The sequence below is a fragment of the Cajanus cajan genome, chromosome 3 (assembly GCF_000230855.2).
Source record: "Cajanus cajan strain Asha chromosome 3, NIPB_CcT2T_4, whole genome shotgun sequence".
NCBI classification, from domain to species: Eukaryota; Viridiplantae; Streptophyta; class Magnoliopsida; order Fabales; family Fabaceae; genus Cajanus; species Cajanus cajan.
Window position 1 is genome coordinate 29,992,637 of NC_138519.1, and position 64,821 is coordinate 30,057,457.

The window sequence follows — 64,821 nt, forward strand, 5'->3', positions numbered from 1 at the left end:
ATAAATCCATATACTTGTGCTTGTGCTTACTCCACACTCAATTTGTCCATGTACCTAACACAATTAATTATTATAACTTAAATGTAATTATTGTAAATTTAGACTCATAAAAGAAAATATCACTTACATGCGCCCACAACTGTATGATAGATATATTTAACATGGAGTTTCCCCCAACAATCTCTAATGCGTCGAGCAGGGATATGTATAGTGGAACATCAGAGCTATCAACTCCAAAAACTCTAATGTCCCACTACAATTGAATTGGTTTCTTCTTTAATCGTGGTAATATGGTTAAAAGCCTAGATATGGGATCATCCCCAGCTTCTACGATATCAGCATCATCAACATGAGGTTCTCTTATGAAATCCTTACCACGATTGATAAAATCCTAAAGAAATAATCAAAATTAGTTAAACAATAACAGAATTATAAGAATATAAAAGAATAATAATAGAATTACCTTTGCCCGTGCTGAAAGTGGCATCATCAAACGTTTTGGCCAAGCTAAGAATGTGCCGGTTACCTGCCCCACTAGTTGAACCTCTGTATTGGGCAAAGGCACTAGAGCAGCAGCATCTTGAACTTGGTCAACCACAACCGGTGTCCAGTCTGGCGGTAGAGGGACACCATGGATGGTTGAGCCACCCTCAAATACTCGACCAATAGCCACTAACCGTGGGGAGTCATCCTCAACATATAACTCACACTGGTTTGGTACATCAATGTGAGTTTGTTACCCCAAGGGATCTGGAGCAGCACAACTCCTTTTGGTGCTGACTCGAACACCATCATGAGCAACTGTAGTCTGTTGCTGAGAACGAGCCAAAAGTTCAAACTTCTGTTCAAACTCTTCTTGAATGTTCTTCAATTTCTCTTCAAAATGCATCTCCATTATCTGCATAGCCTCCTGACTGCAAGAGTCAATAGTACTGCTCCTCGATGGTGGTGCACCAAAGTAATATCGGTGACTCCAAGAACCACCAACACCACGCACATGCCCTGCGTGTTCTGGCCTTCCTATGGCCGTTGTGAGGATATCATCCAGACCATGGGGAACAAATGAGCCCTGGGTGGTCTGCTCAACTAAACCCTCCTGCAACATATTAACAATAAGTATACCCTAAACTACACTTATGAATTAAATGAGTTGAAATGAAGAGTCTTAGTTTGTATATTTTAACTTACTATTTTATCAGCAACGACCATTGCAGACTCAGAAGTCATTTGCCCATCTGATTTTGTTCGGGCTGCTATCCACATCTCATAGCGGGGAGGTGACTCCACACGGTCTTAGTTTCTATATCGTTTTAAGGTCAATGCGTGCCATTTTTTCTTAATCCTATTTGTATTATTCATTAATAACTTGTTGTTGTTCTCCTTAATTTTAGCCCGGTATCACTATGCTACTTATAAACATGTCCAATTCCACTACTTTCAATGTATCCTTCGTTGATGACATGAATTTGTACCCTATCTTTGAGACGGTACTAGGAAGAGTACCAATAACTACGAGGGAAGAATACCATCTAACACCCAAGGATGGAAACATTCAAAGTGATGTGGTGTTGTTGAATGGAACTCCACTACAACTGACAAAATTGCTAGACATCCCAAAAATGAAACCACGATTGGTGGATGCTTCTTCTCCAGTCAAAGTAGAGCCTGACTCAATTGTATTTGTTTATACCAAGAGCTTCAATGCACCAACATGTGGATAACATGCACAAAATATTAGTTAGTAAAGTACGAAACAACAATTTGTACATATATAGAGCTTCATTATGCCAGCACATGCACATAATATCAATCAGCAACAAGACAACAAAACCTTAAAAAGTTATTGTGGGCAATTACTTTTAATTCTAATTACTATCTAGTTAATAAATTTTATTGAACAATTTGTAGTTGATTTATGAAAACGATTACTCAATTTATGAATATATAAATATGTGTACATAAGATTATTGTGTTAGATTATTAATTTGAGAAGCTTTATTATATTTAGAAAGTTATAGAGAAAATTAATTTTGTTTTGTTTTGAAATTCAATTTAAAAAACAAAATAACATTCAAATAAACATATGAATGGAGTTTCATAAAAATAGTTTGACGATTTTAACAAAACTGGGTACTTGTTTAAATACTTACCATTCTTTTCTCAACACATCGTACTATGATATATGTTACTAGCATGCTACATTCAATTCTCACATGCATCTATGTTTGTTTTGTTTATTTATTTTTCAGAGTGAAGTTAATTTTTGGCTTGAATGCTCTCACTGGAAAGAAAAATTCTGTGGAAGACAAGTTAAATTGGGTGGGAAACTGGAATCCAAAAAATTCCATAAGTCTCATGAAGTACACAATATCAAAAGGATACAAAATAGATTCATATGAATTGGGTAGCTAAATTAAAGCCTTGATTAATTTATATTCTGCTTCTGATATTTGAATGACATATACACACACTCACGTAAATTGTTTTTTATTTTCCCCGATCTATCCCATGTGCATTATGATTGGTGGTGCTTAATAGGAAATGAGCTATGTGTTGCGGGGATAGGAGCCAGAGTAGACAGTGTTCAATATGCTAAAGACATTACTAGGCTTAGACGTATAGTTAATCTACTATACCCTGATATTTCTAGAAGGCCTAAAGTGTTAGGCCCTGGTGGTTTCTATGGTAAGGAGTGGTTTCAAAGCTTTTTACTGAATGTTGGGCCTGGTGTGGTTGATGGAGTGACCCACCACATTTACGACCTTGGTGCTGGTATCTATATATGCGTGTATATATATATATATTCTACTTTTGGACAATAGCCATAACACACATTTCACTAATTTGCTAGCTCTTAATGATTGGTTTTTGTTTTAAAGGTGTTCACGCCATGGGCAGCACCATGGGTTGGGGAAGCTGGAGGAGCTTATAACAGTGGTAGCAAAGATGTGTCTCACACTTTTGTTAATGGGTTTTGGTTAGTCTAATATGCCAATGAATTGAGTTTTTTGCTTCCTCTTCAAAATCGTCAAATATATATTTATATATAAATATATATATGTATTTTAAAATAATTTAACTTAATAACTAGGTACTTGGACCAATTAGGCATGACATCAACCTTAAACCACAAGGTTTATTGTAGACAAACTCTGGTTGGAGGAAACTATGGCTTGCTAAACACAACAACCTTCATCCCTAACCTGAATTATTTTGGGTAAGTCATGTCATGTGTGTGTGAAAGGCACTTACTATACTGATGAATATCCAATTCATTTAGAATTTACCTTAGCATGGACAATCAATATGCTTTAATTGTTATAATTTTCAAGTTAATATTCTACAAAAAAATTATCAAACATCCAAATTTATCAAGAAATAGTTATCAATTCACATGTCTTTCTAATCATAACCCCTTTCGATTGATTAGAGCGCTTTTGTGGCATTGGCTCATGGGAAGCAAAGTCCTTTCAGTTTCTCACGAAGGATCACCATTTTTACGTGCATACGCTCATTGTTCCAAGAAAGGGGTAAGCTTATTTATCTCAAAATGTCTTGTTTATTTTTTCTATATTTTTTTATTGCTCTTCATAAAAAATAAAACTACTCGTATAAACATTAACAACATCATGCTATTGAAACATAATTATCATATCATAAACTGTAACAATTATTTGGGGAAAACTACTTAAATAAAGTAAAACTAAGAAGTTTTTATATCGTTTTAAGGTCAATGCGTGCCATTTGTTCTTAATCCTATTTGTCTTATTCAATAATCACTTGTTGTTGTTCTCCTTAATTTCAGCCCGATATCACTGTGCTACTTATAAACATGTCCAATTCCACTACTTTCAATGTATCCTTCGTTGATGACATGAATTTGTACCCTGTCTTTGAGACGGTACCAGGAAGAGTACCAATGACTACGAGGTAAGAATACCATCTGACACCCAAGGATGGAAACATTCGAAGTGATGTGGTGTTGTTGAATGGAACTCCATTACAGCTGACAGAATCGCTAGACATCCCAGAAACGAAACCACGATTGGTGGATGCTTCTTCTCCAGTCAAAGGAGAGCCTAACTCAATTGTATTTGTTTATACCAAGAGCTTCAATGCACCAACATGTGGATAACAGGCACAAAATATTAGTTAGTAAAGTACGAAACAACAATTTGTACATATATAGAGCTTCATTATGCCAGCACATGCACATAATATCAATCAGCAACAAGACAACAAAACCTTAAAAAGTTATTGTGGGAAATTACTTTTAATTCTAATTGCTATCTAGTTAATAAATTTTATTAAACAATTTGTAGTTGATTTATTAAAACGATTACTCAATTTATGTATATATAAATATGTGTATATATGATTATTGTGTTAGATTATTAATTTCAGAGGCTTTATTATATTTAGAAAGTTATAGAGAAAATTAATTTAGTTTTGTTCTGAAATTCAATTAAGAAAACAAAGTAACATTCAAATAAACATATGAATGGAGTTTCACAAAAATAGTTTGACGAATAAAATTTATTTTGATAAATGTGATCGTAATTGACCTTACATCCAGTTGGAGACTGATTATTTGAGTTCTTGTTGAAAAAACTCATTTCTTATAATTTTTTATTTTTTTGTATATACATACCAAATCACTTAATTTTATTATATTCACGGTTAAATTGATCTGCTTTTAAAATATAAAATAAATGTACTTTTATATATTTTTATTATCCATAAAGGAAAATTATAAAACAAAATAAATTTATAATAACATATTCATTTTGAAATAAAATTGTGTTTTACTGAGCATCAATTCGATACTAGTGGTCATGACACTAATTTCTTTCTAAATCAAAGTTTTTAAATGAAATAGTTACAAAATTAATTAATTCTCTTTTAAAATTATTTAACGAGTAATACTAAAAAAATTACTTTTTTGTATATGTAATATTTTTAGAATATAATGAGCAATACTTATAATTGTTGTCATTGTTAAAAAATGTTTTTCAAGACATAAATTTTTAGATTCAATTTGAGATTAGATAAGTTGTAAGATAGCAATTGAATTAATTATCAAAGAATATTTTTTAAAGTTACTTAATAATTAAAATTTAACTATTGTATGGACTCGTTTTAGGCATGAGTAATCCTTGAATGAATTTTCTATTATCTGATTTCCTTAATGGAAGAGAAAATTATAACAACGACAATGAGCATCAAATTTAAGTCCTCATGCAATTACTTCCACCCTTATCGCTCATATAAGTTCTCTCCAACCGCAATTTGAACATCACAATTTTTTTTCTTCATGATAATTGACATAAGTGGCTCACATGAGTAATGAGTACCCTTATGAATCGACTTTCCAACCTAGGTATCTCACTTTCCAATATAGCGAAAAATTTTAAATTACGATGTTTATATTCTTGAACTCTATAAAATTTTATAGAAGAATTAAATTAAGAGAAAAATATTTAAAGTAAAAGATTGCACGTATTAATTCATTAAAACTTTTGATGAATTTTTTTAATTAATCATCTTGCAAAAAATAGGCAACAAAATTAAGTGGATGAAAGAAGCATAACCCTTCAATAATGCAAATGAAGCAAGAACAAAGAACACATGATTTTTATAACAGCCCAATTTTCACTGGGGCCAATAGCCCAATTAAGGTGATTTAGTAGCCCGGAACGGGCCGTTCCAAAATTGGAATGGGCCGTTCCAAATTACTAAGTATACCTACTTTTGGTAGACCGGAACAGGCCGTTCCAAACCATTAAATTTGCCTACAATTCTTAGTTGAGAACGGGCCGTTCCAGAGGTGAGAACGGGCCGTTCCAAAATATGACCGTTGTGAGTATTAAATGCACCCTAGAACGGGACGTTCTGTTTTGAGAACGGGTCGTTCTGGATGTGATTTTTAGTCTTGATTTAAGGGTCCAGAACGGGCCGTTCCAGCGAAGCCTGGTGCCTATAAATTGAGCTCTCTGCCACTCCCAAAAAGCACACCTCTCATTTTCTGATTTCTTTTCTTCTGCTCTCTCTTCTTTCCCTCTACTTTCTGCTTCAGACCGAGGGGAACCCAGCGAGGGAGACCAACTAGATCTTGTATAGATTCAGCTTCTACATATTAAGGTACGGGGGAAAAGGGGATTATTTTTATGTAGAGTTACATGAGGGAATTCGGAAGAGGAAGAGTCCCTTAGGATATTTATGAAGGTTTTATATGAACCCTTTTACCAACGTTGAATATTTTATTCTTTAGTTTATTTACAAGATATATTTATATATGTGTTGGGGTAGTAAGGGTGTTACATTTAGTGGTATCAGAGCAGGTCGATCCAATCGGTTGTGAGTTATGAGTCTACTATGCTTGTTTGGTAGATGAATGATAGAATGAATTGATTGTGGAATTTATTGATATGTTAGTTTGATGGTTGATTTTGTTTGTTGTTATTTAATTGTGTGTACTTTAACAATGTTTTGCATTATGATGATGATGATGTTTCTCTTGTATTGTTAATGTTGTGCTTACACTTATATTATTTTCTCATAGTTTGGCTGAAAGAAGTCTAGCTGGAACTGGAATCAAGTAAAACGGATGTCTAGAACTTCAGTTATAATTGCTTTAGTTATTAGAGGTCTAGCTATAAGCCTTAAATATATATGTTGTAGTTTTTTAAAATTTTAGCTCAGAAGATGATCTTTTTAGAATCCTATGTCTTCATAAGAGTTATAGCTTATTCTCTTAGCATTCTTTTGAGATAGGTTTGAGATCATTTGGATGAGTATAACTCTCTGTGTGTCTTTTGGTTTGACAGTTGTTGAAGGTAGGTATATGCTGTCATGATGTTTTCGAGTTGTTAAGCATAGCAAGGATAAAAATAGATTTGGATATGATGTTCTGAGGTGTTGTCATTAAGAGGTTGTTTAAGATGATATGATGCTATGTGGTAAGGTTGGTTCATGTACATGCTATATGGTGTAAACGATGATTGATTCGTACATGCTTAGGGATGGTATATATGAAGGTTTAAAGTAGGTATTCTAATACGATTTGATATGCATGTATGTTGATATGAGGATAGATGACCTTATGGATCAATTAGTGAGTGTTTATGTGTTTAGTAAGATTGACCTTAGGGTGTGTTATCATCATATTAGAATTGAGTGTGAGAATATATCCAAAACAACTTTACTCTAATTTATCTACGTGTGATTTTTGATTGTATGAAATGAATTTTATACGTCTTGTAATTTCTAGCGGATGTATAATATTGATCTATTTAAGGTAAAATTTGTGCTTAAGTGGGAGACACCTAAGTTAGTTAGTGAGGTTAGGAGTTTTCTTGCTATTAGAGATTTATTGAGTAAATTTCTAAGATAACATTACTTTTGACTAGGTCGTCCAGGAAGAGTGTTGTCCTCGTGGGGGATAGTAAGTACGAGAGTAGTTTTGAAATTCTTAACGAAAGATTGACTAGTGTTAATACTACTAGATTTTAGTAAGTCTTTTGTGGTATATAGTTATGCTTCTAAGATAGGTTTGGGCAGAGTGTTGATGCAAGAAGGAACAATAGTAGCTTATGCTTCTAGGAAATTGAGAATTCATGAGAGGAATTACCTTACCCATGACCTTGATTTAGCGATTTTAACATTTATACTAAGATTTGGAGACACTACTTATATGATTCTAAGCTTGAGGTATTTAGTGATCATAAGAACCTTAAATATCTTTTGACCAAAAGAGTTAAATATGAGATAAAAAAAAATAGTTGGAATTTCTTAAGGAATAAGATTTCGATCTTATTTATTATTTGGCCAAAGCCATTGTGGTGACGGATGTTTTGTGTAGGAAACCTTTATATTTGTCTTCCCTTATGATTAGAGATGAATCTTTTTGGCTCAAATTAGAGACTTAAGTTTGGCTTATAAGGTTACCCTTAGTAGTGTGAGACAAGTATGACTTGAGTAACGAATGGATTGTTGAAGGAAATTGGAGAAGCAAAATTAGTTGATTCATTTTGGTGACAAGATATGAGGCTATAGGATAAGGTGATGGATAAGAGTTTGACTTGGGTGTAGATGGAGTGGTGAAATTAGAGATCTGATATGTATACCTAGTGAACTTACGCTTAGGTGTTTGATCTTTAGAGATGATCATAGAAGTAAAACCAATATTGTGGCAGATGCCTCGATTATGATGACCTCTGATATATCATTTTTGATGATTTAAGGGTTGGATTTGATTGAAGAATTTAAAGACTTATGCTTGGTGTGTGAGATTATCCTTAGGAGCATTGAATTGATTATGTTGAAAGTGACTATTGAATTAATGGATGAGATTAGAGAAGCCTAGGAGTCAGATCCTTTCTTAGGGAATCAAGTGGAGAAGATTGGTAGAAGTATAGATAACCATTTCTGAGTAGAAATTGACGTTGTGTTGAGGTGCAAGAACAAACTTGGGTGCTTAGTAACCTTGAATTAAGAAAGATGATTTTAGAGGAAGGACATAAGAGTACTCTTAACATTCATTTAGGAGTTATTGAGATGTCTCGGGACCTCAAGAGGATGTATTAGAGTGGTGCAGCGGAACCATGATGGCCTAAGATAAAGAGAGGAGTAGAGGAATTTTTATACTCGTGTTTAGTATGCTAGAAGTCTTTGGGAAATTTTGTAGCACTTAGACGTCCCATTTTGGAAGTGAGATGGTGTGTAGATAAACCTTAGTTATAGGTTTGTCTGAGATGCTTAAGAAATTGATCCTTTTTGGATTATAGTGGATAGACTCACCAAGTTTACTTTTCTTACCCTTGTTGATAATAAACATTCCTTGGTGAAATTAATAGAGTTGTACATCTATAAGGTAGTGAAGTTGCATAGAAATTAGAAAGCAAGATGCGAGGAGTTTACCATTGCAAAAATTTTGGGGACGAAATTTCATAAAGGAGGGGAGAATTGTAACAACCCAATTTTCACTAGGGCCAATAGCCCAATTAAGGTTATTTAGTAGCCTGGAACGGGCCGTTCCAAAATTGGAACGGGCCGTTCCAAATTACTAAATATACCTACTTTTGGTAGATCGGAACGGGCCGTTCCGGATTTGGAACGGGCCGTTCCAAACCATTAAATTTGCCTACGATTCTTAGTTGAGAATGGGTCGTTCCAGAGGTGAGAAAGGGCCGTTCCAAAATATGACCGTTGTGAGTATAAAATGCACCCCAGAACGGGCCATTCTGTTTTGAGAACGGGTCGTTCTGGATGTGATTTTTAGTCGTATTTAAGGGTCCAGAACGGGCCGTTCCGGATTTGGAACGGGCCGTTCTGGCGAAGCCTGATGCCTATAAATTGAGGTCTCTACCACTCCCAAAAAGCACACCTCTCATTTTATAATTTCTATTCTTCTGCTCTCTCTTCTTTCCCTCTACTTTCTGCTTCAGACCAAGGGGAACCCAGCGAGGGAAACCAACCAGATCTTGTGTAGATTCAGCTTCTACATATCAAGGTACGGGGGAAAAGAGGATTATTTATATGTAGAGTTACATGTGGGAATTGGGTAGAGGAAGAGTCCCTTAGGATTATGAGTAATTTTATAATTATTTCTATTTGGAGAATTATTGGTCTTATGTGATTCTGTATGCATTTAAGACTACGAATATATGATTAATTTGTAAAAATGATGCTCCTGGAGAGAGAACGAAATTATAGAAAAGTGTCTGTAAGTTAGGTTTTGGAAAAACTAGATTATTTCTGTTTGAGGAATTAATGATACCATTAGATTTTGTATGTGTTGAGGATTAGAAATATATATTTAATTTGTAAGAATGATGATTTGGGAGAGAGAACGAAATTGTAGAAAAGTTCCTGTGAGTTAGGTTTTGGAATAATTGGGGGTTTTATCATTTATGTTAAGATTATATTAAATTGGTAATTCCATTAATTATTAAATTAATTTATGAATGTTATTGTTATATTACTTGATAAAAATTGATGATCTAGATGTGAATTTCTTGAGGGGTGTGTAAACCCTTATTTTTGTTGGACTTATCTGTTGTGTATGTGATATGGAATTGTGTATGTAATATGGAATTGAGATATGAGATGAGATGTTGTGTGGATATGATTATGATTGTGATTGTGGTTCCTCACACTAATGACCTGGGATGAGACGAACCTTGAGTAGTGATGATTCAAGGACGAGCGTGCCCCTGGCATAGTGTGGGATGAGTGAGGCAATTAACACGCATCACTTATGTCAAATATGACAGCCCTGGAACAGGGTTAATTTCCAGACTTGTGTGGATTGTAATGTGACTGTGGTTCCTCACACTAATGACCAGGGATGAGACGAACCTTGGGTAAGTGATGCTACGAGGACGAGCGTGCCCCTGGCATGGTGTGGGATGAGTGAGGAAATTAACCCGTATCACTTGTTTCAGATGTGGCGTGGCCTTGACATAGTGTTAATTGTAAGATTTGTGTGGATTGTGATGGATTGGTGTAATTGTGAATTGAGATGTGAAGATGAATGATTGATAGAATGATGATATATCTATAGAAATGCTTGTGAATAACATTCCAAGTTATGATGAGATGATGCTGTGGATTTCCTTGTGTGCTTTATATATAAATGTTTTCTTTTCTCACCGTACAATTTGTGGATGTTTTAGGTGAGGAAGATCCAGCTTTGAGTGGCATCTGGAATGTGAACCGTTGAGTTGTGGGTGTGCTCTAATATTGTGACATCGGGGCAGAGAATTCTAGGATAAATTTTTATATGTATTTAGAGTTATAACTTCTCTTTTGAAAGCAATTTGTAAACTCTCAAGTTTTACTTTCTAAATTTCATTTTTTAATTATTTTGGTTATTTATGAAGGTTTTATGTGAACCCTTTTTCCAACGTTAAATATTTTATTCTTTAGTTTATTTACAAGATTTATTTATATATGTGTTGGGGTAGTAAGGGTGTCACATTTAGTGGTATCCGAGCAGGGCGATCCAATCGGCCGTGAGTTATGAGTCTACTATGCTTGTTTGGTAGATGAATGATAAAATGAATTGATTGTGGAATTTATTGATATGTTACTATGATGGTTGATTTTGTTTGTTGTTATTTAATTGTGTGTACTCTAACAATGTTTTACATTATGATGATGATGTTTCTCTTGTATTGTTAGTGTTGTGCTTACACTTATATTATTTTCTCATAGTTTGGCTGAAAGACATGATATAGCTTAGTTGATGCTATTCATGATTGCTTATTTGTTTTGATACTTCTTGCTTATGTAAGAAGTAGTGGTTGAGTGGTATCGCTCGTGTTGTGAGCATATGTGCCAGTAATAGTGGACAAAGCCTTTTGCTAACCAACTAGAACTATTAGAACCTTGGATGTATGTAAGACATTGATTTGTCGAGTGTATTAAGAGTTTACGATTGGTGGAGTTTCTGAAAGCTATAGTTGTAATGATTGAATCCAAGAGGTTATGTGTTGAGCATTAGAGCTTTGAGAATTCTTGATGAAAGGTCAAAGTGTTGGTGATTTCCTTAAGTTTTGATACTTTCATATTAACCTAGTCAGGGGTTAGGTTGCATGAGGATTTTATTTCAGTTATAAGTCTTTTGTGCCGAATGTGTGAATTGTTTTGGTTTAGAATTGTAGTGAAAAGCTTGGATATGAGTTTGAGGTGGAAAGGAGTGAGTTTGGAAGGGTTGAAGTATTTTTGTAGCCTTAGATGTTGATACACTATTGTTGTCTAGTGTAGGGGATGTTTGCACGACAGTTTTGTTGTGCCAGTACAAGCGCTACATTGACAGAATTAGAATTTGTGGTCTTCATTAAAGTTGTAGCTTTAGACGTTATCCTTCCAATGGAACTGGAATCAAGTAAAACGGATGTCTAGAACTTCAGTTACAATTGCTTTAGTTATTAGAGGTCTAGCTGTAAGCCTTGAATATATCTGTTGTAGTTTTTCAAAATTTTAGCTAAGAAGATGGTCTTTTTAGAATCCTATGTCTTCATAAGAGTTATAGCTTATTCTCTTAGCTTTCTTTTGAGATAGGTTTGAGATCATTTGGATGAGTATAACTCTCTGTGTGTCTTTTGCTTTGACAGTTGTTGAAGGTAGGTATATGCTGTCATGATGTTTTTGAGTTGTTAAGCATAGCAAGGATAAAAATAGATTTGGATATGATGTTCTGAGGTGTTTTCATTAAGAGGTTGTTTAAGATGATATGATGCTATGTGGTAAGGTTGGTTCATGTACATACTATATGGTGTAAACGATGATTGATTCGTACATGCTTAGGGATGGTATATATGAAGGTTTAAAGTAGGTATTCTAATACGATTTGATATGCATGTATGTTGATATGAGGATAGATGACCTTATGGATCAATTAGCGAGTGTTTATGTGTTTAGTAAGATTGACCTTAGGGTGTGATATCATCATATTTGAATTGAGTGTAAGAATATATCCAAGACAACTTTACTCTAATTTATCTAAGTGTGATTTTTGATTGTATGAAGTGAATTTTATAGGTCTTGTAATTTCTAGCGGATGTATAATATTTATCTATTTAATGTAAAATTTGTGCTTAAGTAGGAGATACCTAAGTTAGTTAGTGAGGTTAGGATTTTTCTTGCTATTAGAGATTTATTGAGTAAATTTCTAAGATAACATTACTTTTGACTAGGTCATTCAGGAAGAGTGTTGTCCTTGTGGGGGATAGTAAGTACGAGAGTAGTTTTGAAATTCTTAATGAAAGATTGACTAGTGTTAATACTACTAGATTTTAGTAATTCTTTTGTGGTATATAGTTATGCTTCTAAGATAGGTTTGGGCAGAGTGTTGATGCAAGAAGGAACAATAGTAGCTTATGCTTCTAGGAAATTCAGAATTCATGAGAGGAATTACCTTACCCATGACCTTGATTTAGCGATTTTAACATTTATACTAAGATTTGGAGACACTACCTATATGATTCTAAGCTTGAGGTATTTAGTGATCATAAGAACCTTAAATATCTTTTGACCAAAGGAGTTAAATATGAGATAAAAAAAAATAGTTGGAACTTCTTAAGGAAGAAGATTTTGATCTTATTTATTATTTGGCCAAAGCCATTGTGGTGACTGATGTTTTGTGTTGGAAACCTTTATATTTATCTTCCCTTATGATTAGAGAGATGAATCTTTTTGGCTCAAATTAGAGACTTAAGTTTGGCTTATAAGGTTACCCTTAATAGTGTGAGACTAAGTATGACTTGAGTAACGAATGGATTGTTGAAGAAATTGGAGAAGCATAATTAGTTCATTCATTTCGGTGACAATATATGAGGCTATAGGATAGGGTGATGGATAAGAGTTTGACTTGGGTGTAGATGGCGTGGTGAAATTAGAGATATGATATGTATACCTAGTGAACTTACGCTTAGGTGCTTGATCTTTAGAGATGATCATAGAAGTAAAACCAATATTGTGGCAGATGCCTTGATTATGATGACCTCTGATATATCATTTTTGATGATTTAAGGGTTGGATTTGATTGAAGAATTTAAAGACTTATGCTTGGTGTGTGAGATTATCCTTAGCAGCATTGAATTGATTATGTTGAAAGTAACTAGTGAATTAATGGATGAGATTAGAGAAGCCTAGGAGTCAGATCCTTTCTTAGGGAACCAAGTGGAGAAGATTGGTAGAAGTATAGATAACCATTTCTGAGTAGAAATTGACGTTGTTTTGAGGTGCAAGAACAAAGTTGGGTGCTTAGTAATCTTGAATTAAGAAAGATGATTTTAGAGGAAGGACATAAGAGTACTCTTAACATTCATTTAGGAGTTATTGAGATGTATCGGGACCTCAAGAGGATGTATTAGAGTGGTACAGCGGAAGCATGGTGGCCTAAGATAAAGAGAGGAGTAGAGGAATTTGTATACTCGTGTTTAGTATGCTAGAAGTCTTTAGGAATTTTTGTAGCACTTAGACGTCCCATTTTGGAAGCGAGATGGTGTGTAGATAGACCTTAATTATAGGTTTGTCTGAGATGCTTAAGAAATTGATCCTTTTTGGATTATAGTGGATAGACTCACCAAGTTTACTTGTCTTACCCTTGTTGATAATAGACATTCCTTGGTGAAATTGATAGAGTTATACATCTATAAGGTAGTGAAGTTGCATAGAAATTAGAAAGAAAGATGCGAGGCGTTTACCATTGCAAAAATTTCGGGCACAAAATTTCATAAAGGAGGGGAGAATTGCAACAGCCTAATTTTCACTAGGGCCAATAGCCCAATTAAGGTGATTTAGTAGCCCGGAACGGGCGGCTCCAAATTACTAAATATACCTACTTTTGGTAGATTGAAACGGGTCGTTCCAAACCATTAGATTGGCTTACGATTCTCAGTTGAGAACGGGCCGTTGCAGAGGTGAGAACGGGCCGTTCCAAAATATGACCGTTGTGAGTATTAAATGCACCCCAGAACGGGCCGTTCTGTTTTGAGAACAGGCTGTTGTGGATGTGATTTTTAGTCGTGATTTAAGGGTTCAGAACGGGCCGTTCCGACGAAGCCTGATGCCTATAAATTGAGCCCTCTACCGCTCCCAAAAAGCACACCTCTCATTTTATGATTTCTTTTCTTATTCTTTCTCTTCTTTCCCTCTACTTTCTGCTTCAGACCGAGGGGAACCCAACGAGGGAAACCAACCAGATCTTGTGTAGATTCAGCTTCTACATATCAAGGTACGGGGGAAAAGGGGATTATTTATATGTAGAGTTACATGAGGGAATTGGGCAGAGGAAGAGTCCCTTAGGATTATGAGTAATTTTATAATTATTTCTATTTGGAGAATTATTGGTCTTATGTGATTCTGTATGCATTTAAGACTACGAATATATGATTAATTTGTAAAAATGATGCTCTAGGAGAGAGAACGAAATTATAGAAAAGTACCTGTAAGTTAGGTTTTGAAAAATTAGATTATTTCTATTTGAGGAATTAATGATACCATTAGATTTTGTATGTGTTGAGGATTAGAAATATATATTTAATTTGTAAGAATGATGATTTGGGAGAGAGAACGAAATTGTAGAAAAGTGTCTGTGAGTTAGGTTTTGGAATAATTGGGGGTTTTATCATTTATGTTAAGATTATATTAAATTGGTAATTCCATTAATCATTATATCAATTTATGAATGTTATTATTATATTACTTGATAAAAATTGATGATCTAGATGTGAATTTCTTGAGGGGTGTGTAAACTCTTATTTTTGTTGGACTTATCTGTTGTGTATGTGATATGGAATTGTGTATGTAATATGGAATTGAGATATGAGATGAGATGTTGTGTGGATATGATTATGATTGTGATTCTGGTACCTCACACTAATGGCCTGGGATGAGACGAACCTTGAGTAGTGATGCTTCAAGGACGAGCGTGCCCCTGACATAGTGTGGGATGAGTGAGGTAATTAACATGCATCACTTTTGTCAAATATGGCAGCCCTGGCATAGGGTTAATTGCCAGACTTGTGTGGATTGTAATGTGACTGTGGTTCCTCACACTAGTGACCAGGGATGAGATGAACCTTGGGTAAGTGATGCTACGAGGACGAGCGTGCCCCTAGCATGGTGTGGGATGAGTGAGGAAAGTAACCCATATCACTTGTGTTAGATGTGGCGTGGCCTTGGCATAGTGTTAATTGTAAGATTTGTGCGGATTGTGATGGATTGGTGTAATTGTTAATTGAGATGTGAAGATGAATGATTGATAGAATGATGATATATCTATAGAAATGCTTGTAAATAACATTCCAAGTTATGATGAAATGATGTTGTGGATTTCCTTGTGTGCTTTATGTATAAATGTTTTCTTTTCTCACCGCACAATTTGTGGATGTTTTAGGTGAGGAAGATCCAGCTTTGAGTGGCATCTAGAATGTCAACCGTTGAGTTGTGGGTGTGCTCTGATATTGTGACATCAGGGCAAAGAATTCTAAGATAAATTTTTATATGTATTTAGAGTTATAACTTCTCTTTTGAAAGCAATTTGTAAACTCTCAAGTTTTACTTTCTAAATTTCATTTTTTAATTATTTTGGTTATTTATAAAGGTTTTATGTGAACCCTTTTACCAACGTTGAATATTTTATTCTTTAGTTTATTTACAAGATTTATTTATATATGTGTTGGGGGTAGTAAGGGTGTCACAATTTTTCAATACTGGTTCATCTCAACCACTGAGATAGTCTATAATTCTTGATCATGTTCCACTATCTTTTCAAAGATACAAGTATTCTTTCACAAGCCACTTCTAGTTCAATCCAAAGCTTGCTTTGATTTTTCGCTTCAAGCAAACTACTCAAGTATTCTTTGAAAAATAAAGTCTTTCCAAGCTTTAATCACCAAGTATTCTTTAAATAATAAAGTCCAAGTGTATCAAGAAGACATGGGCTAGGCTTGAAGGAAGAAGGCCCAAACTCATGATTGAGCTTTGGGTTATCTTTTAGTCTATTTCTTATTCCTTGTATTTTCTTGTTCTTTCTTATTTTTAATTACCTTGTGTTTTGGGCCAAGTAGTGTAGAAATTTAATTCCTTATATTTTCTTTTGTGGGTGTAATTAGTAGTTTAAGGGGGTGCAACTAATATGTAGAAGATATAGCTAAACAGATTTGTAATTGGGCCAACAGAGGTGGTACCTATTCCTAAGAATTGGACGTCCACTTAGTGTTACTCTACACCCTACCGTAGGCTACACAAATCCATTTAGTCACATGCCCCACACATTAGTCACACCTTTAACACTTGCCACGTGGCAAGCTCTTATAGGCTCTTCTAGATCTGAGTCACATGGTAGCACATGACACACGACACATGGATCCTATGTAACATCCCGAATTTTCTACTATTATAATAGTTTAATTATTATTTATTTTAATATTTATTGAGATTATTTTCTTATAATTGTTTTAATTAATTAAATGGGTCTTATAGAATAATTTAGAGGTTTTTAATAATTATGAGTATTTTAATTAAATAATAAATATTTATGAAAATTATTTTGTGTAATATTTATTAGAGAACTATGTATTCTTATGATATTTTATTATAATAAGTATTTGTAGAAAATTATGTGTTTTATTGTAATTATTTATACTAGCGGGGCCGAGGCACTTCGTGCCTCTATGAATTTTATCTCTAACTTTAAAATAACGCATGAATTGAATGAATTCATTCTTGACATGTAATTGTATAAATAATTTTACACAATATAATATGATTAATTCAATAATTGTTCATTAATGAAGTGCATAATAATCAAGACATAATAAAAGGTCAGTTCATATAAAATAAAAATTTATGTTCTACATAGTTATATTTGCAATAATGGAATAAAATAATATATATAATAATCAAATGCAATTTTTCCATCATAAATTTTTTTAATAGGAAGATCAAATAATGAATTCGCTTCAAGACGATTTATAGCTTCCCTGCAAATTATGAACGAAATTAACGAAATTAAATGTCAATAAATAATAAACAATATTTTAAATAAATAATAATTAAATTGCATAATGTCATATTTTTAAAATAATTAAACAATTTAAAATTAAAATTATTTACAATTTTTCAATAAATAAATTTGTCTTTTTTCATATGATGGTTTGGAGACACTTTTGCATGTACTAAAGAAGACAATAAAACACAGAAAAAATATAGTAGAAAAAAAATGAAAATGAGATTGAAAGAATGTACCAGAGCAACTCTTTAGGAGCATTAATTAGTGAAAAATTAATTTTTCCATAAAAATGAAGATGAACTGGTAGATGATCAAACTGCATAATCCTAACAAATCTCAAAATGTTTACACAGTATGTTAAATTTTAAAGTTTACAATTTAAATTTTAAAGTTTAAATTTTAGATTTTAAATTTTAAATTTTAAATTTTAAATTTTAAATTTTAAATTTTAAATTTTAAATTTTAAATTTTAAATTTTAAATTTTAAATTTTAAATTTTAAATTTTAAATTTTAAATTTTAAATTTTAAATTTTAAATTTTAAATTTTAAATTTTAAATTTTAAATTTTAAATTTTAAATTTTAAATTTTAAATTTTAAATTTTAAATTTTAAATTTTAAATTTTAAATTTTAAATTTTAAATTTTAAATTTTAAAGTTTACAGTTTAAATTTCAAATTTTAAAGTTTACAGTTTAAATTTTAAATTTTAAAGTTTACAGTTTAAATTTTAAATTTTAAATTTTAAATTTTAAATTTTAAATTTTAAATTTTAAATTTTAAATTTTAAATTTTAAATTTTAAATTTTAAATTTTAAATTTTAAATTTTAAAGTTTAAATTTTAGATTTTAAATTTTAAATTTTAAATTTTAAATTTTAAATTTTAAATTTTAGATTTTAAATCTTAAATTTTGAATTTTGAATTTTAGATTTTAAATATTAAATTTTAAAGTATAAAGTTTAAATTTTAAATTTTAAATTTTAAATTTTAAATTTTAAATTTTAAATTTTAAAGTTTACAGTTTAAATTTTAAATTTTAAAGTTTACAGTTTAAATTTTAAATTGTAAATTTTAAATTTTAAATTTTAAAGTTTACAGTTTAAATTTTAAATTTTAAATTTTAAATTTTAAATTTTAAATTTTAAATTTTAAAGTTTACAGTTTAAATTTTAAATTTTAAATTTTACAGTTTAAATTTTAAATTTTAAATTTTAAATTTTAAATTTTAAAGTTTAAATTTTAGATTTTAAATTTTAAATTTTAAATTTTAAATCTTAAATTTTAAATTTTAAATTTTAAATCTTAAATCTTAAATTTTAAATTTTAAATTTTAAATTTTAAATTTTAAATTTTAAATCTTAAATCTTAAATTTTAAATCTTAAATCTTAAATCTTAAATCTTAAATCTTAAATCTTAAATCTTAAATCTTAAATCTTAAATCTTAAATCTTAAATCATAAATCTTAAATCTTAAATCTTAAATCTTAAATCTTAAATCTTAAATCTTAAATCTTAAATCTTAAATGTTAAATTTTAAATTTTAAATTTTAAATTTTAAATTTTAAATTTTAAATTTTAAATTTTAAAGTTTACAGTTTAAATTTCAAATTTTAAAGTTTACAGTTTAAATTTTAGATTTTAAATTTTAAATTTTAAAGTTTACAGTTTAAATTTTAAAGTTTAAATTTTAGATTTTAAATTTTAAATTTTAAATTTTAAATTTTAAATTTTAAATTTTAAATTTTAAATTTTAAATTTTAAATTTTAAATTTTAAATTTTAAATTTTAAATTTTAAATTTTAAATTTTAAATTTTAAATTTTAAATTTTAAATTTTAAATTTTAAATTTTAATTTTAAATTTTAAATTTTAAATTTTAAATTTTAAATCTTAAATCTTAAATTTTAAATCTTAAATTTTAAATTTTAAATTTTAAATCTTAAATCTTAAATTTTAAATTTTAAATTTTAAATTTTAAATTTTAAATTTTAAATTTTAAAGTTTACAGTTTAAATGTTAGATTTTAAATGTTAAATTTTAAATTTTAAATTTTAGATTTTAAATTTTAAATTTTAAATTTTAAATTTTAAATTTTAAATTTTAAATTTTAAATTTTAAATTTTAAATTTTAAATTTTAAATTTTAAATTTTAAATTTTAAATTTTAAATTTTAAATTTTAAATTTTAAATTTTAAATTTTAAATTTTAAATTTTAAATTTTAAATTTTAAATTTTAAATTTTAAATTTTAAATTTTAAATTTTAAATTTTATAGTTTAAAGTTTACAGTTTAAATTTTAAATTTTAAATTTTAAATTTTAAATTTTAAATTTTAAAGTTTAAATTTTCGATTTTAAATTTTAAATTTTAAATTTTAAATTTTTGATTTTAAATTTTAAATTTTAAATTTTAAATTTTAAAGTTTACAGTTTAAATTTCAAATTTTAATGTTTACAGTTTATATTTTAAATTTTAAAGTTTAAATTTTAGATTTTAAATTTTAAAGTTTACAGTTTAAATTTTAAATTTTAAATTTTAAATTTTAAAGTTTATAGTTTAAATTTTAGATTTTAAATTTTAAATTTTAAATTTTAAATTTTAGATTTTAAATTTTAAATTTTAAATTTTAAATTTTAAATTTTGCAGTTTAAATTTTAAATTTTAGATTTTAAATTTTAAATTTTAAATTTTAGATTTTAAATTTTAATTTTTAGATTTTAAATTTTAAATTTTAATTTTTGATTTTTAAATTTTAAATTTTAAATTTTAGATTTTAAATTTTAAATTTTAAATTTTAAATTTTAAATTTTAAATTTTAAATTTTAAATTTTAAATTTTAAATTTTAAATTTTAAATTTTACATAATATTCACAAACATGGCCTACCAAAACTTCGTACATAGCTTATCACAATGAATATACTTATTATTTTCCAAATTTACAAAAATGGCACCATGAGAACGAAGATTTTTCTATAGAGAGTTTGAATTTACTGCTACTAAAGGATCTGAAAACTACAATAATGAAAATGAAATAGCCCTAATCAAAACAGAAAAGACAGAATTGAATCCGAAATTTAAGAAGCATGGAATTGAAAGAACCATAATCGTGAAGGCGCAATCATCAAACGTGAAAAACAAAATAAATAAAAAAATTCTCACCGTTGATGTTTATCTCCTCGAAAGACTGAGAAGCTTTTCCCACAGAACCAGATATATTCTTCAGTGGTTCAGAAATGTTCAGAATCAGATATTCTTCACGGTAGAAAGTGGGAGACGTAGAAAAAAAAAACAATAGAAATTATTATAAGAAGAAGAAGAAGTAGCCATTTGAAGGTTTCTAATTTATGAATGTAACGGTTCCAAACATAATGAAATTCCTATTTTTGTTGTTGTTGTAAATAATAGTAAAAAAATATGTACTCGTAGTTGATTTAAGAAGTGAAATAAGAAACGGTTACAAACATAATGATTACTCCATACCTATTTTCATTGTTTGTCTCAATCCAGCCTTTGTACTCCGCAATGCAATATCATTTTGATGGTTAAAATGAAGCAATTTGCGGGGAAAGATGTGATCTGAATATTCTTGATCCAGAAGTTCATTCAAAAATTCCAATAAACCTATAACAAATTCAAACTATGACAAAAACTCAACATCAACCAATTTTCCAAAACGAACAAAACAACAAAATGTAATAATGATAAGTGCAAAGACAGAAAAATAAAACAAATCAAAATCACTCGTTATCGCATTTGAACCTTTTTCTTGATTTGGTCATGTCTCGACAGTGAAATGTTACTTTAGAATCTGCAACAATCAAAATTAAAGGAAACCAAAAATGAAGGGGAAAATAAAACAGAGGAAGTAAGAGAGAATATACCCTAAAATGGATAATAGTGTGAAGTTGAACAGAGGAATCAAAAAAGAAGAAATTGTAAGAGTAGGAATAATGAGTGCAATTACTTAAAATTAAGGTTGTTGGTGAGGGATAAAGGATTCCAAAAATATAGAGACAAAATAACATAATTACTTGTGTTCAGATGACGGTTATTAAGGGTAAAAAGGTCCTAATAAAAATGGAAACCAAATGGTGGTTATGAAGATTTGTATCCCTTTTATATAATGTTATAGATATTTTCTTTTAATTATTTATAATACGTGAAGGGAAATTATTTTTGATAACCATGATTCACATTTTTACTAAAGGATTAAAGGTAGGTTTGGGTTGATTGCAAGATTTGTGATGATTGTTGTGATTGCGAATTGTGACGTGATGACGATGCGCGATTGATAAAGTTATGATACATTGAAATGTTTATGAATATTTTGTTAAGTATCGAGTTATAATGAGATGACATGTTGTGTGTTTGTATGTACTTTTCATATAAATGTTTTCTTTTCTCACCGTACAATTTTGTGGATGTTTTAGGTGAAGAAGATCCGACTGCGAGTGGCATCTAGAATGCCAACAATTAAAATAGGGGTATGCTCTGATATTGTGACATCGGGGCGGAGGACTTTTAGGACAGAATTTTTATATGGACTTGGAATTGTAAATATCATTTTGAAAACAATTTGTAAACTCTTGTGTTTCATTTTCTAAATCTTTATTATTGTGATTATTAAAGAACGATTTTTGAAGTTTTCATGTGAACCCTTTTACCGAAATTTAAAATATTTATTTGTAAAGTTACAATGTGTTGGGGTAGTAAGGGTGTCACATACACTGCTAGGAAAGGCCCCCTGTGTAAAAGCTTGGGGATTAGTCCTTGGGGATAGCTCGGTTTGTAAGTCTCAGTCTCGCCCATTGTGTTCATGGGATGTATCTTGCACGACTTAGCTCTCCCGACTAGGCCCTGGTAGTATATCTTTCTAGTGAGAGTGCGCAAAGGGTATGACCTGGCATGTACTCCTAGACTACTCTATGTGTGTTGCTAGCTGCAATGCACCATGTGATGTGTTACTTGCGCCACATGCATGATAATATGTAGTCCGTGTCCATTACATGTGCAGTTTAATGTTATATGTTAAAGTGATTTTTATGTCTTGGATGAGTGGGATGTGATATTGTTGTTAATCTATCTATTCTATTTACATATACATGTCTTATTTGTGTCTGGCTATCGGGTGTGTATTCCTACACCGTGAGCTAGAGTGAGATGTTTCTCACTCCCTTTTTTTGTGTTGTTTTCCTTTAGTTGTTATACAGGTGATCATCAGCATGAGGCTGAGGATGTTGGTGATTAAGCTTAGGCTTCAACGTTGGGCTTTGCTTTGATAGGACATGTGACATCGAGATGTGGATGAATAGGATTAGATCAAGATGTTGTTTCTATTAAATTATTTTGAAAACCTTAGCCTCATTTCTTTTGTAAATTCCACTGATTATGTTATTGTTTAAGTCATGGATGTGGTGCTCTTTATCTGAACATGTTTGGTATTTTAAAAATGAAAGATTGTGTTATATTCAAATTTTATTATTTATGTGTTAAGGTATGTAGGGTAGAGCATGTCACATCCTAGATCCATGAGAGTTGGCGCCTAATATTTGAAATCAAATTCAATTTTGGGGTGCACCATCTTAGCTTGGTTGGTAACCTTGGTTCATTTCTTACCGTGGTTTGCTTATCTTGCTTTGTAAGCTAGGTTAGTCTATATATACGAGAAACCTTGTAATCCTATGTTACTTTTAATCATTGTCAGCAAAATCATTGTTGATTCTCTCTTCAAAAGTCTTGGGTTCACTCTATGACAGTGTGACTCCTTAAGTTCTTTCATCAAGGAGCTCTTCCTTGTGGAAAGAACATCATTTCTTGGTTTATCCTTTTCTTGGTTTTATCTCCAATATTTGACTCCTTTTTCTAACTTCCTGCGTTTTTATCTTGTGAACGATTCTTCTATTTATTCCCATACCACTCCATCTAAGAGAACACTTCAAAGAAGACCCTAAAGTTGAAAATTTATCCTAAAAAATGTCAAAAATGCAAAACAAAAAAAGTCATCGAAGTTCTAAACGTCCAAAAAAACAGTCTAAACACAACAAGATAGTGAACAAAACATCTAAAAATAATTAAAAGAGAAATTTAAAAAATAGAATACGTATAAGTATTCATACACTAATATAATAATTAAAAACGTTTTTATGTAAAACATAAGGAAATCAACATAAAAGTAGAGATGGTTTACCACAAATGTGATGATAATAAAAAAAGAAGAAATGGAATGTGACAAAAAATGTTGTAGAATTTAAAAACTCAACAAATATATATACAATCTGAAAATATAGACAGACAACCCATAAATAAAGAAAAAATGAATTGTAAGGATGATGTCCTTCATGGGCACAATAAATGTCTTTTTATGAAAACTCAATCAATTCTAATTTAAAAACTATATACACACTAATTTTAATTTGAAAATCACATAATATATAAATGACTACTTTTTGTACCTCTTTTCTAATAATTAAAATATCATGTCTAGAACGTATCCTAATTATAAAATTGTGTATGTTCTAAATCTAATATGAGAATTTGAACATAAAATATATCTAAAAATAATTATAAATGATTTCAATGAATATATTCCTATGTCATAAGTATTTTGTGTTCATCGTTAATTATTTCGTTTTCCAATATCTTGAGCACTTGTTAGTATTTGTTTTATTTAAAGTATTAAACAAATTGATGTAAAAAAATTTGTATTGTCAACTAATCGGAAATAATGATAATATAAATGTAACTTTTAGGTTGATTATTATTAGAGTCAATCAACATGCCATATATGATTCTAATGTAGGATTGGTGTAAAAGTCAATATTTACACCATCAACGCATAAATTATTTGGTTTTAGAGAAATATGTTGGATGAGAGAAATGTGAATTTAACTAAAATGCAATGAGATTATAGTTAAACATTTTATACATCGTTATTCAATCACGTATTACTATATACGTATGTATGATAAAACTTTTTGAATTTTATTATAGCAACTATCTTAAAAGTCATATTTGATATATGATTTGTTATTAGGCAAAAAGTTTAATTTTTCAACATAATACTTAAGGGAGATAGTAATTATAATTAATATCCCTAAATTAGTTGGTTTTTTCAAAAGACACAATCAGTTAAGAAAGGTAACTAATAGGACTTATCCTAAAGTTTGCCAATACTTGCATATAAATTAAACCGTTATTGAAAATAACAAAAAAACAATTGTTAGCCAGCAATTTTTGCTAATAAAGTCTTATATGGCATATGTTTGACCAGAATTTTACTTTTATTAAGAAAAAGGGTTTCGTGTTAAAGACAAAATTGATATAGGAATATCGTTGCAGATAAAAATACAGATAGATTAAAGCACAAAATGATTGAATTTCTAGAAAACTAACGACTAGATACATGATTCTTAAAACAATTTAAGACAAACAAAAACAGGTAAAACTTGCGTAAAATAAGTGATTAGGTCGACTAATATTGGCAAGTGGCAAGAATATAAAAGTTGCATAAATTCCAATGACTTGGTGTGATTTTCCAGTGTTTCTTTTCTATCACTTCTCATAATGGATGTGAAAGTAACTCTATGTTATGTTGTTCTTTTATTATTTTCCTTGTCTTCAGCAGAAGACGTGAAAATCGTAGTTAAAGGGGTGACTGGTGGCCTACTAATAAGTGCAACTACAACGACTGCCCCTGGGGACAAACAGGCATTTTGAATTTGGTATTTAACATTAGGCACCAATGCACATACATATTTTTGTCTTACATAATTTGAATAAAAAAATTTAACTAGTTGTCCCATGTTTTGTTTTGTCAACTTTTGTAGGACTTAAGTAACAAATTTCTATCAAATGCCATCAAGGGTAAGTTCTATTTTTCTCAGCTCTAATCATATGATTATTTTAAAAAGAAAATACATGCAAAAAAATATTGTTGGCCCTTTTAGGCTATTTGTTTTTGTATCGATAATTTTTCATTGTCCTCATGCTTTAGTTAAGTCGAGGCAAGATGTGGCATTTTATTGGTCCGATGTGTAACATATATCATATAATCATGGGTAGACAATATCAATTTATGAATTTCACATTTTTTATCATTCCGAACTTTGGCAGCTTTTAATCCCCTAAGGATCAGATTAGGAGGTTCAATGGAAGATCAAATTGTTTATCAATTTGGGAAGCAAAAGAAATGTCCCCATTTCAAAAAAGAAAGAAGGTGGTCTTTTTGGTTTCAGCACAGCATGTCTTCCCAGAATGAGATGGTATGAAGTACATGACATTTTTAACAAAAATGGGTACTTGTTTAACTACTTACCATTCTTTTCTCAACACATCGTACTATGATATATGTTACTAGCATGCTACATTCAATTCTCACATGCATCTATGATTGTTTTGTTTATTTATTTTTTAGAGTGAAGTTAATTTTTGGCTTGAATGCTCTCACTGGAAAGAAAAATTCTGTGGAAGACAAGTTAAATTGGGTGGGAAACTGGAATCCAAAAAATGCCATAAGTCTTATGAAGTACACAATATCAAAAGGATACAAAATAGATTCATATGAATTGGGTAGCTAAATTAAAGCCTTGAGTAATTTATATTCTGCTTTTGATATTTGAATGACATATACACACACACGTAAATTATTTTTTATTTTCCTCGATCTATCCCATGTGCATTATGATTGATGGTGCTTAATAGGAAATGAGCTATGTGCTGCGGGGATTGGAGCCAGAGTAGACAGTGTTCAATATGCTAAAGACATTACTAGGCTTAGACGTATAGTTAATCTACTATACCCTGATATTTCTAGAAGGCCTAAAGTGTTAGGCCCTGGTGGTTTCTATGGTAAGGAGTGGTTTCAAAGCTTCTTACTGAATGTTGGGCCTGGTGTGGTTGATGGAGTGACCCACCATATTTACAACCTTGGTGCTGGTATGTATATATGCGTGTGTGTATATATATATATATATATATATATTCTACTTTTGGACAATAGCCATAACACACATTTCACTAATTTGCTAGCTCTTAATGATTGGTTTTTGTTTTAAAGGTGTTGACAAGGATATTATCAACAAGATTCAAGACCCATATTACTTGAGCCAAGTTGCTGAAACTTTCAAAAGTGTTGCTCAAGCAGTCAAGGAATTCACGCCATGGGCAGCACCATGGGTTGGGGAAGCTGGAGGAGCTTATAATAGTGGTAGCAAAGATGTGTCTCACACTTTTGTTAATGGGTTTTGGTTAGTCTAATATGCCAATGAATTGAGTTTTTTGCTTCCTCTTCAAAATCGTCAAATATATATTTATATATAAATATATATATGTATTTTAAAATAATTTAACTTAATAACTAGGTACTTGGACCAATTAGGCATGACATCAACCTTAAACCACAAGGTTTATTGTAGACAAACTCTGGTTGGAGGAAACTATGGCCTGCTAAACATAACAACCTTCATCCCTAACCCGAATTATTATGGGTAAGTCATGTCATGTGTGTGTGAAAGGCACTTACTATACTGATGAATATCCAATTCATTTAGAACTTACCTTAGCCTGGACAATCAATATGCTTTAATTGTTATAATTTTCAAGTTAATATTCTACAAAAAAATTATCAAACATCCAAATTTATCAAGACATAGTTATCAATTCACATGTCTTTCTAATCATAACCCCTTTCGATTGATTAGAGCACTTTTGTGGCATCGGCTCATGGGAAGCAAAGTCCTTTCAGTTTCTCACGAAGGATCACCATTTTTACGTGCATACGCTCATTGTTCCAAGAAAGGGGTAAGCTCATTTATCTCAAAATGTCTTGTCTATTTTTTCTATATTTTTTTATTGCTCTTCATGAAAAATAAAACTACTCGTACAAACATTAACAACATCATGCTACTGAAACATAATTATCATATCATAAACTGTAACAATGATTTGCAGAAAACTACTTAAATAAAGTAAAACTAAGAAGTTTCTATATCGTTTTAAGGTCAATGTGTGCCATTTGTTCTTAATCCTATTTGTCTTATTCAATAATCACTTGTTGTTCTCCTTAATTTCAGCCCGGTATCACTGTGCGACATATAAACATGTCCAATTCCACTACTTTCAATGTATCCTTCGTTGATGACATGAATTTGTACCCTGTCTTTGAGACGGTACCAGGAAGAGTACCAATGACTACGAGGGAAGAATACCATCTGACACCCAAGGATGGAAACATTCGAAGTGATGTGGTGTTGTTGAATGGAACTCCACTACAGCTGACAGAATCGCTAGACATCCCAGAAACGAAACCACAATTAAGGTGATTTAGTAGCCCGGAACGGGCCGTTCCAAAATTGGAACGGGCCGTTCCAAATTACTAAATATACCTACTTTTGGTAGACCGGAAAGGGCCGTTCCAAACCATTAAATTTGCCTACGATTCTTAGTTGAGAACGGGTTGTTCCAGAGGTGAGAACGGGTCGTTCCAGAGATGAGAACGGGCCGTTCCAAAATATGACCGTTGTGAGTATTAAATGCACCCCAGAACGGGACTTTCTGTTTTGAGAACGGGCCGTTCTGGATGTGATTTTTAGTCGTGATTTAAGGGTCCAGAACGGGCCGTTCCGGCGAAGCCTGATCCCTATAAATTGAGCTCTTTGCCACTCCCAAAAAGCACACCTCTCATTTTCTAATTTCTTTTCTTCTGCTCTCTCTTCTTTCCCTCTACTTTCTGCTTCAGACTGAGGGGAACCCAACGAGGGAGACCAACCAGATCTTGTGTAGATTCAGCTTCTACATATCAAGCTACGGGGGAAAAGGGGATTATTTATATGTAGAGTTACATGAGGGAATTGGGTAGAGGAAGAGTCCCTTAGGATTATGAGTAATTTTATAATTATTTCTATTTGGAGAATTATTGGTCTTATGTGATTCTGTATGCATTTAGGACTACGAATATATGATTAATTTGTAAAAATGATGTTCCAGGAGAGAGAACGAAATTATAGAAAAGTGCTTGTAAGTTAGATTTTGGAAAAATTAGATTATTTCTGTTTGAGGAATTAATGATACAAGTAGATTCTGTATGTGTTGAGGATTAGAAATATATATTAAATTTGTAAGAATGATGATTTGGGAGAGAGAACGAAATTGTAGAAAAGTGCCTGTGAGTTAGGTTTTGGAATAATTGGGGGTTTTATCATTTATGTTAAGATTATAGTAAATTGGTAATTCCATTAATTATTATATTAATTTATGAATGTTATTGTTATATTACTTGATAAAAATTGATGATCTAGATTTGAATTGCTTGAGGGGTGTGTAAACCCTTATTTTTGTTGGACATATTTGTTGTGTACGTGATATGGAATTGTGTATGTAATATGGAATTGAGATATGAGATGAGATGTTGTACGGATATTATTATGATTGTGATTATGGTACCTCACACTAATGACCAGGGATGAGACGAACCTTGAGTAGTGATGCTTCAAGGACGAGCGTGCCCCTGGCATAGTGTGGGATGAGTGAGGCAATTAACACGCATCACTTATGTCAAATATGGCAGCCCTGGCATAGGGTTAATTTCCAGACTTGTGTGGATTGTAATGTGACTGTGGTTCCTCACACTAATGACCAGGGATGAGACGAACCTTGGGTAAGTGATGCTACGAGGATGAGCGTGCCCCTAGCATGGTGTGGGATTAGTGAGGCAATTAACCTGTATCACTTGTGTCAGATGTGGCGTGGCCTTGACATAGTGTTAATTGTAAGATTTGTGTGGATTGTGACGGATTGGTGTAATTGTGAATTGAGATGTGAAGATGAATGATTGATAGAATGATGATATATCTATAGAAATGCTTGTAAATAACATTCCAAGTTATGATGAGATGATGTTATGGATTTCCTTGTGTCATTTATATATAAATATTTTCTTTTCTCACCGTACAATTTGTAGATGTTTTAGGTGAGGAAGATCCAACTTTGAGTGGCATCTAGAATGTCAACCATCGAGTTGTGGGTGTGCTGTGATATTGTGACAACGGGGCAGAGAATTCTAGGATAGATTTTTATATGTATTTAGAGTTATAACTTCTCTTTTGAAAGAATTTTGTAAACTCTCAAGTTTTACTTTCTAAATTTCATTTTTTAATTATTTTGGTTATTTATGAAGGTTTTATCTGAACCTTTACCAACGTTGAATATTTTATTCTTTAGTTTATTTACAAGATTTATTTATATATGTGTTGGGGTAGTAAGGGTGTCACATTTAGTGGTATCAGAGCAGGTCGATCCAATCGGTCGTGAGTTATGAGTCTACTATGCTTGTTTGGTAGATGAATGATAGAATGAATTGATTGTGGAATGTATTGATATGTTAGTATGATGATTGATTTTGTTTGTTGTTATTTAATTGTGTGTACTCTAACAATGTTTTGCGTTATGATGATGATAATGATGATGATGTTTCTCTGGTATTGTTAGTGTTGTGCTTACACTTAGATTATTTTCTCATAATTTGGCTGAAAGACATGATATAGCTTAGTTGATGCTATTCATGATTGCTTATTTGTTTTGATACTTCTTGCTTATGTAAGACGTAGTGGTTGAGTGGTATCGCTCGTGTTGTGAGCATATGTGCCAGTAATAGTGGACGAAGCCTTGTGCTAACCAACTAGAACTATTAGAACCTTGGATGTGGGTAAGACATTGATTTGTCGAGTGTATTAAGAGTTTACAATTGGTGGAGTTTCTGAAAGCTATAATTGTAATGATTGAATCCAAGAGGTTATGTGTTGAGCATTAGAGCTTTAAGTATTCTTGATGAAAGGTCAAAGTGTTGGTGATTTCCTTAAGTTTTGATACTTTCATATTAACCTAGTTAGGGGTTAGGTTGCATAAGGATTTTATTTTAGTTATAAGTCTTTTGTGCCGAATGTGTGAGTTGTTTTGGTTTAGAATTGTAGTGAAAAGATTGGATATGAGTTTGAGGTGGAAATGAGTGAGTTTGGAAGGGTTGAAGTATTTTTGTAGCCTTAGATGTTGATACACTATTGTTGTCTAATGTAGGGGATGTTTGCACGACAGTTTTGTTGTGCCAGTACAAGCGCTACATTGACAGAATTAGATTTTGTGGTCTTTATTAAAGTTGTAGCTTTAGACGTTATCCTTCCAATGGAACTGGAATCAAGTAAAATGGATGTTTAGAACTTCAGTTATAATTGCTTTAGTTATTAGAGGTCTAGCTGTAAGCCTTGAATATATCTGTTGTAGTTTTTTAAAATTTTAGCTAAGAAGATGATCCTTTTAGAATCCTATGTCTTCATAAGAGTTATAGCTTATTCTCCTAGCTTTCTTTTGAGATAGGTTTGAGATCATTGGATGAGTATAACTCTCTGTGTGTCTTTTGCTTTGACAGTTGTTGAAGGTAGGTATATGTTGTCATGATGTTTTTGAGTTGTTAAGCATAGCAAGGATAAAAATAGATTTGGATATGATGTTTTGAGGTGTTGTCATTAAGAGGTTGTTTAAGATGATATGATGCTATGTGGTAAGGTTGGTTCATGTACATGATATATGGTGTAAACGATGATTGATTCGTACATGCTTAGGGATGGTATATATGAAGGTTTAAAGTAGGTATTCTAATACGATTTGATATGCATGTATGTTGATATGAGGATAGATGACCTTATGGATCAATTATCGAGTGTTTATGTGTTTAGTAAGATTGACCTTAGGGTGTGATATCATCATATTGGAATTGAGTGTAAGAATATATCCAAGACAACTTTATGCTAATTTATCTAAGTGTGATTTTTGATTGTATGAAGTGAATTTTATAGGTCTTGTAATTTCTAGCGGATGTATAATATTGATCTATTTAAGGTAGAATTTGTCCTTAAGTGGGAGATACCTAAGTTAGTTAGTAAGGTTAGGAGTTTTCTTGCTATTAGAGATTTATTGAGTAAATTTCTAAGATAACATTACTTTTGACTAGGTCGTCTAGGAAGAGTGTTGTCCTTGTGGGGGATAGTAAGTACGATAGTAGTTTTGAAATTCTTAACGAAAGATTGACTAGTGTTAATACTACTAGATTTTAGTAAGTCTTTTGTGGTATATAGTTATGCTTCTAAGATAGGTTTGGGCAGAGTGTTGATGCAAGAAGGAACAATAGTAGCTTATGCTTCTAGGAAATTGAGAATTCATGAAAAGAATTACCTTACCCATGACCTTGAGTTAGCGATTTTAACATTTATACTAAGATTTGGAGACACTACCTATATGATTCTAAGCTTGAGGTATTTAGTGATCATAAGAACCTTAAATATCTTTTGACCAAAGGAGTTAAATATGAGATAAAAAAAAATAGTTGGAATTTCTTAAGGAATAAGATTTTGATCTTATTTATTATTTGGCCAAAGCCATTGTGGTGACTGATGTTTTGTGTAGGAAACCTTTATATTTATCTTCCCTTATGATTAGAGAGATGAATCTTTTTGGCTCAAATTAGAGACTTAAGTTTGGCTTATAAGTTAGTAGTGTGAGCTAAGTATGACTTGAGTAACGAATGGATTGTTGAAGGAAATTGGAGAAGCATAATTAGTTGATTCATTTTGGTGACAAGATATGAGGCTATAGGATAGGGTGATGGATAAGAGTTTGACTTGGGTGTAGATGGAGTGGTGAACTTAGAGATCTGATATGTTTACCTAGTGAACTTACGCTTAGGTGCTTGATCTTTAGAGATGATCATTGTTACACCCTCTACCCCGCTTACCATAACACATAAATAATAAAATTAGAATAACATAATCCTTCATTATGAAAAATACCAAATATGTTCAGATAGAGAGCACCACATCCATAACTTAAACAAATAACATAATCAACGAAAATTACAAAGAAATAAAACTAAAGTTTCCAAAATAATTTAATAGAAATAATACCCTAATCTAATCTTATTTACGCCCCGATGTCACATGTCCTATCAGAGCAAAGCCCACATAGAAGCCTAAGCTTCATCACCAACATCCTCAGCCTCATGCTGATAATCACCTGTATAATGGTCAAAGGAAAGTAACACAAATAAAAAAGAGTGAGAAACATCTCACTCGGCTCACAATGTAGGAATAGATAGCCAAACACAAACAAAACATGTATAGCATAGATAGATTAATAACAATATCACATCTCACTCATCCAAGACATATCAATTTTTCATATAACATTAAAATGCACATGTATGGACACGGACCACATTTTATCATGCATGTGGCGCTAGTAACATATCACATGGCATATTGCCGCTAGCAATACACGAAGAGTAGTCTAGGAGTACATACCGGGTTACACTACAAAAAAAAGCCAATTTAGCCACCGAAATTAGCGACCGATTTTTTTCCGTCGCTAATAGCGACTTAATTAGCGACCGAATCCAATTTAGTTGAAAATCTTATTTAGCGACCGAATTAGCGACCAATTTTTTTAGTGGCCAATAAACGGTCGCTAAATTGGTCGCTAAAATAACAATTATTGGTTAAAATAGCGACGGAACGGTTTCGGTCGCTAAAAGAATAAAATATTATTATTTATAATAATTTTAGCGACCAAATTATAAATCGGTCGCTAAAAAATAAAAAAAAATATTATTTATAATAATTTTAGCGACCAAATTAAAATCAGTCGCTAAAAAAATAAAAAAATATTATTATTTATGATAACTTTAGCCACCGATTTTAATTTGGTCGCTAAAATTATTATAAATAATAATATTTGTTATTTTTTTAGCGACCGATTTTAATTTGGTCGCTAAAATAATAAAAAAATTATTATTTATAATAATTTTAGCGACCAAATTAAAATCGGTCGCTAAAAAAATAAAAAATATTATTATTTATAATAACTAGCGACAGATTTTAATTTGGTCGCTAAAAAAATAAAAAAAAATTATTATTTAAAATAATTTTAGCGACCAATTCAAAATCGGTCGCTAAAAAAAATAAAAAAAATTATTATTTATAATAACTTTAGCGACCACATTAAAATCGGTCGCTAAAAAAATAAAAATATTATTATTTATAATAATTTTAGCGACCAAATTAAAATCGGTCGCTAAATAAAATTTTTTTAAAAAAATTCAAAAATATTTTTCTTTTAATTGAAAGCAAATATAAAAATATATAATATTATTTTTATAATGATAAAAATATTAATGATAAGAAATAAAAATCATTATCCTCCCAATAAAATTATTTTTTTAAAATAATAAAAAATATATAATTTAAAATGGACAATTAATATATCATGATGTATTAAAAAATGAGAAACATAATGCTATAAAAGAAAATTAAATAATAATCTTTTTAATTGAATCTTTTTTATAAAAAAAATTAGACTAATTTAAATAATAGTTTATCTAGAAAATTTATTTATTTTTCTCTTGAGAAATTTATTTCTCTTTTATCATGCTTAATATTTTATTATATTATTAGATAATATGAAAATACATAATTTATTGTTCTTTCCAATTTTGTTAAGGTAAATAAACTTCTTTTCATAAATCTTATTTTATTTTAATTATTATTTTCAAAATTGACTTAAACATCTAGTTCAATTGATATAAACATGCTAGTTCGATCAAATTAAAAATAATTGGCTTATATAAGGATTAATAAAAATTTATCAAACAAATCTAAAATTGATAAAATATAATTAATGTTCCATTAGTTTAATAAATAAAAATTATAAAATAAAAAATGTATATATAAATATATACACTAATAACACATGAGATCAATTATTTATTAGAATACGTTATACCATCTATTTTCAATTATGCTCATACTACTTTGAGGTAGATATTGCTTCTTTAAGGAGACATGATTCTATTATTGTATATGAATATGATCCCACCATGGGAAACTGATTCAACAACAGCCATATTTTGAAATATTTTATTTTATTTAATGATACCATGTGAAATACCATGTGAAATGTATAACCTATTTTCATAATTACAAAGACTAAAAAAAAATTCAGTTATAAATTTGAGAGATAAAAGACAAATTTTCTCAACATTTTAAATACTAAAAATATTAAATAAATCATTACCTCAATACCTTAATACTATGTTTGGATAAAAAATTTGAATTAAGTAATTCATTTGTTTGAATAATTTCAACTTCTTTGAAGTAAAATACCTTGTTTGGATAGAGAAATTATAAAGAATTTGAAATTCATACATTTGTAAAAACTTTTAAAATAGTAAAATTTCAAATTTTCAAAAAAAGTAAGAATTTGAAATTACTCATATTTTTTTTTCTTATTTCACTCATATATTTTATCTTATCTCTTCATGTTTTTAATTATTGAATATTAAAAAATATTTTTAAAATTATTAAATATTATATAATATTATTTTTTAAAATTATTAAAGATTTAAAAATGAGTTAATATTTATTTTTATAAAATTTAATTTAAAAATGTTCACATAAAAATATATTTTTAAAATTAATTTTATCATAATAAAATCAAATTATCATATCTAACTAAACAATTTAAAATTTAAGAAATTTGAACTGACTTATCCAAACAAAATATTTTAAGAATGATAGAAATTGAAATCAAAATAATTCAAATACCAAAAATTTGAAATTCTTTGAATTTGTAAAATTTCTCATCCAAACACACCATAATTGTTAAATATGTTAAAACATTCACATATCATGTTTAATAATAATTGAAATATTTTGAAAGACTAAAATTTTTCAATTATAATTTTTTTATACATAAAAGTGCATTTAAGTTTTTAAAATATAGGTCTATTTTTTTTAAAAAAATTCTTATAATATTTTAATAAAATAAGTACCTTTTTAGGTTTTAATGTGTTTGTTTTTTTTCAATAAACAGTTTTGTGTTTTTTTTAAAGAAATAACTCTCATCTACTAATTAAAGAATTGTTATTTTTAAATATTTATTTAAAAACACTTGCTTTTAAGTTTAAAAAAATGGATCCTATCTTATATTACATCAAAATAAATCTAGTCAATTTACCATAGATATATAATTTAATAAATGCATTTAATATTTTAATGTGATGGTCATTAATTAATTAATGAATGATTTTAATATAAATAGTTGTGAAATGGGCGGGGTAGGGAAATAAGTACAGTAACAGTTTTGGTGATAGGGTTTGAGCGCGCGATTGTGTCACTTTCCTCAAAATAAGTTTTGGTGCCAAAACTCTCCGCACACTAAAAATCTATTTTAGTTTTTTCCCTCTCATTTCAAACCCTTTCTCTCTCTCTTTAAACGCTTTTCACCTTCCCTCTTCTTCTTCCTTCTTTCAAAACCCTAACTCCCACACCAATTTCTTTTCCCTAATTTAAAACCCCAACGCTTTCTCATTCTCCCAATTCAACGCGCTTTCCTCACCAAAATCGTGCCTAATTTTTCAACCTCGTCGCTGAATTCAATGTGTCTCTCACTGCCTTCGCCCGCTGACACCGCAGGGGAGCCGGTGGATGCTCCTCCCGCACCGAATCTCTTTCTCCAAACCCTAGAAAACGCCGAATCGACCGTTCACGCTGCTCTACACGCACGTGATCGCGTTCACGCTGTACGAGTTGGAGACCATAACGAAGAGCTTCCGCGGCAACTACATCCTCGGCGAGGGAGGGTTCGAACCGTTTACAAAGGCTACATTGATGAGAACGTGAGAGTGGGACTCAAATGGCTACCTGTAGCGGTCAAAGTGTTGAACAAGGAGGGACTGCAGGGACATTGCGAGTGGCTCGTGCATTTTGCGTCTTGCATTTTGCGTTTTGCGTTTTGCATCTTTTTTTATTTTAGTTTGTCTGGTTAATTTTTTTTTGTGTGTGTTTTTGTGGTGCAGACGGAGGTGAATTTTTTTATAAGTTGTATTATAACTTAATGAGAAAATTTTTATTCATTTCATCTTTTTATTTTCCCCTGGTATATAAGTGTATGAAAAGTTTATCAAAACATGTCTAAAATGTGATACGTGATGTGCTTTTCTGTGGGGTTGTTATCTAAATGCTTATTTTAAATGTTATCAGGGCATTTACTATTATTTCTATCAAGTTTTCAAGAACAAGGCTGTGGCCATTGCAGCTGCGCGGAAAGTGAAAGGGCATGGAAATGGTATTGTTGGGATGTTTGGTTGGCTTCTTGTGGCTGCAATTGATGGGTGAGCACTCCATCATGCCACTTTTGTTTGAATGTTTCATTTCATACTACTCTTGTCTATGGTGTGTTTATTTGATTCATAATGGAAATAATTTATTTCCATTATTTTTGTTGTGGCCTGTTAACTGAGACAGAATATTTGATGGATCAAATTATTAATTTTAACTTTAGATTTTATATGATTCTTGTTTGATATAAAGCCTTTTGTAAGCCTTCAACCATCAATTTAAGCCTTTTGGTGATAGTTGATTCTTGACATAACATCAGAGTCCCTATGACCATGTGGTCGAGAATTCAATCATCACTGTCCTCATTCTTTTAAATAGAAGTGCCCTTTTGGTGATAGTTGATTCTTGACATAACATCAGAGTCCCTATGACCATGTGGTCGAGAATTCAATCATCACTGTCCTCATTCTTTTAAATAGAAGTGCCTCAGGCCTAAAGGGCTCTTGCCTGAGGAGGCAAGTTGGCAATTTTTAAAGTTTTTATTATCTGATACATCAATCATTATTCAATATGATTTTGTTCTGATTTCAGACTGCCAGAAAATTTTAAGATTATTTTTGATATGTAAGTAGTCTTTAATTGCTTATGTGACGTCTATCATTTCTTTTATTTTTTGAAGCATGTTTATCTAAAACATGTTTATACTGATCATGGTGCCAGTCGTGCTTGGGACATGAGAACAATGGAATCTCTTTGCCGAGCATGTAAATATGCAGTGAGTAAGCTTGACCATTAACTCAATTCCATTTTCACAATGACAATATGTAGAAATAATTAATAATGCTGAGACAATAGTTGGTATTGAGTCATTCAATTTGGAATAGGCATTAATCTTATATTTCCTTTTTACTGCAATTTTTGTGTGTGGTTGCAACCCATGTTTATTATGGCTTAATCTGTCATATGTTCATTATTATATTCAGATTAAATATTTTGGAGGTACCTACTCTGTGCATTTAAAAAATACTTCTTGGTTTGAATGAACAAGAAATGGGTAGTTCTCTCTAATCTTCATTTCTAGATCAACATTTCCTGCATTTTTCTTGGTTGGTTCAAGATTTTGTAACATGCTTTTTTCTGGTATTTAGTGGTATCATATCATATAAGCAGAATAGTAAGAGTGTATTTCCATTAAGCAAACAACTAAGAGGTAGTTTTTTTTTCCTGATTCAACTTGTCAACTTTCAAATATCATGTGTTGATTAATCAATTGGCTGGTCAGAAAATGGGAAAGCATTTTTTGTAGAAGAATTTAAAAATCTCTTCATTAATTGGGGCATGAAATTGAGCAAGTAATAAAGCTTACTGTTTGATTTGGGTTTTCTAATTTCAAATATCTTGTTTATTTTACTTTTGGCTTAGAATTGAAATTTCTTACTACAATTTTAAATTTCAATAATTTGTAAAAAAGCAGTATTAATTTCTTACTATAATTAAATTCTTGCAAAATAAAATTTAAAATTAATTATAATAATAATATTATAGGCCAAATAGTACTGTTGTGAATTTTATTACTAGCCCAGCTAAATAAGACTACTAAACAATAAGTCTCCTAAAAGAATAAGAATCCTAATATTCTAACAACTATTATAATGTATCATATAGGGGCTCACAAAAGGCTCATTACTTCTCCTCCAGTTGCCGTATTTCCTCCTCCCCTTGCCGTATTTCCTCACCCCCTTTGTGTTCATGTTGGTCTTGTTCCCTCAAACAAAATTTACCAGGTTGGTCAGAAGAGGGGTAAATTTAATGCTTTAATTAAGCAATAATAGTGGACCAAATGCCGACTTTACAAATAATGCAGTTCTTGATTTACATAAATAAATTCAGTCCAGCTTTTTTTAGTTTTAAGTGTTATATTTTGCTTTTAAGTTATTATAGTTGGTAATGCATCATATAATCTAGCTATAGAGTTGATTCCTTAATATAGGGGGCTTAGTTTTCTTTTCAGTTTGCAGCTTGAATTTTTGTTCATTCTTGATGAATTCTTCATTTTCATTATTTCTTTAGTTCTGATTACTTTTCAGTTATCATTTGCTACGTGTCATTCTTGAATATGTATGTATATCCTAATTGCTTGCATGATTGTTATGCAGCGTAACTACCGGTTCTTCTTCATGTTTGTCTTCTTAACTACACTACTTTGTATATATGTTTTTGCGTTTTGCTGGGTCTATATTAGAAGAATTATGGCATTAGAGGAGCAACAATTTGAGCTGCTGGGTTGTGTTGGTCTACTTTGTAACTTGACAAACCAAGACTTATCAATATTGTTTTTGATGTAGTAAAGCACCATCTTTTTATATGTTAAAATATTGTGGTTTGTATACTTGTCCTTTTTATTTTTCTTTTAAATTCAAGAGTGCATCTTGCATACTAGAGGATTATTTCTTTTAATGGTTTGCAATTTAGTTTACGTTTATCTTTGTTTGGAGTAAAATATGGATCAATTTTTTTTGTAGCAAAGGAACTTGTTTTATTTTTTATTTTGGTACGAGTGTTATTGTTTCATTGTTAAACAGGTTCAAAATGAAAATAAAAATAAAATATATAGTGTTTAAGGTATAAAATTAGCGATCATGTCTAAAAATAAAGTAAGCCTAGTAACAAAAAAAAATCAGTTTTTTTTTTCAAAAATAAAATTATGTTTAACGACTGATTTAGCGACTGAAAAAAAATTAATTTTTATTATAATAAAATTTAGCGACCGATTTAGCAACTGAATTGAAAATTATTTTTAAAAATAATAAAATTTAGCGATCGATTTAGCGACTGAATCAGAAATTATTTAAAAAAAAATTAAAAAAAAATACTTAGTGACCGAAATGAAAATTATTTTTTTTAAAATAATAAAATTTAGCGACCGATTTAGCGACCGAAATTAAAAATAATTTTTTATTTTAAAAATTGTTAGCGACCGACTTAGCGACGGAAAAGAAAATCATTATTTAAAATTTTAAAAATAAATAACACATTTTAGTGACCGATTTAACAACCTTTTTTTCGGTCGCTAATTTGGTCCTCATATACTATGGCGATCATAATTGTAGTGACCAATTAGTGACCCAAAAAAAGGTTGTTAAATCGGTCGCTAAACAACTTTGCGACCAGGGTTTTTGAAACTACTTCAAATCGGTCGCTAATTCGGTCGTGAAAGTAAATAGCGACCGATTTAAGTAATTTAGCGACTGATTTTTGTGGTCGCTAAAATCCTTTTTTTTTGTAGTGTCACACCCTCTGCGCACTCTCACTAGAAGGACATACTACCAGAGTCTCGTCGGGATAGCTAAATCGCGCAAGATACATTCCATGCACACAATGGGCGAGACTGAGACTTTCAAACCGAGTTATCCCCAAGGACTAATCCCCAAAGCTTTTATACTAGGGGTCCTTCTCGGGCGGTGTATTCCATATCGTACCCTTAAAAACATTTATGCACATGATGCATGTTAATCAAGACTCTATGCATTCTCATATCACATTATTATCATCACATCTCATCATCACATTTCATCATCACATTTCATCATCATATTTCATCATTTTATCTCATCATCATTATCACATTATCACCTTATATGCACAATTCTCACATAACACTTTAATCCATATTAAAACTCATCTATTTGCGAAATTAAACACATTCATTCATCTCATTCAACAAGGAATACATCAGAACAATCAGAAGGCAAAATAGAAAACATTCATATTTTTCCTGTTTCTCATAGGGTTCCCACAAGAACCCACAAAGCACTCTAATTCATACAATAAACATTTAAAATAATAAAATTAATTACATATAAGAAAACTATAGGCGAAACAGATACAATTGGGGAAAACCCCTTATACACGAGCATACAAAAAAATACAACAAACACAGGATTGGGGGCCAATCCCACTAACCAATAGATATTCCCACACCCAAAGCGAGGTTTCTCACTCCCCTTACCTAGATGAGCAGAAGACGAATGGTCTTGGTGTGATCTAGGATCGTTCTTGAGTACTTTTCCTTATAGCTCTTTGTTTCTCCTCTTTTTTTCCCTTACCCTTCAGAACACAAATGAGGCAAAATAGGGTTAACACTACCTTACTCCTTTCTTAAAATTAATCCATTGGGCTGGGTCAACCCAACCCATTTTTCTTCTCTTCTAATTCATTTCTCTTTTTCCTCAAAATAATTAAATAAAATAAATACATTTATATTATAAAATATTTTTCCTCTATAATAATAATATATATCTGACCCAAAATATAATAATATAATTTCAATAACAAAATATCATATAAAATCAACCTTCTCTTAAAACATATAAATATTTATTTAAAAACTCTAATAAAAAATATTTATTTAATACGTACAAAATAATTGTCCAAAACAATAATTATTTGAAACATACAAAATAATATTCCGCTATAATTATTAAAATAATTATGACCAAATGCCATATAATAATAATAATAATAATCTTTTTGAAAACTGGGGTGTTACAATCATAGAAGTAAAACCAATATTGTGGCAGATGCCTCGATTATGATGACCTCTGATATATCATTTTTGATGATTTAAGGGTTGGATTTGATTAAAGAATTTAAAGACTTATGCTTGGTGTGTGAGATTATCCTTAGGAGCATTGAATTGATTATGTTGAAAGTGACTAGTGAATTAATGAATGAGATTAGAGAAGCTTAAGAGTCAGATCCTTTCGTAGGGAACCAAGTGGAGAAGATTGGTAGAAGTATAGATAACCATTTCTGAGTAGAAATTGACGTTGTTTTGTGGTGCAAGAACAAACTTGGGTGCTTAGTAACCTTGAATTAACAAAGATGATTTTAGAGGAAGGACATAAGAGTACTCTTAACATTCATTTAGGAGCTATTGAGATGTATCGGGACCTCAAGAGGATGTATTAGAGTGGTGCAGCGGAAGCATGGTGGCCTAAGATAAAGAGAGGAGTAGAGGAATTTGTATACTCGTGTTTAGTATGCTAGAAGTCTTTAGGAATTTTTGTAGCACTTAGACGTCCCATTTTGGAAGCGAGATGGTGTGTAGATAGACCTTAGTTATAGGTTTGTCTAAGATGCTTAAGAAATTGATCCTTTTTGGATTATAGTGGATAGACTCACCAAGTTTACTTGTCTTACCCTTGTTGATAATAGGCATTCCTTGGTGAAATTGATAGAGTTGTACATCTATAAGGTAGTGAGGTTGCATAGAAATTAGAAAGCAACATGCGAGGAGTTTACCATTGCAAAAATTTGGGGACGAAATTTCATAATGGAGGGGAGAATTGTAACAACCCAATTTTCACTGGGGCCAATAGCCCAATTAAGGTGATTTAGTAGCTCGGAACGGGCCATTCCAAATTACTAAATATACCTACTTTTGGTAGATCGGAATAGGCCGTTCCGGATTTGGAACGGGCCGTTCCAAACCATTAAATTTGCCTACGATTCTTAGTTGAGAACGGGCCGTTCCAAAATATGACCGTTGTGAGTTTTAAATGCACCCCAGAACGGGCTGTTCTGTTCTGAGAATAGGCCGTTCTGGATGTGATTTTTTGTCGTGATTTAAGGGTCAAGAACGGGCCGTTCTGGATTTGGAACGGGCCGTTCCGGCAAAGCTTGATGCCTATAAATTGAGCTCTCTGCCACTCCCAAAAAGCACACCTTTCATTTTCTGATTTCTTTTCTTCTGCTCTCTCTTCTTTCCCTCTACTTTGTGCTTCAGACCGAGGGGAACCCAGGAAGGGAGACCAACCAGATCTTGTGTAGATTCAGCTTCTACATGTCAAGGTACGTGAGAAAAGGGGATTATTTATATGTAGAGTTACATGATGGAATTGGGTAGAGGAAGAGTCCCTTAGGATTATGAGTAATTTTATAATTATTTCTATTTGGAGAATTATTGGTCTTATGTGATTTTGTATGCACTTAGGACTACGAATATATGATTAATTTGTAAAAAAGATGCTCTAGGAGAGAGAACGAAATTATAGAAAAGTGCCTGTAAGTTAGGTTTTGGAAAAATTAGAATATTTCTGTTTGAGGAATTAATGATACCATTAGATTCTGTATGTGTTGAGGATTAGAAATATATATTTAATTTGTAAGAATGATGATTTGGGAGAGAGAACGAAATTGTAGAAAAGTGTATGTGAGTTAGGTTTTGGAATAATTAGGGGTTTTATCATTTATGTTAAGATTATATTAAATTGGTAATTCCATTAATTATTATATTAATTTATGAATGTTATTGTTATATTACTTGATAAAAATTGATGATATAGATGTGAATTGCTTGAGGGGTGTGTAAACCCTTATTTTTGTTGGACTTATCTGTTGTGTATGTGATATGGAATTGTGTATGTAATATGGAATTAAGATATGAGATGAGATGTTGTGTGGATATGATTATGATTGTGATTGTGGTACCTCACACTAATGACCAGGGATGAGAAGAACCTTGAGTAGTGATGCTTCAAGGACGAGCGTGACCCTTGCATAGTGTGGGATGAGTGAGACAATTAACACGCATCACATATGTCAAATATGGCAGCCCTAGCATAGGGTTAATTGCTAGACTTGTGTGGATTGTAATGTGACTGTGGTTCCTCACACTAATGACCAAGGATGAGACGAACCTTGGGTAAGTGATGCTACGAGGACGAGCGTGCCCTTGGCATGGTGTGGGATGAGTGAGGAAATTAACTCGTATCACTTGTGTCAGATGTGGCGTGGCCTTGGCATAATGTTAATTGTAAGATTTGTGTGGATTGTGATGGATTGGTGTAATTGTGAATTGAGATGTTAAGATGAATGATTGATAGAATGATGATATATCTATAGAAATGCTTGTAAATAAAATTCCAAGTTATTATGATGAGATGATGTTGTGGATTTCCTTGTGTGCTTTATATTTAAATTTTTTATTTTCTCACCGTACAATTTATGGATGTTTTAGGTGAGGAAGATCCAGCTTTGAGTGGCATCTAGAATGTCAACCGTTGAGTTGTGGGTGTGCTCTGATATTGTGACATCGGGGCAGAGAATTCTAGGATAAATTTTTATATGTATTTAGAGTTATAACTTCTCTTTTGAAAGAAATTTGTAAACTCTCAAGTTTTACTTTATAAATTTCATTTTTTAATTATTTTTGTTATTTATGAAGGTTTTATGTGAACCTTTTTACCAACGTTGAATATTTTATTCTTTAGTTTATTTACAAGATTTATTTATATATGTGTTGGGGTGGTAAGGGTGTCACAATTTTTGCATACTGGTTCATCTCAACCACTGAGATAATCTATAATTCTTGATCATGTTCCACTATTTTTTCAAAGATACAAGTATTCTTTCCCAAGCCACTTCTAGTTCAATCCAAAGCTTGCTTTGATTTTTCGCTTCAAGCAAACTACTCAAGTATTCTTTGAAAAACAAAGTCTTTCCAAGCTTTAATCACCAAGTATTCTTTAAATAATAAAGTCCAAGTGTACCAAGAAGACATGGGCTAGGCTTAAAGGAAGAAGGCTCAAACTCATGATTGAGCTTTGGGTTATCTTTTAGTCCATTTCTTATTCCTTGTATTTTCTTGTTCTTTCTTATTTTTAATTACCTTGTGTTTTGGGCCAAGTAGTGTAGAAATTTAATTCCTTATATTTTCTTTTGTGGGTGTAATTAGTAGTTTAAGGGGGTGCAACTAGTATGTAGAAGTTATAGCTAAAAAGATTTGTATTTGGGCCAACAGAGGTGGTACCTATTCCTAATAATTGGATGCCCACTTAGTGTTACTCTACACCCTACCGTAGGCTACACAAATCCATTTAGTCACATGCCCCACACATTAGTCACACCTTTAACACTTGCCACGTGGCAAGCTCTTATAGGCTCTTCTAGATCTGAGTCACATGGTAGCACATGACACATGGCACATGGATCCTATGTAACATCCCAAATTTTCTACTATTATAATAGTTTAATTATTATTTATTTTAATATTTATTGGGATTATTTTCTTATAATTGTTTTAATTAATTAAATGGGTCTTATAGAATAATTTAGAGGTTTTTAATAATTATGAGTATTTTAATTAAATAATAAATATTTATGAAAATTATTTTGTGTAATATTTATTAGAGAACTATGTATTCTTATGATATTTTATTATAATAAGTATTTGGAGAAAATTATGTGTTTTATTGTAATTATTTATATATTTTATTTTAATTATTTATAATACGTGAAGGGAAATTATTTTTTATAACCATGATTCACATTTTTACTAAAGGATTAAAGGTAGGTTTGGTTTTAAAAGGAATAAAAAGAGAGAAAGCTGATCAGTTTTACATTTTATGTCTTCTCACGTACGCGTTTACGCTTCTGAGCTGGGAGAACCAGAAGGAGGAGGAAATCACCCCAGACTTAACCATTCATCTTTTATGCTCAACAAGGTAAGAGGGGAGTGAGAAACCTCGCTCTCGGTGTGGGAATGTATGTTGGGAACTGGAATTGGCCCTAAATCCTATGCTTGTTGTATGCTCATGTATGAGGGGGTTTTTCCCAATTTTGTCTGTTTCATCTATTGTTCTTCTTGTATGTAACTAATTGTATGAATTGCTTGAATGATTAATTCAATTTTAGAATTGTAATTGTATGATTTGAGATTTCTGTGGGATCCTATGGGAAACTCTATGAGAAACATGCAAATTTCTAATGTTTTCTATTTTACCTTCTAAGTTTTTTGTGATGTTCCTTGATGTTTGATGAGTGAAAATATGTGTTTAATTTTGAAAATAAACAGGTTTTTATATGAATTAGAGTACTCTGTGGGTTAATGTGGGAACCTTATGAGAAACAAACAAATTTCTAATGTTTTCTGTTTTACCTTCTAAGTTTTGGGTTGTGTTCCTTGATATTTGCTAAGTGTAAATATGTGTTTAATTTTGAAAATAAACAAGTTTTGATATGAATTAGAGTGCTCTATGGGTTCTTGTGGGAAACCTACGAGAAATAGGAAAATTTTGAATGTTTTCTGTTTTACCTTCTAAGTTTTCTGTTGTGTTTCCTGATGATTATTGAACATGAATGTATATTTAATTTTGAGTTTGAATATGTTTTGAAAGGAATTAGAGTGCTCTATGGAGTCTATGTGAATATGACGAGATAATGTGAAAAGTGAATATGAGACATGTGACATCCTCTACCCCAACATACATATACAATAATTATAAAAAAAATAGAATTTTTCATCAATAAAAATCAAATTTCCAACCACGTAAGGGTAAAGAGTTCACATTCATAAACTTAATCCAAATAACATGCCAGTAAAATTACAAAGAAATAAAACTGAATTTTCCAAAATAATTTAATAAGAACATTTTAAACTAATCCTATCTATGTCCCGATGTCACATGTCCTATCAGAGCAAAACCTAACATAGAAGCCTAAGCTTCATCACCAACATCCTCAGCCTCACGCTGATGATCACCTGTATATCAAACAAGAGAAACAACACAAAAGAAGGGAGTGAAAAACATCTCACTCTGGCTCACGGTGTAGGAATGCACACCGGATAGCCAAACACAAACAATACAGTTACCTCATATATCAATCAACAACAATAGTTTATTCAATCATCCAAGTCATACAAATAGTAATTTATCATCATTTAATAATAAGGATGCACATGCATGGACACGGACTTCACATTATCATGCATGTGGCGCCAGTAAAACATCACATGGCATATTGTCGCTAGCAATACACGAAGAGTAGTCTAGGAGTACATGCCGGGTCACACCCTCTGCGCACTCTCACTAGAAGGATATACTACCAAAGTCTCGTCGGGATAGCTAAGCCGCGCAAGATACATCCCATGCACACAATGGGCGAGACTAGGACTTCCAAACCGAGCTATCCCCAAGGACTAATCCCCAAAGCTTTTACACTAGGGGGCCTTCTCTGGCGGTGCATTCCATATCGTACCCTTAAAACATTTATGCAAATGATGCATGTCAAACAAGACCCTATCCATTAACACATATCACATTTTCATGTCTCATTCCCATATCACATTATCATGTCTCAACATATCTCATCATCACATCTCCTTATTATATTTCATCATCACATCTCATCATTACATTTCATCATCACATTCGCATTATCACATCATATTCACAATTTTCACAGAGCACTTTTGTTCATATCAGAACTCATTTATTTGCAAAAGTAAACATATATTCATACATCTCATACAACAATGAATACAATAGAACAACCAGAAGCTAAAACAGAAACTATTAGAAATATGTCTGTTTCTCATAGGGTTCCCACAGGAACCCACAGAGCACTCTAATTCATGTCAAAACTTGTTTATTTAATAAATTAGACACATATTTACGCTCAGCAAGTATCAAGAAACACAACAGAAAACTCAGAAGGTAAAACAGAAAACATTTATATTTTGCCTGTTTTCTCATAGGATTTCCCGTAGAAACCCACAGAGCACTCTAATTCATATCAAAACTTGTTTATTTAATAAATTAAACACATATTTATACATTACATTCAACAAGAAATACAATAGAGCAATCAGATAGCAAAACAGAAAACATTCCTATTTTGCCTGCTGCTCATAGGGTTCTCTCAAGAACCCATAGAGCGTTCCAATTTATGCAATAAACATTTAAAATAAGACAATTCACGTATATAACTATTATCACAATTAATTTACTCATACAAGCATCAATGCACTCCCTTAGGGTTTCCCGTAGGAACCCATAGAAGTACCAAATTCCACAATCATAGTCTAAACAAAGTTTTTATTCATACACGCATATTAATTATGTAATTGGAACATACAAGACAAATATGACATACAACAAACACAGGATTGGGGGCTAATCCCACTACCCAGCATACAATCCCACACCCAGAGCGAGGTTTCTCACTCCCCACTTACCTCGATAAGCAGAGCCGAATCTTGTTGGTCGCCCCCTCTAGGTTCCCCTTCGTCTTTAGAGAGAAAGGAGGAAAAAGATAAGAAAATGAAAAAATGAGTTTTAGAGAGTGCAAAACGCTTTATTTATAGGCATCAGGCCGCGGCCAGAATGACCCGTTCTGAATCCGAAACGGCCCGTTCTAGGCACATAGAATATGTACAAAAGCCTCTCCCAGAACGGCCCGTTCCAAAACCAGAACAGCCCGTTCTGGGGTTTTTGGAACGGCCCGTTCCAAGGTGGAACGGCCCGTTCTGAGTTAATAACATGTTCTTAAAAACGACATCTGGAACGGCCCGTTCCCAAAGTGGAACGGCCCCTTCTGGGTTAAAATTTTACCCACACATGCTAGGTTGGGAACGGCCCGTTCCCAAAGTGGAACGGCTCGTTCCAGAACTATGAAAATCCAAGTTTGCTAATTAATAAATAAATAAATAACATATATATATATATATATCAAAATAAAACATCAATATAATTTAAAACATGATTTTCTTTAAATAATAATTATAACAAAATATCATAATTAATAATATTATACAAAATAATTTTCATAAATGATTATTATTAAAAACCTTTAAAAATTCAATCAAACACATTTAATTAATCAAAATAATTATAAGGAAATAATTTTTATAAATACAAAAATAAATAATAATTATTCGTAGTATTAGTAAAAAAAATTCGGGGTGTTACAAGACATGAGATATAATGATATGTGATAATAATACATGATGATGTGATATGAGAATGCATAAAGTCTTGAATTACATGTATCATTTGCATAATTATTTTAAGGGTACGTTATAGAATACACTGCCAGGGAAGGCCCCCTGTGTAAAAGCTTGGGGATTAGTCATTGGGGATAGCTCGGTTTGTAAGTCCCAGTCTCGCCCACTGTGTGCATGGGATGTATCTTGCGCGACTTAGCTCTCCCGACTAGACCCTGGTAGTATGTCCTTCTAGTGAGAGTGCGTAAAGGATATGACCTGGCATGTACTCCTAGACTACTCTACGTGTATTGCTAGCTGCAATGCACCATGTGATGTGTTACTAGCGCCACATGCATGATAATATGTAGTCCTTGTCCATTACATGTGCATTTTCATGTTATATGTTAAAGTGATTTTTATGTCTTGGATGAGTGGGATGTGATATTGTTGTTAATCTATCTATGCTATGTACATATACATGTCTTATTTGTGTTTGGCTATCGGGTGTGTATTCCTACACCGTGAGCTAGAGTGAGATGTTTCTCACTCCCTTTTTTTGTGTTGTTTTCCTTTAGTTGTTATACAGGCGATCATCAGCATAAGGCTGAGGATGTTGGTGATTAAGCTTAGGCTTTAATGTTGGGCTTTGCTTTGATAGGACATGTGACATCGAGACGTGGATAGGATTAGATCAGGATGTTGTTTCTATTAAATTATTTTGAAAACCTTAGCCTTATTTCTTTTGTAATTTCCACTGATTATGTTATTTGTTTAAGTCATGGATGTGGTGCTCTCTATCTGAACATGTTTGGTATTTTAAAAATGAAAGATTGTGTTATATTCAAATTTTATTATTTATGTGTTAAGGTATGTAGGGTAGGGCATGTCACATCCTAAATCCATGAGATTTGGCGCCTAATATTTGAAATCAAATTCAATTTTGGGGTGCACCATCTTAGCTTGGTTGGTAACCTTGGTTCATTTCTAACCATGGTTTGCTTATCTTGCTTTGTAAGCTAGGTTAGTCTATATATACGAGAAACCTTGTAATCCTATGTTACTTTTAATCATTGTCAGCAAAATCATTGTTGATTCTCTCTTCAAAAGTCTTGGGTTCACTCTATGACAGTGTGACTCCTTAAGTTCTTTCATCAAGGAGCTCTTCCTTGTGGAAAGAACATCATTTCTTGGTTTATCCTTTTCTTGGTTTTATCTCCAATATTTGACTCCTTTTTCTAACTTCCTGCGTGTTTATCTTGTGAACGATTCTTCTATTTATTCCCATACCACTCCATCTAAGAGAACACTTCAAAGAAGACCCTAAAGTTGAAAATTTATCCTAAAAAATGTCAAAAATGCAAAAGCAAAAAAGTCATCGAAGTTCTAAACGTCCAAAAAAATAGTCTAAACACAACAAGATAGTGAACAAAACATCTAAAAATAATTAAAAGAGAAATTTAAAAAATAGAATCCGTATAAGTATTCATCTACTAATATAATAATTAAAAACGTTTTTATGTAAAACATAAGGAAATCAACATAAAAGTAGAGATGGTTTACCACAAATGTGATGATAATAAAAAAAAAAGAAGAAATGGAATGTGACAAAAAATGTTGTAGAATTTAAAAACTCAACAAATATATATACAATCTGAAAATATAGACAGACAACCGATAAATAAAGAAAAAATGAATTGTAAGGATGATGTCCTTCATGGGCACAATAAATGTCCTTTTATGAAAACTCATAATCAATTATAAATTAAAAACTATATACACACTAATTTTAATTTGAAAATCACATAATATATAAATGACTACTTTTTGTACCTCTTTTCTAATAATTAAAATATCCTGTCTAGAACGTATTCTAATTATAAAATTGTGTAAGTTCTAAATCTAATATGAGAATTTGAACATCAAATATATCTAAAAATAATTATAAATGATTTCAATGAATATATTCCTATGTCATAAGTATTTTGTGTTCGCCGTTAATTATTTCGTTTTCCAATATCTTGAGCACTTGTTAGTATTTGTTTTATTTAAATTATTAAACAAACTGATGTAAAAAAATTTGCATTGTCAACTAATCGGAAATAATGATAATATAAATGTAACTTTTAGGTTGATTATTATTAGAGTCAATCAACATACCATATATGATTCTAATGTAGGATTGGTGTAAAAGTCAATATTTACACCATCAACGCATAAATTATTTGGTTTTAGAGGAATATGTTGGAAGAGAGAAATGTGAATTTAACTAAAATGCAATGAGATTATAGTTAAACATTTTATACATCGTTATTCAATCACGTATTACTATATACGTATGTATGATAAAACTTTTTGAATTTTATTATAGCAACTCTCTTAAAAGTCATATTTGATATATGATTTGTTATTAGGCAAAAAGTTTAATTTTTCAACATAATACTTAAGGGAGATAGTAATTAAAATTAATATCCCTAAATTAGTTGGTTTTTTCAAAAGACACAATCAGTTAAGAAAGGTAACTAATAGGACTTATCCTAAAGTTTGCCAATACTTGCATATAAATTAAACCGTTATTGAAAATAACAAAAAAACAATTGTTAGCCAGAAATTTTTGCTAATAAAGTCTTATATGGCATATGTTTGATCGGAATTTTACTTTTATTAAGGAAAAGGGTTTCGTTTTAAAGACAAAACTGATATAGGAATATCGTTGCAGATAAAAATATAAATAGATTAAAGCACAAAATGATTGAATTTCTAGAAAAGTAACGACTAGATACATGATTCTTAAAAAAGTTTAAGACAAACAAAAACAGGTAAAACTTGCGTAAAATAAGTGATTAGGTCGACTAATCATAACCCCTTTGGATTGATTAGAGCTCTTTTGTGGCGTCGGCTCATGGGAAGCAAAGTCTTTTCAATTTCTCACGAAGGATCACCATTTTTACGTCCATACGCTCATTGTTCCAAGAAAGGGATAAGCTAATTTATCTCAAAATTTCTTGTTTATTTTTTCTATATTTTTTTATTGCTCTTCATGAAAAATAAAACTACTCGTATAAACATTAACAACATCATGCTACTGAAACATAATTATCATATCATAAACTGTAACAATTATTTGGGGAAAACTATACTTAAATAAAGTAAAACTAAGAAGCTTCTATATCGTTTTAAGGTCAATGTGTGCCATTTGTTCTTAATCCTATTTGTCTTATTCAATAATCACTTGTTGTTGTTCTCCTTAATTTCAGCCCGGTATCACTGTGCTACTTATAAACATGTCCAATTCCACTACTTTCAATGTATCCTTCGTTGATGACATGAATTTGTACCCTGTCTTTGAGACGGTACTAGGAAGAGTACCAATGACTACGAGGGAAGAATACCATCTCACACCCAAGGATGGAAACATTCGAAGTGATGTGGTGTTGTTGAATGGAACTCCACTACAGCTGACAGAATCGCTAGACATCCCATAAATGAAACCACGATTGGTGGATGCTTCTTCTCCAGTCAAAGGAGAGCCTAACTCAATTGTATTTGTTTATACCAAGAGCTTCAATGCACCAACATGTGGATAACAGGCACAAAATATTAGTTAGTAAAGTACGAAACAACAATTTGTACATATATAGAGCTTCATTATGCCAGCACATGCACATAATATCAATCAGTAACAAGACAACAAAACCTTAAAAAGTTATTGTGGGCAATTACTTTTAATTCTAATTACTATCTAGTTAATAAATTTTATTGAACAATTTTTAGGTGATTTATTAAAACGATTACTCAATTTATGTATATATAAATATGTGTATATATGATTATTGTGTTAGATAATTAATTTGAGAGACTTTATTATATTTAGAAAGTTATAGAGAAAATTAATTTAGTTTTGTTCTGAAATTCAATTTAGAAAACAAAGTAACATTCAAATAAACATATGAATGGAGTTTCATAAAAATAGTTTGACGAATAAAATTTATTTTGATAAATGTGATCGTAATTGACCTTACATCCAGTTGGAGACTGATTATTTGAATTCTTGTTGAAAAAACTCATTTCTTATAATTTTTTTTATTTTTTTGTATATACATACCAAATCACTTAATTTTATTATATTCACGGTTAACTTGAGCCGATTTTAAAATATAAAATAAATGTACTTTTATATATTTTTATTATCCGTAAAGGAAAATTATAAAACAAAATAAATTTATAATAACATATTCAGTTTGAAATAAAATTGTGTTCTACTGAGCATCAATTCGATATTAGTGGTCGTGACACTAATTTCTTTCTAAATCAAAGTTTTTAAATGAAATATTTACAAAATTAATTAATGCTCTTTTAAAATTATTTAACGAGTAATACTAAAAAAATTACTTTTTTGTATATGTAATATTTTTAGAATATAATGAGCAATACTTATAATTGTTGTCATAGTTAACAAATGTTTTTTAAGACATAAATTTTTAGATTCAATTTGAGATTAGATAAGTTATAAGATAGAAATTGAATTAATTATCAAAGAATATTTTTTTAAGTTTCTTAATAATTAAAATTTAACTATTGTATGGACTCGTTTTAGGCATGAGTAATCCTTGAATGAATTTTCTATTATCTATTTTCCTTAATGGAAGAGAAAATTACAACAACGACAATGAGCATCAAATTTAAGTCCTGATGCAATTACTTCCACCCTTATCGCTCATATAAGTTCTCTCCAACAGCAAATTGAACATCACAATTTCTTTTTCATGATAATTGACATAAGTGGCTCACATGAGTAATGAGTACCCTTATGAATCGACTTTCCAACCTAGGTATCACACTTTTCCCAACTCAACAACCAGCATCCTCTACTTTTGTGTTTTCACCACCACAATAGTTTGGTCAATATTTCAATTAAATAAAGTATTCAATATACTATTATGGAAAATAATATATTAATTAGATATTTTTTAAATGTATTTATGCAATAAAGGAGTTAATTTTCTTTGGTTGGCAAATAATGTGTTAATTTGACGTAAATTTATTCATATATAAGAGTACATAAAATATAACTAATTGTTCTCAGTTTCCAATAGTATAGCTAAAAAATTTAAATTACGACTCTATAAAATTTTATAGAATAATTAAATTAAGATAGAAAAATATTTAAACTAAAAGATTGCACATATTAATTCATTAAAACTTTTGATGAATTTTTTTAATTAATCATCTTGCAAAAAATAGGAAACAAAATTAAGTGGATGAAACAAGCATAACCCTTCAATAATGCAAATGAAGCAAGAACAAAGAACACATGATTTTTGCATACTGGTTCATCTCAACCACTGAGATAGTCTCTAATTCTTGATCATGTTCCACTATCTTTTCAAAGATACAAGTATTCTTTCACAAGCCACTTCTAGTTCAATCCAAAGCTTGCTTTGATTTTTCGCTTCAAGCAAACTACTCAAGTATTCTTTGAAAACCAAAGTCTTTCCAAGCTTTAATCACCAAGTATTCTTTAAATAATAAAGTCCAAGTGTACCAAGAAGACATGGGCTAGGCTTGAAGGAAGAAGGCCCAAACTCATGATTGAGCTTTGGGTTATCTTTTAGTCCATTTCTTATGATTCATGATATACACACCTCCTTTTTTTTTTTTTTTTATAAGTACACCTCCTTTAAAAAAAATAATTAATTTTTTAAAATATTTCTAATTTTTTAAAATTTTTTAATTTTACACTCACAATATTTAATTTTAGTATTTTTTTTCACACATCATCCCTCTTTTTTTCAATTTTTATATGCACCCCCTTACCTTTTTTTCACCCCACCTATTTTTGTAGCATGTGAAAACTAAAAGAGAAAAAAAAAATGTGTGAAATAAAAGAAGAAACTAGAAAATTGAAAGTTGGGGGTGTAAAATTAAAAAAACTAAAAAAAATATTATTTTATAATTTTTTTTAAAAAAAATAAAGGAGGTGTACTTATAAAAAAAAGGAGGTGTATATATCATGAGCCTTTCTTATTCCTTGTATTTTCATGGGCACAATGAATTTCCTTTTATGAAAACTCATAATCAATTCTAATTTAAAAACTATATACACACTAATTTTAATTTGAAAATCACATAATATATAAATGAGTACTTTTTGTACCTCTTTTCTAATAATTAAAATATCATGACTAGAACGTATCCTAATCATAAAATTGTGTATGTTCTAAATCTAATATGAGAATTTGAACATGAAATATATCTAAAAATAATTATAAATGATTTCAATGAATATATTCCTATGTCATAAGTATTTTGTGTTCGTCGTTAATTATTTCGTTTTCCAATATCTCGAGCAGTTGTTAGTATTTGTTTTATTTAAAGTATAAAACAAATTGATGTAAAAAAATTTGCATTGTCAACCAATCGGAAATAATGATAATATAAATGTAACTTTTAGGTTGGTTATTATTAAAGTCAATCAACATACCATATATGATTCTAATGTAGGATTAGTGTAAAAGTCAATATTTACACCATCAACGGATAAATTATTTGGTTTTAGAGAAATATGTTGGAAGAGAGAAATGTGAATTTAACTAAAATGCAATGAGATTATAGTTAAGCATTTTATACATCGTTATTCAATCACGTATTACTATATACGTATGTATGATAAAACTTTTTGAATTTTATTATAGCAACTATCTTAAAAGTCATATTTGATATATGATTTTTTATTAGGCAAAAAGTTTAATTTTTCAACATAATACTTAAGGGAGATAGTAATTAAAATTAATATCCCTAAATTAGTTTGTTTTTTCAAAAGACACAGTCAGTTAAGTGAGCTAACTAATAGGACTTATCCTAAAGTTTGCCAGTACTTGCATATAAATTAAACCGTTTTTGAAAATAACAAAAAAACAATTGTTATCCAGCAATTTTTGCTAATAAAGTCTTATATGGCATATGTTTGACCGGAATTTTACTTTTATTAAGAAAAAGGGTTTCGTCTTAAAGACAAAACTGATATAGGAATATCGTTGTAGATAAAAATACAGATAGATTAAAGCACAAAATGATTGAATTTCTAGAAAAGTAATGACTAGATACATGATTCTTAAAACAATTTAAGACAAAAAAAAAACAGGTAAAACTTGCATAAAATAAGTGATTAGGTCGACTAATATTGGCAAGTAGCAAGAATATAAAAGTTGCATAAATTCCAATGACTTGGAGTGATTTTCCAGTGTTTCTTTTCTATCACTTCTCATAATGTATGTGAAAGTAACTCTATGTTATGTTGTTCTTTTATTATTTTCCTTGTCTTCAGCAAAAGATGCGAAAATCGTAGTTAATGGGGTGACATCCATTGCTACAACAAATAATAATTTTATTTGTGCGACTTTGGATTGGTGGCCTGCTAATAAGTGCAACTACAATGACTGCCCCTGGGGACAAACAAGCATTTTGAATTTGGTATTTAACATTAGGCACCAATACACATACGTATTTTCGTCTTACATAATTTGAATAAAAAAATTTAACTAGTTGTCCCATATTTTGTTTTGTCAATTTTTGTAGGACTTAAGTAACAAAGTTCTATCAAATGCCATCAAGGGTAAGTTCTATTTTTCTCAGCACTAATCATATGATTATTTTAAAAAGAAAAAACTTGCAAAAAAATATTGTTGGCCCTTTTAGGCTATTTGTGTTTATATCGATAATTTTTCATTGTCCTCATTCTTTAGTTTAGTCGAGGCAAGATGTAACATTTTAATGGTCCGATGTGTAACATATATCATATGATCATGGGTAGACAATATCAATTTATGAATTTCACATTTTTTATCATTCCAAACTTTGGCAGCTTTTAATCCCCTAAGGATCAGATTAGGAGGTTCAGTGGAAGATCAAATTGTTTATCAATTTGGGAAGCAAAAGAATGTCCCCATTTCAAAAAGAAAGAAAGTGGTCTTTTTGGTTTCAGCACAACATGCCTTCCCAAAATGAGATGGGATGAAGTACATAACTTTTTTAACAAAACTGGGTACTTGTTTAGCTACTTACCATTCTTTTCTCAACACATCGTACTATGATACATGTTACTAGCATGCTACATTCAATTCTCACATGCATCTATGTTTGTCTTGTTTATTTATTTTTCCAAGTGGAGTTAATTTTTGGCTTGAATGCTCTCACTGGAAAGAAAAATTCTGTTGAAGACAAGTTGAATTGGGTGGGAAACTGGAATCCAAAAAATGCCATAAGTCTCATGAAGTACACAATATCAAAAGGATACAATATAGATTCATATGAATTGGGTAGCTAAATTAAAGCCTTGATTAATTTATATTCTGCTTTTGATATTTGAATGACGTATACACACACACACACGTAAATTTTTTTTTTTATTTTCCCCGATCTATTCCATGTGCATTATGATTTATGGTGCTAAATAGGAAATGAGCTATGTGCTGCGGGGATAGGAGCCAGAGTAGACAGTGTTCAATATGCTAAAGACATTACTAGGCTTAGACGTATAGTTAATCTACTATACCGTGATATTTCTAGAAGGCCTAAGGTGTTAGGCCCTGGTGGTTTCTATGGTAAGGAGTGGTTTCAAAGCTTCTTACTGAATGCTGGGCCTGGTGTGGTTGATGGAGTGACCCACCACATTTACAACCTTGGTGCTGGTATATATATATATATATATATATATACATATATATTCTACTTTTGGACAATAACTATAACTCACATTTCACTAATTTGCTAGCTCTTAATGATTGGTTTTTTTAAAGGTGTTGACAAGGATATTATCAACAAGATTCAAGACCCATATTACTTGAGCCAAGTTGCTGAAACTTTCAAAAGTGTTGCTCAAGCAGTCAAGGAATTCACGCCATGGGCAGCACCATGGGTTGGGGAAGCTGGAGGAGCTTATAACAATGGTAGCAAAGATGTGTCTCACACTTTTGTTAATGGGTTTTGGTTAGTCTAATATGCCAATTAATTGAGTTTTTTGCTTCCTTTTCAAAATCATCAAATATATATTTATATATATGTATATATATATATATATATATGTATTTTAAAATAATTTAACTTAATAACTAGGTACTAAGATCAATTAGGCATGACATCAACCTTAAACCACAAGGTTTATTGTAGACAAACTCTGGTTGGAGGAAACTATGGCTTGCTAAACACAACAACCTTCATCCCTAACCTAGATTATTATGGGTAAGTCATGTCATGTGTGTGTGAAAGGCACTTACTACTGATGAATATCCAATTCATTTAGAACTTACCTTAGCATGGACAATCAATATGCTTTAATTGTTATATTTTTCAAGTTAATATTCTACAAAAAATTATCAAACATCCAAATTGATCAAGACTTAGTTATCAATTCACATGTCTTTCTAATGATAACACCTTTCGATTGATTAGAGCGCTTTTGTGGCATCGGCTCATTGGAAGCAAAGTCCTTTCAGTTTCTCACGAAGGATCACCATTTTTACGTTCATACGCTCATTGTTCCAAGAAAGGGGTAAGCTCATTTATCTCAAAATGTCTTGTTTATTTTTTCTCTATTTTTTTAATGCTCTTCATGAAAAATAAAACTACTCGTATAAACATTAACAACATCATGCTACTGAAACATAATTATAATATCATAAACTGTAACAATTATTTGGGGAAACCTACTTAAATAAAGTAAAACTAAGATGTTTCTATATCATTTTAAGGTCAATGCGTGCCATTTGTTCTTAATCATATTTGTCTTATTCATTAATCACTTGCTGTTCTCCTTAATTTCAGCACGGTATCACTGTGCTACTTATAAACATGTCCAATTCCACTACTTTCAATGTATCCTTCATTGATGACATGAATTTGTACCCTGTCTTTGAGACGGTACCAGGAAGAGTACCAATGACTACGAGGGAAGAATACCATCTCACACCCAAGGATGGAAACATTCGAAGTGATGTGGTGTTGTTGAATGGAACTCCACTACAGCTGACAGAATCGCTAGACATCCCAGAAATGAAACCATGATTGGTGGATGCTTCTTCTCCAGTCAAAGTAGAGCCTGACTCAATTGAAATTGTTTATACCAAGAGCTTCAATGCACCAACATGTGGATAACAGGCACAAAATATTAGTTAGTAAAGTACGAAACAACAATTTGTACATATATAGAGCTATTATGCCAGCACATTCACATAATATCAATCAGCAACAAGACAACAAAACCTTAAAAAGTTATTGTGGCAATTACTTTTAATTCTAATTACTATCTAGTTAATAAATTTTATTGAACAATTTGTAGTTGATGTATTAACACGATTACTCAATTTATGTATATATAAATATGTGTATATATGATTATTGTGTTAGATTATTAATTTGAGAGGCTTTATTATATTTAGGGTTTTATTATATTTAGAAAGTTATAGAGAAAATTAATTTAGTTTTGTTCTGAAATTCAATTTAAAAAACAAAGTAACATTCAAATAGACATATGAATGGAGTTTCATAAAAATAGTTTGATGAATAAAATTTATTTTGATAAATGTAATCGTAATTGACCTTACATTCAGTTGGAGACTAATTATTTGAGTTCTTGTTGAAAAAACTCATTTCTTATAATTTTTTATTTTTTCGTATATACATGCCAAATCACTTAATTTTATTATATTCACGGTTAACTTGAGCTGATTTTAAAATGTATAATAAATGTAATTTTATATATTTTTATTATCCGTAAAGGAAAATTATAAAACAAAATAAATTTAAAATAACATATTCATTTTGAAATAAAATTGTGTTGTTGTTGGTACCAAGAATTGAATTCGGTAATACTCGAAATAAAAGGGTACTCGAAATCTTAGGTGATCGAAAAATGGAAAAGAAGTTTTTGAAAGGGAGACATACGGAGCCTGAAGAGAATCAAGAGATATGCAAAGACGTTTTTAGTGGAACTCTCGAAATCCTTAAACCAGGAAAGATGTTGCTCATGCAAAAGGCTCACAGCCTCGCAACCTTTCAAAGTACCAGAAAAATCAGGAAACATTCAAGTATATTTTTCATTGGTTACTCGTAATCCCAGGGATCTGAATATACACGAGCATACTTCGCAACCTCTCAGAATGAAGAACTTAAAAGAGACACGATTTAAGAGCAGTTGAAGTAAATCATGGGATAAGTGTCAAAGACTGCAGAATGGTTTGGGGAAGTTATGAACGGTTCCAGGAGTTATCAAAAGACATGCTTGAGAATGAGCCATGATGTGGATGTTTAGAGCGGTTATGAGTTTTCAGAGCACGTTAGATACAGTTATCTTTCCCAAATCTCTATAAATTGACGAGCCATGCTCGTAGCAAAGGGTCAGAAATCATACACCCACAACACCTCACACACACTCCTCGCCTACGCATAAGGCTCACATGCATACGAGAACAACTGGGTACGGTTTCTCGACCACCTTTCTTTTTTCCTTTTTAGCATAGCGTAGCATAGTTTAGTGTAGTGTAGTCTTCTGAATCTGTTTCGTTATCTTTACGAATTGTAATTCTGTTATGCTAAAACAACAAGCATAGATATTCTGTTATGCTAAAAACAACACCCTAATAAATTAACTCTATTTGTTGTTTGTACGATTTTATCACTAAGAGTCTTCGAATCTATCATGTCACGAACACGCATAAGTTGAAATCGTGCTAGTTCGAATAAAAAAACCTACGAACGAAATCCTCCACAAAAAAATTGGGACGCCCAATGGGACTCGTTTGGTAAACTTAATTGAACTCATTGAACTAGTTTTGTGTGTGTTTATATTTTTATGAGACTTAGAAGTGGGAGAACTATGTCTACATCTAGCAGAAGAGATGCGCTTAATGAAGAACAGGGTAATGGAGAAAATCGGAATACAAATCAAGAAAATGTGGCAAATGAGACTAGGGGGCAATGTCTCCACCTCCTGTAAGTATTCCAAACTCCGTGGGATTTCTGAATGCGTCACAAGAAATGGTGAACGCTACCCACGAATACCCATGGGGAATGCCTCCGAATTGGAGAAGTACCTAGCCCATGAGTGTAGAAATGCCAATACCATATTCTGGGCAAAATCCTCAAATGCAAATATCATCATATGGGTATAATGCAACCCCAAATGGGATGGGCTTTATCATGCACGATCCTCACCAGCATGTTGGCACAAGCCAAGAAGGGTCGTTGGTTCGACAAAGTAATTATATACCCACGGGTATAAGCAGTGAAGCCTGATAGCCCTTCGACAACAAATGGATCATAGTAACCACGATATGGTAAATTTGTTGTCTACACAAATGCACAACATACTCACACCCCTGTATGAGCTGCTGAACAAAATAGGAGATAAAATCAATGATAATCGGCCTTCAAGAGATACGAGTGTGAATTTGAACGGTTTGAAAAATCTGACCATTAATGAAACAAATATTCTAGGGATTGTTACACCTCAAATTCACCTCAATCAAGGGGAACCTCTTAGGAACGTCGAGGAAAATCTAGATCATATAGTCGAGAGGGTACTGAGTAGGCACAGATTTGAAACGGGGTGAAATGAGCACCCTTACTTTGTATCTTCCTTTCTTGACTATATCACCCAATCTGAACTACCCAGGGGGACGAAAGTCTCGAAATCCTCGAAATTTGCAGGGGAGTTAGGTGAATCCACCGTAGAACATATAACGAGATATTTAATTGAGTGTGGAGACCTAGTGAGTAATGAATATATGAAAATGAAATATTTTCCAAGTTCACTAACCAAGCATGCTTTTACGTGGTTTACGACTTTGTCACCTAATTCGATTATTACTTGGGCACAACTGGAAAGGAGTTTCCACGAACACTTTTTTCGAGAGGAAACCAAGGTGAGCATAGTTGATATGATGAATATAAAGAGGAAACATCATGAGACATTGGGCGAATATTTGAATAGATTCAGGCAATTAAAGTCACGATGTTACACGAATATTCCTGAGCAAGAGTTGGTAAAAATTGCAGCCACTGGTTTAGATTTTTCGATTCGAAAGAAACTTGTGAATGAGCAATTGAGAGACATGGCTCAACTAGCAGAGAAAGTGAGACAAATTGAACAAATTCGAGCAGAGAAAGAAAGGTTGAGAAAATTTGACAAGTTCGTTCGAAAAGAAAAAGTGGCATATTTAGACAATATGGACGTTAAAGATGACAATTTCGAGAGTCTAAATGAAGAAATGGAAGTGAACTTAGTTGAATTACAACCCGGGCCAACTTATCAATGCCAATTATTAAAACCTGGGGAAAATAATACAGAGGTTGGTTCGAATAGGAAGTATAGCTTCGACGTAACGAAAGCCGATAAAATATTCGATATTTTATTGAAAGATAAGCAAATCACACTTCCGGAACATCATAAAATTCCTCCTTTTGAACAAAGAAAAGGGAACAAAATTTGTAAGTATCACAACATGTATGGTCACTAGACTAACAATTATGTACGATTCAGGGACATGATCGAGAAAGCGATTACTGATGGTTGCTTGACTTTCGAGGAGAAGGAGATGAAAATTGATACTGATCCATTCGCTACACAAGCAGGATATGTGGAACCTCTCCCAATGGGGATCAATGTGCTGGAAATCAATATGGTTAACGTGGTTGTGAACGAGGAGGAAATTGTCAAACCTATTACGAATTAAAAACTAGAAGAGCTCTTAGACGAGTTCGCGAAAGAGGAAGAACCCATTTATCCGAAAGAGGGTGACAGTTTGCTTGATTTCCTTTTGAGGAAGAAAGATGATGATCGGGAAGTTATGCTTTGTCCGAGATGTAGCACTGTGTTTGATAGATTAGCGGCTAAGGCTTTCGAGGAGTCTGAGATTATGAAAGGGTATAAAGCTGAGAAGGCTCGAGGAAATTCGAAAGTGAACACTGGCATAGTAATGCGACAAGTTCATATGCCACAAGGCAATGCTCCTATGGCCCCCATCGGAAAGATGGAGATGTACAACTCCTCCCGAGTTGGTATTACATACTTGCCAAATGCGCATGTTCCTATTGGGAAGTGGTCTTCCCCACAAAGGCCTAATGTTGGAATGGGTCGAGGTAAGAAAATTGTGAACTACTCGAAAAACCCATTTTCTAGAGGACCCAGATTCATGGCAAACATGTAGGGAGGTTATGGAAGGGGAATTAAATATCCTTTTAATGGCCTTACCAAGACTTAGCGGAGAAGGCAACAGAGAATGAGAAAGGCAACTTTCGAGGGACACAAAGGTAATCAATTTTTGATTCCTGTACCTTACGAAGGAGAGGCATCTAAGAAATTTGCAGAGGATGAAGATGATTTGATTACAAATTGTTTCAAAAGTGGCTTCGAGGACTACCTCGAAGATATTTTTGGAGTGGTGTCAATCCTACCTTCTGAATACACTAAAGCAATGGAATCTGTGAATGAACAGGAGGACATACACTGGGAAGATTTTTTCGGTGACCCCAACTATGAGTCAAAAATAGTATGGATGAATAAAATTTCTCGAGTCATTCCAAAGTTTAATTCAGCCGTGTTCGATTCACCTACCCAAGAGATGAAGGACCATCTGAAACCATTATTGTTGACCCTTATGATCGAAGGAGTTGAAGTCAACAAAGTCCTGGTAGATGGAGGTGCTGCTATAAACATACTCCCACAAACAATGCTGAAATGTTTTGGGAAGACTTTGCCAGATTTGAAACCTCACAATATCCTTATTTCTGACTATGCGGGAAAATCTTTGCAACCAAAAGGGATGATATTGTTGGATGTCCAAATTTTTAGTGTGAAAAGGACCACCATGTTTATTGTTACTCCCTCGAAGGCTAACTTTAATGTGCTGCTAGGAAGAGAATGGATCCACGGAATGGGAGCAGTACCTTTGACAGTGCACCAAAAAGTCTTTTTCTGGAATGATGACGGACACCTAGGGTGTTGAACGCGGACCAGAAAGAATATGAGACAGGAATGTACTTCACGGATTAGCAAATTACCGCATTTGTGAAAACCAAGCCTTTCGACGCCCTTGATCCATATGTCTTGGAGGAAGAAGTGGGTGTTAAGAAGACTTTCTGCTGGGATGTTTGAAGAGAATTTGTCGTTCACAGAGCTGAAACTGAATCGGCTCAAGCGCGAGAATGATGAGACAAGATCCCTGTTCGAGCTTCTTAGCTCGAATTTTGGCCTACATGGCCTAAAGAATGACGAACGAGGCCGATGAAAGTAGTGAGGTTGAAATAGCCCAATAGGGCATACATTCGATGAAGGTAGAAAAGACAACGGCCACGAAGGCCGAAGAAAAGAGGAAAACCAAAAAGAGTTAGTTGAAACAATTGAGAAAGAGTCTCTCAGAGTAAGAATCGAGGATGAATAGAGTAGGGACTCTAAAAGAATCAAAGAAAGAATCGATTGTGTTCTTGATGATGCTCCTCTAGGATTCGAGAAAATGGAAAAAGATGGGCTTAAAGTGGAATCTCAGGATCCTCCGAAGGAAGTCAATCTGGGTACAATCGAAAAGAGGAGAATCACCTATATTAGCAAACTGGCGAAGGAGAGTTTTAAAGAGCAAATCGTGCAAGTCTTGCACGAATATAAAGATTGCTTTGACTGGGATTACGAAGAAATGGCTGGTTTGGATCGAAATTTAGTAGAACATAGGTTATCGATGATTTTGGGGAAGAAACCAGTGAAACAAAACCCACGAAGGTTTGCTCAGCAGGTGATCAAAAAAATCAAAGAAGAGGGTGCCTGAGGATTAGGCCTTGGGGATAGCTCGGTTTGTAAGTCTCAGTCTCGCCCATTGTATGCATGGGATGTATCTTGCACGACTTAGCTATCCTGACTAGACCCTAGTAGTATGTCCTTCTAGTGAGAGTGCGCAGAGGGTGTGACCCGGCATGTACTCCTAGACTACTCTACGTGTGTTGCTAGCGGCAATACACCATGTGATGTGTTACTGGCGCCACAAGCATGATAATATGTAGTCCGTGTCCATTACATGTGCACTTTAATGTTATATGTTAACGCTACAAAAACAAATGTTATTTAGTAGAAGTTATTTTACGGAGGTTTTCAAAACCCCCTCAAATTAAAATGACTTGCTGCGGTTTTGGGAAACGCTTAAAATTATGGAAATAGTGGTGGTTTTTATCATTTTTTGAGGGGGTTTATGCCATCCCAAATTTACATACCTTTTCTCCTAAATTTTTTTTACCATTTTCCCTCTTTTACTTTTCCCGCACAGTTTTTTTTTCACCCTATCCTTCCAATTTTTCACCCAATCCATGAAAATTCTTACCCTGCTCCTCTCA

General features: G+C 31.6%; 2 protein-coding genes and 1 pseudogene across 7 annotated transcripts in view; all 3 read left to right on the forward strand.

Annotated features, from left to right (window-relative positions):
• Positions 1 to 4,135, forward strand: part of LOC109790950 (heparanase-like protein 1) — a 5,241-nt gene extending 1,106 nt beyond the window's left edge. Inside the window, exons 2-7 of the mRNA XM_083071792.1 lie at positions 2,539 to 2,786; positions 2,880 to 2,977; positions 3,092 to 3,217; positions 3,431 to 3,530; positions 3,806 to 3,901; positions 4,007 to 4,135. Of these exons, the coding sequence (XP_082927918.1) occupies positions 2,539 to 2,786; positions 2,880 to 2,977; positions 3,092 to 3,217; positions 3,431 to 3,530; positions 3,806 to 3,901; positions 4,007 to 4,135 (797 nt within the window). The remainder of the gene's footprint in view (positions 1 to 2,538; positions 2,787 to 2,879; positions 2,978 to 3,091; positions 3,218 to 3,430; positions 3,531 to 3,805; positions 3,902 to 4,006) is intronic.
• Positions 4,136 to 25,086: 20,951 nt separating this feature from the next.
• LOC109790951 (heparanase-like protein 2) lies at positions 25,087 to 58,509 on the forward strand (annotated as a pseudogene).
• On the forward strand, positions 35,684 to 39,137 carry LOC145955721 (uncharacterized). Of its 6 annotated transcripts, XM_083070797.1 has the most exons (5): positions 35,684 to 36,733; positions 37,272 to 37,304; positions 37,401 to 37,455; positions 38,346 to 38,464; positions 38,837 to 39,137. In XM_083070797.1, exons 1-5 carry the CDS (start codon positions 36,699 to 36,701, stop codon positions 38,871 to 38,873), a joined length of 279 nt encoding a protein of 92 aa, XP_082926923.1. In that variant the 5' UTR covers positions 35,684 to 36,698; the 3' UTR covers positions 38,874 to 39,137. The 6 variants fall into 6 exon arrangements, 3 of the variants coding, with proteins under 3 accessions (XP_082926923.1, XP_082926924.1, XP_082926922.1); XR_014432390.1 differs by lacking the exon at positions 37,272 to 37,304 and having other exon boundaries at positions 37,360 to 37,455; XM_083070798.1 differs by lacking the exon at positions 37,272 to 37,304 and having other exon boundaries at positions 35,690 to 36,733.
• Positions 58,510 to 64,821: the final 6,312 nt, after the last annotated feature.

What these genes read in the sequence shown, in the direction of transcription:
- LOC145955721 (XM_083070796.1), top strand. Translation starts at nt 36,699, where the DNA reads ATGTTTGGTTGGCTTCTTGTGGCTGCAATTGATGG. An exon ending in CTTGTGGCTGCAATTGATGG is followed by an intron (nt 36,734 to 37,271) that starts GTGAGCACTCCA and finishes TTCTGATTTCAG; the next exon opens with ACTGCCAGAAAATTTTAAGA. An exon ending in GCCGAGCATGTAAATATGCA is followed by an intron (nt 37,456 to 38,836) that starts GTGAGTAAGCTT and finishes ATTGTTATGCAG; the next exon opens with CGTAACTACCGGTTCTTCTT.